The sequence below is a fragment of the Porites lutea genome, chromosome 2, assembly GCF_958299795.1.
Source record: "Porites lutea chromosome 2, jaPorLute2.1, whole genome shotgun sequence".
NCBI classification, from domain to species: domain Eukaryota; kingdom Metazoa; phylum Cnidaria; class Anthozoa; order Scleractinia; family Poritidae; genus Porites; species Porites lutea.
In genome coordinates this window covers 2,122,501-2,186,670 of record NC_133202.1, presented here as the reverse complement: position 1 = coordinate 2,186,670, position 64,170 = coordinate 2,122,501, and the positions used below count along the sequence as shown (strand labels likewise).

The window sequence follows — 64,170 nt, the reverse complement described above, 5'->3', positions numbered from 1 at the left end:
TTTGAATAAATGAATAAATAGTATTTACTTTATCGTTGCAGGAGTGTGTTTTTTTGGCTATCATTTTGAATTTTGTTGTCTGCTGGTCAAGGTCTGGGACCGAGAGATTTGGGGTGCCTAGTGGTAGATAGCGGGTTAGCGGGTAGCGGGTGGCGAGTACCGTGCGGCGGGTGGCGGGCGGCGGGGTTCCCATTATATCAACGGATAGCTTTTCACGCCTACTAGACATGAAAAACTAATTGGTAAAGTGTAGACATTGCCTGAGGGTCTGTTAGCAGTCTAAACGTATTTGGTTGCCATAGGAACAACTTAAGTGGCTCAAGCTATCAGCATTCAGTACTCTGGCTCGAAACTACCTAACAAAATTTCCTCATTACTAAAGTGTGGTTTGTTTTCAATTACTTTGGGGGACTTCTAAGATCTCATGTAAATGTGCTCAGGAAACAGTAAGTTCCATTTTTAAACAATTTGAAAATATTGTTTAAGGTTTCTGGTAAACGTTACGATAAAAAACCACAATCTCTTGACACTTCACTTCACATCATTTAAATTCAATTCACTTCAATATTGTCATTACTATCATTACTAAGTATTAAAATTTACATTACTGTCCACCAAAAGCGAAAGCAAATCAAAGTAAGCAGTGGTTATAGTCTGACACCACTCTCCCACAATAGATCCGATAAGGAGAATTTTACGCTTTCCGTTTCTCAGGACGTGAAATTAAATTGAAAAATAATATACATCAGATAAATCTTAAAATGCTTTTTTCTTACGTGAATTCGCCTTGACAACAAGTTACGGTTGCTATACTAAATTGCTACATTTCTGTCATGTGGTCCACTCAGTTTAGAATTCATGGTCTAATCTGTCTAATCTTTCAATGACCATTGCTTCCTTGATATCTAACAATCATTAGATCGATATATATCGACTGTCCACTTCCTCTTTTTTTGGGAAAGACTAATATCCCCCAAACAAATTTGTCGCAAATTGCGTCAATTCGGTTGCTGTATTGTTTATATGTAAAGTGTAAGGGCGTTTAAGTGAGTCGGGTTGGGTTTAAGCGAGTTGACACCCTTTTCCCCTACATAATTATTTTGCCCTTCAAGACGTGTGGTCAGTGTAACTTATTTCTCAGTGTGTGAAGACCAGTCACAATTTCAAGAAGTGTTTATCGCCCAAAAAGAGCGGAGAAGATAGAATCCAGCTAAAAGGTAAGCTGCAGTCATGCATTGTGGAGAGAAGTATTCTCCGTTATTTATCATCAACGTTTTCGCACGAGTGGAAACCTCTAGCCCTGTAACAACCACCAAATCAGACCAAGTTTTACTGTTCACTTATGAGGTAAATTTCATAAACGGACTATGGTCTCTACCGGGAAGAAGTTTTACATTTACTTCTTTAAAGCAGGATCTAAATGGACTCCGGCTAGATTCTAATGTGATAACAATTTTGAAATATCACTCGTTGTATTTATGCAAAATATCACTACAAATAATGTTGCTATATCCTAGACTTTCACTCAACTAAACGGGGACTGCAATTGGTTGATTCTTGGTCACGTGGCCTTGACTAAAATCAAATGTACCTTGATCGTGATACAGTAAGCAATGTACCCCGCTCGGGCTACATTACAGCACGTGATCAAAGCATGGTGGAAAGTGGCGTGACAGAAGGCGGGAAAAATACTGCCAGGCCCTGCCAGTTCTCTTTTTCGTGAATGAACACAACAACGCAAACACGAAGCCTCAAGCTAAAAAGCAACGATTTTTACAGTTATCCCAGAAGTTCCCAGAAAAAAAACAGCAGCTAGTGGAGGAAAAAGATGCAGATAATATAAGGAAAGTACTTTGTAAATCATTCATTCAGTGATTTAGGGAATTAAATTTGTGTCTTTATAAGTACCAAGTCGACTGTTTTGGTTCGCTCCGGTTATTCTTTGGTTGCTGTTGAAGTGAAAGTCCAGAAATATAACAAAACACTTAATTTCAGGTCCCTTGGGAAATTAGTTCGTTTTGTTTTCCTCGGGATCTGACATTAAGTGTTTACTATTACCTGTACCAATATCCAATATCATAGTAGTCAGGAAAGAGGAAAGGGCGATCTTTACAGATTATCAGTAGATTCTAACTTGATATTATCTCTATAATATCCAATATCACTGCAGTCAGGAAAGAGGAAGGGGAATCTATAAATAGACTCTTAGTAGATTCTAACGTGATATTATCTCAATAATCCAATATCACCGCAGTCATGCAGGAAAGAGGAAAAGGATATCTTAATAGACTCTAGTAGATTCTAACTTAATAATAATAATAATAATATTTAATACTTATATTGCGCTTTTACTATAAAAATACTCAAAAGCGCATTACAATATTATTAATAACTAAATTAAAACCAGTAAAATTACCCGGTAAAATTACAATAATACAATATTAACATTAGAATATTAAAAAAATAAAAATAATAAAAATAAAAAATAAATAAATAAATAATCTAACTAAAAGCCTTTTTAAATAAATATGTTTTAACAGAGCGTTTAAGAGAGTCGATTGATGTTTCCTGTCTAATTGGCAGAGGAAGACTGTTCCATAAAAAGGGGGCAGCCATCGATAACGCGCGATCTCCCAAGGTCTTCTTCGTTCTTAGCCGAGGTCTTTTTAACAATATACCATTATTGTTACGGCGTAGTTGGTAACGTGAGACCGGTAAGACAGAGACAAGATCCTTAAGATAGCTAGGCGCAACACCGTGAAGAATCTTAAATGTAACAAGGAGAATCTTAAAATCTACGCGCAAGCGCACTGGTAGCCAGTGGAGTTCTCTTAGCAAAGGAGTAACGTGACAATACTTAGGTGCACAGTAAACCAATCGAGCACTGGCATTCATGACTCTTTGAAGTTTCTTAATTTGATACTCAGGAGCACCGTACAATAAACCATTACAGTAGTCAAGCCTGCTTGTGATGAACGCGTGAACAAGCCTCTCGGTGGACTCACGAGACAAATACTTCCTAATGTGCCGGATATTGTACAAATAATAAAACGCGCTAGCACAAGTCTTAGTCACATGAGTCGACATGTCCAGATGAGAATCGAACCAGGTGCCCAAATTGCGCACTGAAGAAGCAGGCGATACCTCAGCTTGGCCGATCTTGATCTTGTCAACGGACACCTTTGATAACTGTCGTTCCGTGCCAATGATCAGGAACTCAGTTTTATCGTCATTTAGCATTAACTTATCATCTCTCATCCAAGCGCGAACGTCACGAATACAGTTCTCAATCGCAATCACAGCATCAGCCTCGCTGGTCTTATCAACGGTATTAAACGATATATATAGCTGTGTATCGTCCGCGTAGGTGTGGACGGATGGCAGATGAGATTTCATGATGTCAAACAGCGAACTCGCGTAGATGGTAAATAAGAGGGGGCCCAAACAAGAACCTTGTGGGACCCCGCAAGACAGATTAAATTTATCAGAGAGCGATCCGTTAACTGAGACCTGCTGCGTTCTTCCCGCCAAATAAGATTTAAACCATGATAAAGCCTTATCTCGAAGGCCAAGCTTGGACTGCAGCCTGTGCAGAAGAATACCGTGATCTACGGTGTCAAACGCAGCGCTGAGATCTAACATAACAAGCAATGTGACGTGACCTTTGTCCATATTTAGCAGAAGATCGTTTTTAACTTTTAATAACGCCGTCTCAGTGCTGTGATTCTGCCGATATGCGCTTTGGAGGACAGGAAATAAGTTGTTGGCTGTCATATGATCTTGTAATTGGATAGCCACGGACTTTTCCGTGATCTTTGATATAACCTGCAAGTTGCTCACCGGTCGAAAATTTTTGTTAATAGGTTTGAGTCCTGCTTTCTTAAGCAAGGGGTGAACTAAAGCATTCTTCCAGTTCTCTGCAAAGACGCCAGACTCAAGAGACAAGTTGACAATTTTCCTAATAACAAGGAGCAGTTCATCCAAACAGAAGGACAGAATAGACGATGGTAGGAGATCAAAGGCGCACGACTTTGCATATGAGGCAGCAATTCTCCGTACACTCTCCTCAGACAGTGGAGAAAATTCAGAAAACTCACTACACGTTGAGGCTGATGTAGCAAGCGAAGTTGCGCCACTGGCATCCGCATCCAGCGCAGACCGAATAGCCGTGATTTTGTGGACAAAATACTCGCCCATCTCATTTGCTAGCATCCGAGCATCCGAATGAGGCGGCAGAGCCCTATCTACATGAAAATTCAAAAGGCGTTTACTGGCCCGAAAAAGCCTTCCCTGGTCAGAACTATTCTCATCAATATATTGATATTATAGCCGTAATATCCAATGTCACCGCAGTCAGGAAAGAAGAAAGGGACATCTAAATGGACTCTTAGTAGTAGATTCTAACGTGATATTAGTATAGATAATACCATGATTTGTAGTGATATTTGGCATAAATATATACCAAGATTGATATTCCTAAATTTGAGACAATTTTGAAATATCTCGATGGTATTTATGCCAAATATCACTACAGATCATGGTATTACCTACACTAATATCACGTTAGAATCTACTACTAAGAGTCTGTTTAGATCTCCCTTTCCTCTTTCCTGACTGCGGTGATATTGGTTATTATCGCGATTATATAATTATACTACTACACGAGAAATTTCTGCAATTTGATTGGCTTAGAGCACAGAGATTTCAGCTTAATTTGAAATATCTACATGTGAAAATTTCAAACCTTTCGTGGGTAGTAGTGGAAACAAATAATGGCATGATTTGTGCGTGATATTTGGCATAAATACCAGTCGTGATATTTGAAAATTGTCTAAATTTCACACGCCTAACGGCTCGTGAAATTACGTATAACAAGTCAATGTCGTAGAAGGCCTAAAGGTAATAATAAATGACCCTAAATGTAATAAAGTCCTAAATGTAATAACAATTTGCCCTAAATGTAATAAACTCTTAATTCCCTGGTTTTGCACTGCGCATCTATTACTGCGCATAACAAGATGGCCGCCGTAAAAAGGAGCATTTGAAGTAACATTATTAAAATGACGTTGACTGAAGAAAAACGCTATTGGAATTTTTGCTTGCGGTTGTTTCTTGCAGAGGTGAGACTCAATGTGTTGGAAATGTGCATAACGTAAGCAGCACGCGTGTTCCTGAGTTCGACTTCCTCACGGAGAACCTCGATAGTGGATGTTTAACTGGTGCTTACTCACTTTGATTTTCATTTAAACGCTTTCTTTATCACATTGTGTCCTAAATGTGATATCTCGATGTAAATTCTGTAAAAAAGGATTTTTTAATACCTTCTCCCCCCTTTCACATACATTCTATTTTGAAACTCGCCCCAGTCCTCTCCCAAAAATCGAAGAAAATGCATTTGGTACGCACTTTCTGCAGCTCTACCGCAAAAACGAGTTCGGTGATCCCCATTTTTTATCTCATGATTTTAATAAGGACAGTGATTCCTTTCGATGAGAAAAAGATTGGCACAAATCTATGTTCAGTTTTTGGGCAATTTTACTAAATTGTACGGATTGAGCTATCACGGGTCGAATAGCGCGTGTCCAATTCAATTCTATTTTGGAGTTTAAAGTAAAAACAAGCGCATTAAAAGGCATTTTTCTTGTATGTAAGTGGATAAACAATACATTAAAGTCAAATTCTGTGCGATACCACATGCATCATCGAAAAAATCTCTCCTTTTTGTCTAGTTTTGGGCTGCGTGCGGTTTTTGTCAAAGGGTCCAAAATAGCCGTATTTGTCAGCATTGTGACGTCAAAACGAGCACGGTGACTCCCACTTTTTATTACTTTTTCATCGTCTTCCTGACTTGTTACATCAGTGTACCAAGTTTCATCTACAATCTATGTTAGGTTCTTTTACTAAGGAATCACCTTAAGTTGCCAATTACAGTAATTACTCGAATAAGCGCCTCCCTCAAATAAGCGCTGCATTTTGGGGGAGAGTTAATTAGCGCCACGGCGCTTATTCTTGTAAATACGGTACTAAGCGGTATGACTATGGTATTAAGCACCGCTCTCAAATGAGCGCCGCTTTTTTGTAGAAAAAAGTTAATAAGCGCCGCGGTGCTAATTCGCGTAAATTTGGTACATTTCCTTATGCACTGTGAAACTTAACGTTTACAAATAAATTGCTTGTAAACGGACAAAGTAACAGTATTTTTCTAAAAAAAGAATATTTAAACAACAGAAATGTTTTTTTGCTGTGTTTTTTGCTGCTCCCAGCCCCTCGTTTGTTTATATCAGGCTATGCAAACACAGGAAAAAAGTTTTCTATTGCTTGTATTGAATTACTTGCGGAGAAAAAAGAAAAACTCTTTGTTTAGGTTACTGATTAAAAGAGAAATTCTTACCAGTCGCGAAGTCTTGTATAAGAAGCTTAATGTACGTCTAATCAGTTCTTGTTTTGCAATAAAGATGCTTTCCAAAAAGATTTTCCAAGTTTCATCCGACGAGGGAATGGGTAAGTTAAGTAAATTTGTCGAGTTTTCAACTCAAAAACGTTTTAAAATTCGTGCTTGTGTGATTAGCGCGCGAAGAGCAAAACATCTTGACTCCACACATGTTTACATACTCTCATGCAAACACATCTCTCGGCCAATCAGAGCGCGCGCGTACTATCTTTTTTTTTAGTTATAAACGTTATTATCAGCTGTGCAGTAGTCTTTAGACTTCTCGTTTTTTGTTCTTAATATTTTAGCTGATTAGATCTCTTTTCTAGAGATCCAACGTTGACAAGCAACAGGATCTTCGTCCAGGGTTTTTGCAGTAAATTTCTTTAACAAAAATGAAGTATGAAAAACTTTTTAAGGCTTACAAATATTTATTTTGTCCCTTTACAAGCAATTTTTTTGCAAACGTCAAATTACACAGTGCATAAGGAAATGTACCGAAGCCTATTAAATTTTTCTCCAAAAATGCGGAGCTTATTTGAGGGCGGCGCTTAAAACCATAGTAATACCTTTAAGTATTGTATTTACACGAATAAGCGCAGCGGTGCTTATTAAATTCCCCCAAATGCGGCGTTTATTTGAGTAATTACTGTAATTTGCAGCTTAAGAGTTTATTACATTTAGGACAAAATGTTATTACATTTAGGACTTTATTACATTTAGGGTCGTTTATTACATTTAGGCCTTCTAAAAAGGTCACTCGTGGTATTTATGCCAAATATCATTACAGATCATGCTATTACTTATACTAATATCCAATATCATCGCAGTCAGGAAAGAGGAGGGTGGGATCTAAGTAGACTCAAGTAGTAGATATGTAGATATTTTATAGATATAGGTATACAGATAATATATATAAATATAAGTATCAGATAATATCCGACACATGATATCCTTTCAATATCGTACTTAACTCCGATATTTCGCCGCATGAGATGAAATTTCTCTGCAGGACGAAAATTATTCGTGTCATTAAACGAAATTTCGTTTCAACGAAGGGAAATTTCGATTCGTCGAAACGAAATTTCGTTTGGGCGAGGCGAAATTTCGTCGTTCAAGCTGACTACAGAATACAGATGTAATCATAACCTCTTTGCCAAAGTATGTGTAAGCGCGATCATTACAATACTTAAAACGAGTGATTTATAAAAAAAAAGATCGCAAATGATCGCTACAATTGTTGTGGAGAGAATTTAAGACAGAACGGTGTTTTTTGACTCACATAGTTTTATTTCTTTCTCAACTTAATTTTGTTTTAAATGTCTCGCTTGCTAATAATATTTATGCAATTAGCTTAAAATTCTCTATTGCATGCTGATACTCTTATGTGTAAGGTTTCTGCCTTCTTTTAATTCGGCTTCCTCGCGCCGCTACTAGATGGTTATAAAAAAAAAAACGTCAAACTATAGTGTATTTTACAAACATCACAAGCCTCAGCGCTCCAGAAGTTCAAAAAGGGCAGCGTCTAGTTGCTAGGAAGTGACGTAATGATCCGAGTTGAGTATCTGAGTATCTATCATCGTAACACTTTTGCAACTACCGCAGCGCTCGTAAAGTACTTTAATTAATTAAAATCGTGTTTAAACCCCTGTGGAGGAAGTCTGTTTATTTTTGAGTCGATAAATGCACTTCTGACTTTCACGGGGTTCAATTTTGCATAAATTATCAAAAATTTTGTTAAGCGGGAAATCTACCTAAGGTTTGCGGGAAAAGCAACCTCTATAGCGGCGCAAGGCAAATGTTTCAAGAGTCGAGGATATGCTTACAAACCATTCACTATATCTATGCGACGAAAGGAGAAATCACTGACATGGTAGCTCTTGCAATGGTAATTCTATAAATCCAGGTCGCGACCATGTTCGCTCTAGACCAGACGTAGATAATCGATAAGCCGATAATCGGTATTAATCGATAGTAATCGATATCAATCATCGATGAATATCGACGTCCGATATTGATCGATAGAAATCGATAAAAAAGTTTTGACTTCGAGTAATATGGATCATTTTCCGATAGAAATCGAAGATTTTTTTATCGATTGTTATCAATTACTATCGATTGTTATTGACTTTGTTAATCGATAATAATCGATAAATTATTTTTTCTGTGACTTCGATTTCTTTCTTTGTTCCACCAGCTCTTTCTGAATTACACTTCAAAATATCTCTTAGTTCTTTCACTTTAAGCTTCTGAATATCTTCCAGCGTCGTACAAAATATACGAACGTACGAGTAAAACAGCTGCGATTTCACTCTCTTTATATTTCGCGGGTCAACGCGAGCCTCGATGGTTTTCGCGGTTGCTATTCCAAAATGGCGATGGGAACTGTAAAAAAAAGGCTATTCAAGGTGTCTTTCAGGTCAGCCCTAATTTATAGTTCGTAGGAGTATAGCTATTGCGATCTCCCTATTTTCACTCAAGCTTTCTTTGATTAAACTTTCATAAAAACAAAACAATGCAGACATTCTTCTGCATAACTAGTGACTCAAAAGTCTGTTTACAAGTCGGGTGAATGTCTTTTATCATATATCCCTTCTCGCGCACCGCAAACTCAGTCGCAGATATCCTGGTACATAATTATGCCCGAGCGCTTCTAGGACAAAAAAAATTAGGCAGTTGTTCTGTATCTTTCTTGGTTCACCTAGGTCGAAGTCCCGGCATGATGTTATTATGCCTGAGCGCTTCTTGGATATATAACAAGTTTAGCATTGCGACCCGTAGCCGAAAACGGCGGATAACCCGAGCCGTTCAAACGGATGACAATTTTTTTCGAACGGATAGCCTGAGCCGTTCGAACCGATACCAAATCTTTGGAATAAGTCTATCATCACTATTAGTAATTTCGTGTAACACGAAATTCGCGGGTTTTGTGTTCGCGGCTCACAATGCATCAAGGTTGGCAATAGGCCTTTAAAACTGCACGCATTTTGACAAACTTCAATTCATAGTCAATCACTGGTGAAAATTTTATAGCGATCGGAGAGGCAAAAAATCACTTTTAAGGTGTTTGAAAAATATGGGCATGGCCTCCGAAAAACTTTATCGAAACACCTTAAATACATCACTAAGTAGCAGCCAACTAAATAGAGACTTTTTCTCGTTTTTTTTTTTTACAGGAGTTCTTCGTTTTTAAGAGGCAAACGAGAGATGGCTTTAAATACGGAATACGGAAAATCTGGTCAGGGGGCACTCAAAATCTTCGAACTTGTAAGTATTTCAAGAAAAATCAAACCTTTTTTTATAGATCTAGGGTACGTTAAATTGACCTGATTCTGGAAATAGAAGTATAGAATAATTAACAATTCGGAACAATTATCGAATGAAGCTGTCGAGTACATGCAGAAATCAACTGAAAATTTGACTTGGTATTTTATAATTTATAGTACATGTTGACTATATAGCTGCAACTGTACCAGTTGTGTGAATGCTACATTCATTCACAATCGCTGAGATGGGACAAAGTCTACGACTTCGCTTAGCTTGACAAAACGGGCCACCACTGGTTTTCTTGCGAAATAACGATTGAGCAACGACTGGAGAAATTCTGAATTCATACTGATGACGTGTCACTATCTAGACCTGGGTGGTGCTTCTGATTGGTCGTGCCGCGAGAGAAATTTGCTTCAACCAATCAGAAGCTCTATTCACATCTAGGTAGTGAAACGTCATCAGTATGGTATTTCCGCAGTCGTTGCTCAGACGTAATTTCGATTCGCTGTGAAATCAGTGGTGGCGTCGTGAATAGTCTGTTCACAGACCCTCTATTTTCTCTTAATGTCCGCCGAGCGCGCGTAATAAAAATATAAACAGCGGGGAATTAAAGTAACGTCTGTGTACAGGCTACGTCGTGAATTGTCGGCTGTTTTTTCAAGCTATGATCATGACTTCGCCTTTTTTTCACAGATAACTATCTGCATAGCGTTTTCATGTCTGGCTGATTTTGAACGTGAACTAGAATTGGCTAAATTTTACGACAAATTTGCAGTGAGGTACGACTTGTTCATGGCGGTTTTCGTGATTGGCTGGGTAGTGGTCCTAGTGGTGTTCTTGGTCTTCCTGTTCAGCTTGACGAAGAAAGACTTGAATCTTGCAGTGAGTATACATGGGTTTGTGCAGAAATCTACAGCCGTCATTTTTGTTTCCGTCTTAAATTTCGCAAAAGCGCTGTTAAAGGCTAAGTATGGTTGATCATGAGGCTGAGTATGACCTGAAGAATTACGGAAATCGAGGAGGGTGTTCAGTTGCGCATGCTTGTCTCTCAGCAAGTTCAGGATGTAGAGGGATGTTTACTTTGACTAGAAAATAATAGAATATCACATTCGCATTAATCCACATGCTAATTTGCGGCGAACAAGTCATGATAAATTATTATCATTATTAGTTTGGTTACTTTTTGGTTACTACAGCTCTACCAAAAAGAGCAGCCTCGTCCCCAGGGCTTCTCGATTGCCGTCCCTTTTTTTGTTGTTATTTTTTCCAATTTTTTTATTGTTTCCTTTCCTTTCGCTTCACATTATATATCAGCATAAATTACGTATAGTACATGCACTGAAAAATACCATTTGAAACAAAAGCTTCATAAATTACACATACAAAAAAAAGTAAATAACACATAAACATAAACTGTGTTTATAAGTATTTATAAGAAAAGAGAGCAAGGCCAATATTGGGAGGTTCACAATGCGAAGATGCAAAAACTAAAAGAAATATTTAAAAAAATAAATATTAAATATTGTCAAGAGAGGATAAAGGGGACAGAGAAGGCATCTTCCATACACACCCTATTCCATAGGTAATTCGTCTCGAGTTATTTTTAACACCACAGATCTCAAAGGGGATTAGACAACAGCATGACCCACGCTCAGAGCCACGCGTCCTTAACGAATTGACGCAGAACAAAATAGCGGCGGATAGGGAGAGCGATATTGCTATTCGTTTTGTCGACGAAAACGACCACAGAGAGATTTCTGCTAAAGCTGTGTCGGCGAAACGGAAATTAAAAAAGAATCGCCCTTCCTCTCTTGTTTATATATAGAGCTAACAGTACAGCAGGGAAATCCTTAACACACTGAATATTCTCTCAGGATCATTTATAATTTACAGTTTGAAGAGAGCAATTTCTGGTTTGATATTTATTCTTTTATTAGTCTTTTATTATTCAAATAACACCTGGCGTCCTACTTGCTTTATTGTACAAACGACCGGTTTCAACAGACCGGCGAACTTTCTCATTTTATTAAAGCAATGAGGTTACTACAACTTCGAGTTAAACTGATTTCGCGGGTTGTCAAAGAGTCTAGTGATTCCCTTTTCCCAGGTGAGCGCCGACTCATTTCGCGTCAATATTCAGGAATGCTCTCGATCTCTTTACGCTTTCATTGCCTTTCGCCCGACATGTTTTGCACGGCCTTTAGTCCTGCGAAACCTCCACGAAACATCCACGCAGCGCGCGAGGTAACTTTATCCCTATTCTAAAAATAACTCGACACGAATTACCTATGGAAAAGGGTGTGTATGGGGGATGCCTTCTCTGTCCCCTTTATCCTCTCTTGATATTGTACGTTATGTATTGGGCGGCAAAAACGTGTTCAATTTATGTATGTTGGAAAGAGGGATTAAGAAAGTATCGAAATAAATGCATCCCATTTATCATAATGTTTTGTTGAAGAACATCATTTTTCCTAGCAATAATAATTTGTAGGTAGCTTTCAATTAAGCCTTAAAAACGTCAAGTGATGGTTCTTTTTTATCTAATTTGAACCTAAAAGAATTTTGCTAATAAAAAGGCTCGATGATTGATTATCATAAAATCTTTATTGGTATTGAATTTACCAAGAAAGACACTTGGAAATGAAATATCCTTTACTTCACTGTTACTGAAGGGTTACCCATGATAAAACTTCTTTCTAAAACATATCCACTAATTTCGCAAAAGATCGATGGCCAGGGGATTCCACTTCATTTTTAACAGAACGTGCCGTGAGGGGAGTCCTCAATTTTGAAAACAAACAGTTCATCATTTGTGTGGGCAATAAAGTAACTATCTATTTCTCATCCGGAGAAACCTGAAAAGGCAAAGAGTATATATATTTTTGGCCACTTACACAAAAGGCTTGGTTCTAGGATCTTATTTGTCTTCCCATTTGGCATTAGCAGTAGGCGGGGTTAATTTAAGGGAACAAAATTCTTTGTACACAGTAAACGGATGTTAAGAATATCCATCATTTCACCTTTTACTGACAAAAAAATAAGAGCTTTCGTTCAACAGTGATGGTGGAGTATCGTAAGCGCATTGCCATTAAAACCTCCATCGGCTATAACTTTGCCTACATTCATCATCAATACCCATTCTGTTCAGTTCCTCTTTGATCTGGTCAAAGAAGAATATCTGGTGGCTCTTTTTTATTGGAGCATAAATTAATATTTAAAAATACAAATGTCTGGTCTTGCACTGTCGCTTCCAAACGAATGAGCCGCACCTGACTGTCTGGACGCACGGATTTTGATTCAAATTCCAAGGAGTTTTTAACCAAGAAGAACACCCTACTTTGCTCAGAGCCATGGGGAAAAACATGTCACCTTCCATTGCATTTTCCAACTACCGTTTTAGTTCTGACATATATTCAATTCTGAGCTTTGATATTGTGGTATCAACTTGAAAGACATGACATAAAAATAGTTAAAAGTAGTCCTCAGTATTAAGACATAAAATCAACGACATACTTAGAATAAAATTTCTTCACTTTTTTTTTCCTCTTTTAAGCTGCTCATTTTCTCTGCCCTGTTTGCTCTGTTGTTTTTCATTGCTTCTGGTCTCATGACTGAAATCTTGAAAGAAGTGCACGACGCACGATTGCACATGTTTCCTCCGTTTAAAAAATTCGCTGACCTTCTTCAGGCGTCAGTGGTAAGTATCCCAAAATATGTCACGTTTTTACTCGAATAAGCACCGCCCACGATTAAGCGCCGATTAAGACATTTGAAGCATTCTGTTCTTTTAATACGGGAAATATTAATACCGTAGTTAATACAATTTTTTGCCGCGTCCAACTTCAATATAAACGCCACCCTCAAATAAAGGCCGCAGTCGAGACTGAAAATTTAATAATTGCCGCGGTGCTTGTATTATTATTATTATTATTATTATTCAAACTTGTATCTGGGACTTACAGTCCCTCCCCCCCCCTCCCTGGATGGGGACTGAGTTCTTCACCCAAGTAATGCTGATGACTAGGTTTAGGACAAAAGAAAACTACTTTCTTTTTGTATCGGTCAACAACTCTGCTTTTCATCCCTGGTTACGTCAATTACTACCGTCTCTGCTGTTCCTCTAAAAAAATTAAGACCTTAGTTAGGAGTCCCACTTCAGACAAAATCAGACAGAAGGGCCAAATTTACTTATACCTTGTCTACTGGCCCGCCCCTTGTAGGCATGTAATAACGCAATCCCCACCTCCCTCCCCACCCGGGTGCGGTGATTGATAAATTGGTCATAAAAAGATTGGTTTAGTTTAACTTGGACACTAAGAGTGCAAAATATATCCACACCGACCAAAGACAGCTGAAGTGATAGTTGGAATCTTTAAATCTTTTAATCTCTCATTAAATCGTCAACTAAGGGCTTAACGTTCGACATTATATACGACGTAGGGATAGCGGATACCAGCGGGTATCAGGATACAGAGAAGCTCACTGGAACCCTTTCCTTTTTCTTGCCCTTCTTCAGGTGTCGTTGAGTCAAATGTGTAAGCAGAGATGACAACACCAGGGGAGGGAAGAAGAGTAAGGTGCTCATTGGATTTAAAAGTGCGATTTTATCTCCAATATTTTCTGGGGAACCGTTCTTTTTTTTTATCATTTCTCCTTTATTTTTCTAGGTATTTGGATTTCTTTCGGGGGTCCTCCTTGCAGTCGATGTTTTCGTCTTTTGCAATAAACGCAAAACTGGAGCTGACTGAGTAGTTAAGAGGCTGTCCGCGTAAGAACCGATAAGGCAAATTTCGGTCTATCACGGATTGCCCTGATTTTTTCAGTGGAAGATAACTATCCTATCCCATGAAGAAATATCACATTTATTTGGACCAACTCAATTTTTTCTCTATTTTACAGAGAGATTTTCTAGGTCACCTAAAACTAGCCAGTTTGCAGTCGGAATTGGTGCGATTTTGGTGAAACTTTAGGGCTCTGTCAAACCTACCTTACAAAGCCGAATAAGCTGATTATTTTACACACAAAAGTTTTAACTCTGGGTAATAGTTTCAAGGTTCAATGGTTGCATTCTGTGCAAATTTAGCTGAGATATGATTTTTTTAAAATGACCTTTAATTTGCTTATGGGGAAAATTAATTTGCATAACTAGAGCTAAACGGTAAGTTCGCAAAAGTGGCACCTGACCCAGACTCAAGTCTATGATAAAGCAGAAGTACTAAGACCACTCTACTTCTTAATGCAATAAAATTTGTGGGCACTCTAATTTCTTTGCGTGCTGTACAAAGTTCCGTTAATGTTCCAAAATTCGCCATTTTGACAGAAAAGCTGGAATTGTAACGGTCTGCATCGGATCGACTAATTTCCACAGCTTTAACGTTTCTAGTTATCACTAACTGTCATTAGACCCTTTAAATGTTGGACTTTCGAAAACATGTGGAGAAAACTTAGTAATCGCTTTTTCTTGGGTTTTTTTCTTGTCGACAATGAACGTGACTTCACTTTCCGTATGCAAATTAGCCTTAGATGCGTCGTTTCAACAACTTGACATGAAACATAATCCTTATATTTCACATTTCTAAGGGGAAAAATAAGTCTCCTGTCCACAGAAAAACAGGAACCATCACTTAGAATCCCCTTAAGGTCTGTTTTTTTTTTTTTTTTTTTTTTTTAACCAGGAAGAAGCAGCTGAATAATATATCATGATCGATATATGCTTGCGTGGCTTAAAATAATTCAATTACTGTGGCCTGTCACGCATTCCTAAAGAGGGTCGGTCGATTAGAAAACAATAGCGTTGTATCGATCAATTTTATTATATTATCATCTTTTTTAAAATGATAGTTATTGATAATAATAAAAGATAAGAGTTAACATGGTTAACTTGCAATGTAAGTCCTCTTGTCAGCACAATAAAATTTGTGGGCACTCTTTTTTGCTTATCAGATCTTTGTACACGGCACTATGATAAAAAACAAAATGCCCCACACTTTTTCTATCTTAAAAAGTTTTTTTTAAGAGAAAATCCATGTATAGCTTTGCAAAAGGCAAATTAGCTGTAAATTTCAGATTCATTCAAAGATCTTTAAAGCGTTTATCGGTAGCAGAATGAAACGAGAAAAATAGTTTCTTTTTTCAGTGAATATACGCAAAAGGGATTATCTCAGTTTTTAGTTTTTGTTGGGGTATAACATCCGTATTCCCAAGATGATCTTGTTTTGGTTTCAATCTAATTGAATTATAATGCAACAGGTGCCAGTTTCAAATATAATTATGTCAATGAAATCGCCGAAGAGATCAATTGTGAAAAATGGCTTATTCGTCTATTTCATATGATCAAGCTGTTCTTTCTGTGTGGTCCCATTAGGGGTGTGGAGGGAAATGTGTTGGTCGCAGAGTGCATGAATGATATTACGTCTCACTTAGCCAGCTGTCACTTGTCTAAGTGTAGCAAAGTCAAAGACTGAATGAATTCATTTTAGCGAGAGTAGAGGTTTGGTAGGTATTCGGAATTGAAATTGTACAGACCCCCCTCCCCTTAGAAAAAATCGGAGAAGGCGCCCCTTCTCCGAAGGGGTGGGGGGCGGTGTGTACACAGGCTAACACTAAAATGACAATCTGCCCAAGGCACAGGCACCTACTTGGCAGGTTTTTTGCGAGCGCCAAGGTCTTGTTAGGCTCAATTGTAGGCCGCTGTGCTGGAAAATGAGCCCCCAAGGGACCTGGAGACGGCGGAAATCGAGCCTAAGGTCTTGTCAATACCCCGGTCACACTCTGGATCATACGGGCGAAAAAAACTACTGTGGAAATAATAACTACTGAGCGAAATAATTCAAAGTTTTGCTGCATCATGTAAGTATCATTCTTTTTTCTTCTTCATGCAAAAAATTTCCAAACTTACAGAGATATTCTAATTTCTCTATTTAACATTTTATCTTGCGATGTTTTCTGATGTTCGTTTCCAGTTTATTTGAGCTTGCAAAGATAGTTTATTTATTTCTATTTTTTGACAGCCGTGTATCTTGCCCTAATCAATTCTTACCTTTAAAATACTCTACATAAAGGTTAATCCGTGTGTTGTAAAAGATAGTTTTCTGGTGATTGTTTGAAGAGCATTATAAATGGGAAAAAAAGAAAGAACTTTCTACACGGAGTCAGGATTCAACCTCATCCTCAGGGCTTTCCCGCCCCTGCTATTTTCTAAGAGGAATGTCCTGGGGACGTGTATAAAAAGTATTCCATTCTTGCAATAAAATTTTTTTTTTAACTGAAGGCCATCCCAATTTAATGCTTCGTTTCCCATCGCCCGACCGACCCATTTGTTTGGAAAAGTAAAAAAAAAAAATTCCAGAATCACTTGTAAAGAAGCAAGTACTTGAATGTACAAGCGCACGATCTTGTCTTATTAACACCAATTATCTGAAATTATCATCGATACTTCTTTTTTGTAGCCTTTTTAGACATTTGATAGTCCTGTTAATATACATCTTTTACCATCTGATTTTATCTTGCAGACTAAACGTGAGATTTAATATGCAATCATGTGTTCATTTTTTTTTCTTTTTTTTTTTTTTTGCCCGACCGACCGACCCACCTTCACGAGAGGGAGGGCGATGGGAAACGAAACATTTTAATTGGGATGGCCTAATAAACAGTGTTTAAAACATGTCTCTGGTTTTGTAACAGTTAGTGAGACTTAAAAGTACCAGAATGTTCAGTTCAACTTTATATAGCCGATTTGCTCCTCCTGTCGCCAGAAACGTGAAAAAACTTGACGCCAAAGGGTCGAGAAGAGAACGATTGAGCAGTCAGCAACCATGTCCACACCTTTGCCGAGAGGTTTATTGGAAAAGATTTTTCTGTTTTTCTTGTTTGATAACCTTTTTATTAAGTCTTCAAAAATGCCTCCAGATTGCTGGTTTTTTTTTGTATTTATACCCTCTTGAACAATGTGCTCCATCAAAGTGCTCCTCCCATCTCTCCATTTTTAACCTACTTTACCATCCACCCTCTCCCCCCGGTTCCACCTGTACTTTTACAAGCATTTATACTTAAAGGGGTGAAATTTCTCCTGTGTATATTAATTTCTGAAAAATTACGTCCTTCTACTTTTTTCTTAAATTCTTAAACTTTGTTCCTTTTTCTTTAAGAACCGCCAAAGATGCTGCTAAGGCTGCAATAAGCGCACTCGCCCTTTCATATACTTCATCTAGTGAAATGCCTACCCTTTCATATACCTGAAGCCTGAAAAAAGATACCCCTTTCGGGCGGAGCCTCCCCGTATAGGCCATCATAGGGAGTTCCCCCCACCACCGTTCCAATTCCGTGCTCACCTATTGCCAGCCCTTGTTGGACTCTAGGCCCGTTTGAGTCAACACCTAAACATAGTCCTAAGTGTAATTACAGGCAATGGACGGAATAACCAATTTAATGAACTTGAATATAAATTGAACTTGACCATAGAGATCTGCTGCAAGAAGACAAGGTGTTCGAAAGGCAAAATCTTGTTGCAGGAATCGCTGAAGAATAATTGAGATAACAACACCCTCAATCAGAAGTTTTCAACCTATGTGTATGTCAAAGGAAGATCAATCTAGTCGGTTCAACGTGGTAGATGGATTTGTTTTCTTTAGACTCAGTTATTTTTATTATAGTGATTTGCAATCGTTTGCATTTTCATCTTCGAGGTCTATTTTTCGCAGACATATCTCACTATGACAAGTGCTGAAAATAGCATTTCGGAGCCTCCAAATTTGAAAATTTTTGGGGGGAGGATAACCCCCGACTCACCTACAAGGCTTTTGCCTTCGGCACTCGCGACAATGCCCTCCGTTACAAAAAACCCAGCACCCAGTAAAGAATCGGAATTAACAGTGATTAAATTGTATGATTATCAATAACTATCACTTCAAAAAAGATATAATAAGATAAAAGAACTGATCGATATACGGTCACTCTAGGGGAATGCGTGACGGGGCACAGTAATTAAATTATTTTAATTCGCGTAAACATATCTTCTTCTGCTGCTTCTTCCTCGTAAAAGAAACAGACCTAAGGGGATTCTAAGTCATATATCGTTCGTGTTTTTCCGTGAAAAGAAAAAATACTTTTCCCTTAAAAATACAAAATACAAGTATTATATTTCCTGTCAATTTGTTGAAACGACGCATCTAAGGCTAATTTGCATACGGAGAATGAAGTCAAGTTCATCGTTGACAAGAAAAAAACCCAAGAAAAAGCGATTACCAAGTTTTCTTTACATGTTTTCGAAAGTTCAACACATTTAAAGGGTCTAATGACATTTGGTGATAACTAGAAACGTTAAAGCTGTGGAAATTAGTCGATCCGATGCAGTTCCAGCTTTTCTGCCAAAATGGCGAATTTTGGAACATTAACGGAACTTTGTACAGCACGCAAAGAAGAGTGCCCACAAATTTTATTGCATTAAGAAGTAGAGTGGTCTTAGTACTTCTGTTTTATCATAGACTTGAGTCTGGGTCAGGCGCCACTTTTGCGAAATTACCGTTCAATTCTAGTTATGCAAATTACTTTTCCTTCTGAGCAAATTAAAGGTCATTTTAAAAAAATCATATCTCAGCCAACTTTTCACAGAATGCAACCATTAAACCTTGAAACTATTAACCAGAGTTAAAACTTTTGTGTGTAAAATAATCAGCTTATTCGGGTTTGTAAGGTAGGTTTGACAGAGCCCTAAAGTTTCACCAAAATCGCACCAATTCCGACTGCAAACTGGCCAGTTTTAGGTGACCGAGAAAATCTTCTTGTAATATAGAGAAAAAATTGAGTTGGTCCAAATAAATGTGATATTTCTTCAGGGGATAGGATAGTTATCTTCCACTGGGAAAACCAGGGCAATCTGTGATAGACCGAAATTTGCCTTATCGGTTCTTACGCGGACAGCCTCTTAAGATGCAGCTTGCTTTTCATAAACCTGTTAATTTAATAATCTATGACTAACCTGCACAGTTTTTTAAGAGGTTTTTTTCCCCGCAAATTTGTTTCAAAGCCAGACCAATGAGGTTTAGCCTGAGAAAATAAGCCGATGTTTTGCGACCCCGGCCACCCGACTGTTTCACGAAATGCGCGTCGCAAAATGTCGGCACTTTTCTCAGGCTCGAGGGTAGGTCGTGTGGCAAAAGAAAATAAAAAATATATATATATCAGCAAGTCCACAGCAATAAATCGTTGAGTGGTGCCGGGTCTCCCAGTTGTGATCAGTACAAAATCATAAAGCGGCAAATTGATCCTTACGGAGGGGTGATGAAGAAGTAAAGGAAAGAATAAAACAAAAAATATATAGTTTCAACCCCTGAAGAAGGTTTGTTTTCAAACCGAAATATTGGGCCAATTTGTTAAAAATATATATGTTTTGTACTTGTCATCGCCTTGCGGTAAGGATCAGTTTGCCGTTTTATGATTTTTAGAGAAAGAAACTCGGTCTTGCTGCTAGTATAGCTTACTCGTAACGCCATTCTAAGAAAGAAGCTTCGGAAGATGAAGTCTTCATCACAGTTTCAGTGTTTTGCGCCTAAAGAAATTCAGAGGCTATATCCGCCAATCCGATGTTCAGCCGATAGTACCAATTGAATGCTGAACATTTTCACTTCGAAGTTACGTCATGATCAGAGCTTCTGAGGTCAGCACTGGTTACCAAGCCTAGATAGCATAGTGTAATTTGGTTTGTGAATTTTCTTTCTCAGTTAGTAGAGAAAACTTTCATTGACTTGAGAGAATTTTTTTTAAAGTTTCTAAAAACAGCAAGGTCAATACTATTGTCCTTTGTCCATCGTAGCTTGAGAGAAATAACACTCAAACTGCGGTGACCTGAACATCAGGAAAAAACTGTAGCAGGAAAAATAAACAGGGGCACCCAACGACAATTTTCGGAAAAATATCTGTTCGAAAGACGATTTGAGATCTAGAATTTTCGGAACATTTGTTGTAAAATTTCTTGCTTGCCTGCCTCTCCCAGGATTTTCGGACATCTAAAAAATGGTATAATTGCCTATTTTTAACGGATTTTTACCCTAAAAAGGTCACCTACAATTTTCGGGAGCCTTTTTTCTGGCTAAAATTTTCGAAAAGGTAAGTTTTGATCGCTATAATTTTCGGATCACTTGACTTTCAGCTAGGAAATCCGAACAGATGAAAAATTCTTAGGGGATAAAAATATGCCTATATCTACCGTTTAAATACTAAAATACGTTAAACAATTCTATATTTAAGTGGTTTTGAACTATATTCTCGTTGGGTGCCCCTGAATAAATATAACTTGTTGCGGAATTCTTTTAACCCCGCTCCGCTGGTTCAAACAAATCAAGAGGACTGTATGTTTCGATGTAACAACACGATTTCATGCAATCCAACAATCTACTGCAATGTACAATTCTCACATATTCAACGTTCGTAAGACTACGATCAACGTAACTAAACGATCAACGATCAACGATCAACTAAAACATTCTAAGTATACACAGGAGCCGATTAATCGGCTCCTGGTATACAGTGGTTTTTCTACTATCCTTACGTAAGGCAGTATTTTTACATTAATCACATGTACAGTAAAAGTATCAGTTACATCATTTTATATCGTAAATATACTCGGACTTTGTCTACATTATTGTGAAATCTAATGTCACGAAATCTAACTTCTTTGCGCTACAAATGTCAATTTCTAATTAATATTTAATCACAAAATAATAAAGTTAAGCATCACCTATTTCTTTCGCGACATAACTTTTAACTTCTTATGCTTCAACATACATCTTCAGGAGTAACCGTTAATAGAAGTAACAACAAAAAATAGAAATTAGATAAGTAACTAATCAATAGGAAATTAGAAACAATAATCTGCTAGTTTTTCTTGAGCAACGTCATTTCATGAAAGGTAAATTTGCATCGTCGAACACTTGGTCCATCTTGCAGTCAAACTAGTTCCAAAAGGTCTTCTAGCCCCTCGCGAGATTCCTCCAAGCGCGTGTGTTTGCTACAAGGCCAAACATTTTCTAGCTAAACAAAACGCGTCTAAACATAAGAAAAATAATTTTTCACACTTCCACTGTGATAACCGCTCGCAGTGCACTTTACGTACATTAACTGAAGAGCTGATACAAGGATAATTTTGGGTGTTTAGATACTAAATAAACGCTACCGAAATAAATAAACCCTCACTTTAAATGTATCGATGCATTTGGAGAATATACCTTTACAATGGGTGATACTAAACGGTTTTGAAAGAGACCCCTCCCCCACCCCCCATTTTGCTCATTCTCTCTTGTCATGGCTGATTCGATAGAAACCCTTTGGCTCATCGATTTATATTGTTTAAGGTTCCTTGTTAACCACGGGAGCAGCTGTAGCAAAGTATTTACTGTTATTGGGCAGAACGTTACGAAGCCTCAATTCTGGTGCCCATGAACCGTTTTTTTTAGCGTGGGGGGAGGAGTCAGAAGGAGTTATGATCCTAAAATTTATGGTGTTACGATTTACAGAGAATAGGCCTTTTTTAAAATTATTTCATCGGGTATCAAAGTTAATTATGTTTAAATTTCCGTTGTCCACTCGTTCTTTGTCTTTTCCTCTTTTATGTTAAGATTATTTTTCAAGATAAATAAGAAAAACTCTTAACATCGCCCAGAATCACGCGACATATCCGGGAACTTTAAGCGCACTCCAAGCGCCAAATTTGAAACGATGTTATAATAACTCCTCTAGTGGGTGAGTGGAGTTGTTTTTTAGGTAGTTATTTTAACTCCAAAAAGGAGTTTAAAGAACTCTCTTCAGGAGTAAAAGCGACCCCAGATATTGAGAAGTTAAAATAACCCAAAAAAGGAGTTGTCCGGTACCTAAAATTTTTACTCCAATTTCAGAGTAAAATTAACTCCAAAAAGAGTAAAAACAACTCATGTAAGAAGCAAAAATAACCCAATTTCGTCCGATTTGAATAAATGAATAAATAGTATTTACTTTATCGTTGCAGGAGTGTTTTTTTTTGGCGGTCATTTTGAATTTTGTTGTCAGCTGCTGCGAGGTCTGGGACCGAGAAATTTGGGTGGTAGGTAGCGGGTGGCAAGTGCCGTGCGGCGAGTGGCGGGCGGCGGGCGGCAGGCTTTTGGGTTCCCATTATATCAACGGAGCGCTTTTCATGCCGACTGGAAAACAAAACCCGGTAAATATATAGGCATATTTTTATCCCCTAAAAATTTTTCTATCTTTTCGAGTGATCCGGAAAATTATAGGGGTCAAAACTTACCTTTTCGAAAATTTCAGACAGAAAAAAGGCCCCCGAAAATTCTAGGTGACCTTTTTAGTATAAAAATCCGTTAAAAATGGGCAATTATACCATTTTTTAGATGTTCGAAAATCCTAGGAGAGGCAGGCAAGCAAGAAATTTTACATCAGATGTTCCGAAAATTCTTGATCTCAAATCGTCTTCCGAACAGATATTTTCCAAAAATTGACTTTAGGTGCCCCTGAACAATCATTTGATTTTCCACTTCCTCTTTGTTTGTTTGTTTTTTTTTTTGCCGTGACTAATGTCACACAAATCTGTCGCAAATTGCGCCAATTCGGTTGCTGTATTGTTTAAATGTAAACGTGGTTTAAGTGAGTCGGGTTGGGCTAAGCGAGTTGCCACCCTTTTAATTTCCACTATATATAAACTAAGTGTATGTTAAATATTATTTTGCCCTTCAAGACGCGTGGTCAGTGTAACTTATTTCTCAGTGTGTGAAGACCAGTCACAATTTTGAGAAGTGTGTGTTTATCGCCCAAAAAGAGCGGAGAAGATAGAATCCAGCTAAAAGGTAAGCTCCAGTCATGCATTGTGGAGAGAAGTATTTTCTTGCGTATTTTCTGTTTTGGAAACAATAGTAGATGCGAAATTTCGCAAGCAAGGTAATGAATCGAAACGAAATTCCATAAAGCTGCGACATCGAAAGGATATCATTTATCGGATAGTTATCAGAGTTATCATCTTACATCCGATGTTTTGCGCGTCTTATTCTTCATAGCATCGCATATTTCATATCTCTGTCTTCGACTACACACATTGCCCAAGTTTTGAAGTAAAGGATGAAGAGGACTTGCTCTTGCAGAAAACAGTTTGATGGTACAAAACCGGTAGAGGCAAAAGACACTAGAGTGAATGATTATGAAACTTGTGAGAGCGAAGAATGACTCCAGCGCTCGATGATTTTATGCCACAAACGGGAAGCCTTACCACATAAAAACTAGGCGAAATTTAAACTTACATGTACACAGCTACAAAACACCTACAAAAAAGGCACGACCTAATTTTCGACACACCGCAAGAAAACCGGAAATAATTTTAACTCTTTTTATCACGGTTTTGATGATTTCTTTTCTGCTTTTATCGACAAGCTCAGCGAGTGTCGAATGTTACAAGTTAACAACCCTTGACAAAATGATTTAGCGGTAAAACTGTACGAGGCTTGATGTTTCAAGTACCCACTCAAACAAGCTTTTAATTTTCCATTCAACTAATGCGCCTATCCCCACAGTACTCGGGAATGTCCTTTTTGATTACACCTGGTCACTATTGGATAACGAGGCATTTGGCCATTCCATCATCGACTCCTGGAATTCTTTTATAAGTGCAGCATCCCGAAATCAGGAAATCACATTAAAGCTTTTAAATGCATTACCCCGTTTGGTTCTAGCTGCAGCCAGGACGGAGTAGAGGTCATTATCTGTATCTTTTAAATAATCTTTATGCTTTCCCTTGCCCTTAACTCCACATTATATACACTCCTTCCCGAGTGTAGTCTTCAGAACTTGACCTAGTGTTTTAAAATTTTAATATGTTAGCGACACAACTTGTAATATCTAAGCAACTATCATTTTTATTTAGGTGCTGTAACTAAAATCCGATCTATCGGTCGATATAGCGGTCGATAGTTGGTCGAGACTCGGTCGATAGTCGGTCGATTGTCGGTCGAGACTAGGTCGATGTAGCGGTCTATAGTCGGTCGAGATTCAGACGATAGTCGGACGACACTCGGTCGAGACACGGTCGATAGTCCTTCCAGATGTGTCTCGGCCGATATAGCTTTTCGTTCACCGATACTTTACCGACACTTCGCTGACATTTCTCCGACACTTCGCCGATAGTTCGTCGATACTTCACCGATCTATCGGTCAGTAATTGGTCAACGCTCGGTCGATGGTCGGTCGGCTCTTGGTCGATAGTCAGAAGATAGCAGGAATACCTTAAAGAATTCATGTGGAGACGATGGCATGGTGAGCCTCACCCCAATGGCTGTTTTGGTCGACTGATGCAGGACATTGCAGAACAGTATCCACTGTAAATATACGATATATACGATGATAATACCTGACCTTTTTTCCATGTAACGTGTTTAACATGGAGAATTCAAGACTTCGTCCAAATCTTGGACGTTACAAGGAATGTTAGTTTAGTCTTCAAACGACGAAACACATCAGTTAAGCCGGTTGACTGGTTTGACTCGTGTCTGCTTCCTGGGAAATTTTGCTTTTAACCAGAGTACCTTGAACCCTCTTACTAGGGTAACCCAAGGACCAGGGTTCATACCCTCCCCCTTAGATACCATTCTCAACAAGTTTTTGTATTGGAATTTTGTTACATCATGCTCATTCTCCGCCTCTGCCTCGTGTGCCAGTACATTTACAGGTCCTTATTTCTTTAATTATAAATTCTAAGACCCTGAGCCGTTTGATATTAAGGTTTCACTAAAAGAATACACAGCGTCAGTAAACCTTCTCTGTCTCTTAATTATTTCCGGAAGTTTCAGTCCAGCTCTCGGTGGTTGCATCACTATACTATGCGCACAAATGCGTTATTGAAAGAACGATATCTTGCTGCACTGCTTATCAAATCCTTAGCACAGATGCCGGAAATCTCAGCAGCAATACAACTCATGTTAGTGTTCACTTTCAGGTGCCACGAAGCGCTTTTTCTTGCTTTTTATCTGCTCTAAAAGCTTCGACGCTATACACAGGTGATTGAGGGAAATCCTGTTCACCTTTTGATAGATGTAGAATTTAACGGTGTTGCTTGATCACTGCAACACGATAGAACCTCGCCCACGACTCTACGTCTTTATATTGCATCAGACGCCCATCGCTCTCGCTACAGATCACACAAATTTCCTAGCTCAGTTCTTATGGAAGAATAAGACTGGTCACAAAGATGACCCATGAACAACAAAATGGACTGCACTTTCTATGGGATGATCGGGATCAGCATCGGTGATCCCAGATCACTCGGACCATGGTAGATCTAGTGAACCGATAAATCCTTGTCGAGAGTGAATTAATCGGTTCATTTGAATGATGTAACGTGATCCGAGTGATCTGGGATCACTAATCCTGATCCGAAGGCATCTCAAAAGAACGCACCCTATTTAGCTGTAAGTACAGGTTCGGTTATACTAAGCAAGTATTGGCAAGAGCAACATCTGCATTAGTTTCTTTATCATGACTCATCGCATCTGCGAAAATGTATTGTACCAACATTATTAATGTATCTACCTAATTTTCGAGTATCAACATCAAATTAGATGTTTACATTACCGTAGTTTGGGTATCGTGCAATCAGATTTTTTTAGTTGTACTTTGAGTTGAGATATAATCTTTCATTTTGGCAATGATGTAAAGCGTTCACGATTACTGTTGCAATAAATCTTAAACTGCTGCTGCATGCATTAAAAAATATATCTACAATGATTTACTTTAATGTCGGGCGTTTATTTTCTTTACTTGGATCCATAGCATATCTTGATATATTTTCATTTAACACTCAACTTAATATCCTATAGTATGAGGTCTATATTAAGTAGTGGCGTGAGTTTTTGACGCATTCTGCAATATTTCTATTTTTGCAGCTTGTCTTATGATACTCTGCACTGACATCTTTTCTAGTTAATTTTGAACGAAGAATTTAAAAACTTGAAAACCTACTTCATAATGGCAAATCTTACACAGTCAATGTGATCGTTGCGTGACTTCAGTTTTCTTGAATGCAGTACGTATATATACGTGGAGCGAAATCAAATTAATACACGACGGCTTGTTATTGAAATTTAGCACTATGCGAAAACATACGTGTTTCTAGCCAAATTCTTCGTCATCATATGAGCTCTATTTTTGGATTCACATTTCATCACTGCAAAGTTTCGACTACACGCAGAATTTTGAATTTGACAATGACGCTCATACTGACGGCCAAAGTTGAGACGGGATTGATACCTGAAATCTTTTCGATAAACATTAAAGAAAAAATTTCCAATGCATCAGAAGATAGTATACGACGCACATTTATGATTTACTCAGGACAGGACAACTATCAAACAACTTTGCATTTGGTTTGGTTCATGTTATCAAGAGTCAGCCTTCCTTTCAAGAGCCGGGTTTGGTATTAAAAATGGCGTCATTCGGTAGCTTCCAGTGACGTCTCTTCAAAGTCGAATTTCTACAGGAAAGCTACCACTCTGAATGTCCGGCAAGACATTTTTGGAAAGTTTAATAGATAAACTTTCATGTTGGACAGGTTTCTTTTATTCTCCTGAGATGAGTATTAGACCCAAATTTTCGGGTCCTAGGTGATGGACCATCTGAAATAAACATAAACACTGCTCCCAAAGAAAAATAGAATTAAGCTGCTTATAAAAAAAAAACAAAAAACAAAAACAAAACAGTAATATCCAGGGTTTTTGTTTAGTCTGAGGTAAGCGGGTGAGGGATTGAAAAAATATGACTGTCTGGTCACATCATGTTGTTGAAAACAAAATTTATACCCCAGACAAGTACAGGTATATGTTTTATTAATTTGATTTAGAATACATCTTGGTAAGGTTTATCATTTACAGGTACATAAATGACCCAGGCCCAGACCCAGGGGAATTTGACATTTTAATGGAAGCCAGAGTCAAATTCCCCACCCCCAGGCACCTACTAAATGTCAATTTCCCGCCTCCGGGGTAACTTTTTCTAACAGAGTCAGGACTTAATAATTAACAGGTTGGAAAGGATATGTCTTTTACAACCTCACATAGTGTTCACTGCAACACAAGAGAGGCAGTGCCAGAAAATGTCATCCTCTGCAGGGCATAATAAAGGTGGCCAAGATGCTCTAACACAAACTTGATGGTACCACATGTCAAATGTGTCACACTGTATCCACAGGACTTGTTCTTGGGCATTATCAGGATCCTCACTCTTGCAGATTTGGCAGACCTGTAAATTACAAAAGGAGACTACTCACCAGCCATGATTTTTAAACTAGTAGCAATTGAAAAACATATACTTCCAATGGCCCTTCTTTCTTGGACAAAAATTTAGGAAATGAGGGCATATTTTTTCCAATAACATTTTTATAAAATATTACATTGTTATTGAAAGACGTGAAAACAAACTAAACTTCTTACAGCGATTATATATTCTAGAGATGCATTTGAAAAATAACATTGAATATGACATAAAGGGAAGAAAACTGCACTTACTTTTTGATGTCGAAGAACAAGTAGTAGGGTTACAAGTCAACGTACAAGTAATTGAGGAACTTTTGGTGGCTTGGTTTGATTTCTGACATTGCCAAAGTAAAAAAAAATCTGGTTTTAAATACTGTTCTTACAATTCTTAGCAAGTGATGTTTTAAAAAAAATAAACGGACATAATTCCAACAAAATGAATCTTGTATTTAATGTCATTAAATACTTACATTTTCTTTTAATATTACACGAAGCTTTCCCTTGTCTTTCAAAGAGGCTAAGTCGACCTCATCAATGTCCAAATACTCGCCCCACTCATCATCATATTCCTGAAAGACTAATGTCTCTGCACTGTCGATTTCAAATTCCTTTTTAACAGTTGATGGAAATGTGCCGTCAACGACGAGAACTTTTCGCCGCTCACCGTACTGAACAAGGACCTAAAACAGAGCGAAGAAAACATGGGTAATAATCAGCTTTTGAATGCAATCAAGCATCACGAAGAACATTCATGAATATGCAAACATGCACTAAAAGTAATCCAAGAGAAACAGAAGGAACGAAGACTCTTCTATTTATAAACATTCGATCATACAATGAACAAGTGATGGTTCATATATACCGAAAAATAAAACAGATTTCCTTACCTTTCTTTCGCTCATGTTGTCTTGAAAATTTGAAGAAAAGCAGAGGTCATTTACCTCTGGTGACTTCTGGGTATTACCAAGATGGCAGGTCACTCATTTCCAGTTTCTCTCGGTCTTCCAAGATGGCGGCCATGTCAAATTCCCCACCCTGGGGCAACGCTTAAATGTCAAAATCCCTACCCAGGGGAAGGCACTCTCAGTCAATTTCCCGTGGGTAGCCCGCCCCCCCCCCACCCTGGGGCTTAACATTGATAGGTGCATTAGAAAGAAGAAGGAACCTTCTTAATAAAGGCGTCCCAAAACAGTCGCCTAGTATACTAAATATGGCTCTGGTGAGGTCAATTTTTGGGACGCAATTTTCTCAAAAACAAGGACAAATGACACAAAACAACAACAAGAAGTGCTTACCTCGAAGGTCCAAGTGTGGCTTTGAAGGGTCGTTATCGCCGTAAGACAGCAAACGAAGGGGAAAACATACACCAAAAATTAAAGTAGCGCTAAAAACTCCGAAAAAGAACAACATGCAGGCAAACAAACCCTACATTTCGACTGGTTTGCGCCATATTTTCGCCATCGTTTCGTCACAAATTTCCACTATGATGGAACGGGCTGATAAGAAATCAGTCCACGTGACATAAGTTTCCTATCCAGTCTTTCTATTATCCATGGTAATTTCGAGAAATTCGCGGGATTTGTGTTCGCGGCTCGCAATGCATCAAGGTTGGCAATGGGCCTTGACAAACTTCAATTCATAGTCAATCACTGATGAAAATTTTCTAGCGATCGGAGAGGGAAAAATCACCTTTAAGGTGTTTGAAAAATGTGGGCATGGCCTCCGAAAAACCGTATCGAAACACCTTAACTACATCAGTAAGTAGCAGCCCGACTAAATAGAGACTTTTCTCTTCTTTTTTCACAGGAGTTCTTCATAGGCAAACGAGAGATGGCGGTAAATACGAAATACGGAAAATCTGTTCAGGGGCTACTCAAAATCTTGGAACTTGTAAGTATTTCAAGAAAAATCAAACCTTTTTTTATAGATTAAGCGTACGTTAAATTGACCTCATTCTGGAAATAGCAGTATAGAATAATTAACAGTTCGGAACAATTATCGAATGAAGCTGAGTACACGCAGAATCGACTAAAAATTTGACTTGGTATTTTATTTTATAGTGTATATTGACCATATAGTTTCGTACTCAGCAGCTGTACCAGTTGTGTGTGCATGCTACATTAATTCACAACCGCTGAGATGGGACAAACTCTATGACTTCGCTTAGCTTGACAAAACGGTTCACCACTGGTTTTCCTGCGAAATAACGTCTGAGCAACGACTGGTAGGAGAAATTCAGAATCCATACTGATGATGTGTCGCTTCCTAGACCTGGGTAGTGCTTCTGATTGGTCGTACCGCAAGAGAAATTTGCTTCAACCAATCAGAAGCTCTACCCGCATCTAGGTAGTGACACGTCATCAGTATTGTATTTCCGCAGTCGTTGCTCAGACGTAATTTCGCCGTGAAATTAGTGCATGGTGGCGTCGTGAATAGTCTGTTCACAGACCCTATATTTTTTCTTAAAGTCCGTCGGGCGCGCGTAATAAAAATATAAACAGCGGGGAATATTAAAGCAACGTCTGTGTACAGGCTATACGTCGTGAATTGTCGGCTGTTTTCTCAAACTATGGTCATGACTTCGCTTTTTTTTTACAGATAACTATCTGCGTAGCGTTTTCATGTCTGGCTGATTTTAAACGTGAACTAGAACAACCGTTGGGTAGACTAAGCGACAAATTTTCAGTGAGGTTCGTCTTCTTCATGGCGGTTTTCGTCACTGGCTGGGTAGTGGTCCTAGTGGTGTTCTTGGTCTTCCTGTTCAGCTTGACGAAGAAAGACTTGAATCTTGCAGTGAGTATACATGGGTTTGTGCAGAAATCTACAGCCGTCATTTTGTTTCCGTCTTAAATTTCGCAAAGGTGCTGTTAAAAGATAAGTATGGTTGATCATGAGGCTGAGTATGATCTGAAGAATTACGGAAATCGAAGAGGATGTTCATTTGCCTGTGTCTCAGCAAGTTCAGGATGTAGATTGATGTTTACTTTGACTAGAAAATAATAGAATATCACATTCGCATTAATCCACATGCTAATTTGCGGCGAACAAGTGATAAATTATTATCATTATTAATAATTGGCTATGTTTTTAGGCATTAGTTCGGTTACTTTTTCTTCGCGAAACGTCTGAAATGTTCTGCCACTTTCTACTGCCCACCAAAACAAAGCAGCCTCGTCCCCAGGGCTTCTCAACTGCCGTCCCTTTTTCTTTTGTTATTTTTTCGATTTTTTTTTTACTTTTTCCTTTCCTTTCGCTTCAGATTATATATCAGCATAAATTACTTATAGTACATGCACTGAAAAATATACCATTTGAAACAAAAGCTTCATAAATTACACATACAAAAAAAACATAAAACATAATCTGTGTTTATAAGTATTTATAAGAAAAGAGAGCAAGGCCAATATTGGGAAGTTAACAATGCGAAGATGTAAAAACTAAAAGATTATATATTGGGAGGCAAAAACGAGTTCAATAAATGTATGTTGGAAAGAGGGATTAAGAAAGTGTCGAAATAAATGCATCCCATTTACCATAATGTTATATTGAAGAACATCATTTTTCCTAGCAACATTTACTTGTAGGTAGCTTTCAATTTAGCCTTAAGAACGTCAAGTGATGGTTCTTTTCTATCTATATCTAATTTGCACTTAAAAGAATTTTGCTAATAAAAAGGCTCGATGATTGATTATCATAAAATCTTTCTTGGTATTGAATTTACCAAGAAAGACAGTCCTGGAAATGAAATATCCTTTAGTTCACTGCTACTGAAGGGTTATCCCCGATAAAACTTCTTCCTAAAACATATCCACTTATTCGCAAAAGACTGATGGGGATTCCACTTCATTTTTTACAAAACGTGCTGTGAGGGGAGTCTACAATTTTGAAAACAAACAGTTCATCATTTGTGTGTGCAATAAAAGTAACTATCTATTTCTCATCCAGAGCAACCTGAAAAGGCAAAGAGTATATATATTTTTGTCCATTTACACAAAAGGCTTGGTTTTAGGATCTAATTTGTCTTCCCATTTGGCATTAGCAGTAGGCGGAGTTAATTTATAAGAACAAAATTCTTTGTACACATTTTTTAAACGGATGTTAAGAATATCCATTATTTCACATTTTACTGACAAAAAAATAAGAGCTTTCGTTCAACGTTGATGGTGGAGTAAACGCATTGCCATTAAAACCTCCACCGGCTATAATCCTACATTCATCATCAATACCCATTCTGTTCAGTTCTTCGGGTGGCTTGTTTTTATTGGAGTACAAACAAGAGAGGATAAAGGGGACAGAGAAGGCATCCCCCATACACACCCTATTCCATAGGTAATTCGTCTCTAGTTATTTTTAAGACCACAGATCCCAAGGGGGATTAGACAACAGCCAATCACATAGCGCGAATGTGTTCCGCTGGATGACCCACGCTCAGAGCCACGCGTCCTTCACGAATTGACGCAGAACAAACTGGCGGAAGACGCGGAGAACGATATTGCTATTCGTTTTGTCGACGAAAACGACTACAGGGAGATTTCTGCTAAAGCTGTGTCAGCGAAACGGAAATTAAAAAAGAATCGCCGTTCTTCTCTTGTATAGAGCTAATAGTACAGTAGGGAAATCCTTAACACACTGAATATTCTCCCAGGATCATTTATAATTTACTGTTTGAAGAGAGCAATTTCTGGTTTGATATTTATTCTTTTATTAGTAGTTTATTATTCAACAAAAATAACACGTCCTACTTGCTTTACTGAACAAACGACCGGTTTCAATAGACCGGCAAAATTTCTCATTTTATTAAAAGCACTGAGGTTACGACAACTTCGAATTAAACTGATTTCACGGGTTGTCAACGAGTTGTCAAAGAGTCCAGCGATTCCCTTTTCCCAGGTGAGCGCCGACTCATTTCGCTTCAAAATTCAGGAATGCTCTTGATCTCTTTACGCTTTCATTGCCTTTCGCCCGACATGTTTTGCACGGCGTTTAGTCATACAAAACCTCCACGAAACATCCACGCAGCGTGAGAGGTAACTTTATCCCGATTCTAAAAATAACTCGAGACGAATGACCTTTGGAATAGGGTATGTATGAGGGATGCCTTCTCTGTCCCCTTTATCCTCTCTTGAGTATAAACTAATATTTAAAAATACAAATTTATGGTCTTGCACTGTCGCCTCCAAACGAATGAGCCGCACCTGACTGTCTGGACGCTCGGATTTTAATTCAAATTCCAAGGAGTTTTTAACCAATAAGAACACCCTACTTTGCTCAGGGCCATGTTACCCTTCCTGAGCTTTGATATTGTGGTACCAACTTGAAAGCCATGACATAAAAATAATTAAAAGTAGTCCTCAGTATCAAGACATAAAATCAACGACATACTTAGAATAATATTTCTTCACCTTTTTTTATCTTTTAAGCTGCTCATTTTCTCCGCCCTGTTTGCTCTGTTGTTTTTCATTGCCTCTGGTCTCATGACTGAATTCTTGAATGATGTGTACGACGCACAATGGCACAAAATTCCTCCTTTTAAAAAATTCTCTGACCTCCTTACTGTGTCGGTGGTAAGTACCCCAAAATATATCACGTTTTTACTCGAATAAGCACCGCCCGCGATTAAGCGCCGATTAATTGAAGCATTCTGTTCTTTTAATACGGGAAATATTTATACCGTAGTTAATACAATTTTTTGCGGCGTCCAACTTCTATATAAGCGCCACCCTCAAATAAGCGCCGTAGTCGAGACTGAAAATTTAATAACCGCCGCGGTGCTTATTCAAACTTGCATCTGGGACTTGCAGTCCCTCCCCCCCCCCCCCTCCCTGGGTGAGGACTGAGGTCTTCACCCAAGTAATGCTGATGACTAGGTTTAGGACAAAAGAAAACTACTTTCTTTTTGTATCGGTCAACAACTCTGCTTTTCATCCCTGGTTACGTCAATGGCTACCGTCTCTGCTGTTCCTCTAAATAAAAAAACGAACTTGGTTAGGAGTCAAACTTCAGACAAAATCAGACAGAAGGGCCAAATATACTTAAACCTTGTCTAGTGGCCCGGTCCTTGTAGGCATGTAATAACGCAATCCCCACCTCCCTCCCCACAGGGTGCAGTGGTTGAATTGGTCATAAAAGGATTGGTTTAGTTTAATTTGGACACTAAGAGTGCAAAATATATCCACACCGATCGAAGACAGCTAAGTTACACAGTTGGAATCTTTAAATTTTTTAATCTCTCATTTTAAAAATCGTCAACTAAGGGCTTAACGTTCGACATTATATACGAGGCAGGGATAGCGGATACCAGCGGGTATCAGAATACAGAGAAGCTCAATGGAACCCTTTCCTTTTTCTTGCCCTTCTTCATGACAACACCAGGGGAGGGAAGAAGAGGATCGAAGGTGTTCATTGGATTTAAAAGTGCGATTTATCTCTAATATTTTCTGGAGAACAGTTCCTTTTTTTCATTACTTCTCCTTTTTTCTAGGTATTTGGATTTGTTTCGGGGTTCCTCCTTGCAGTCGATGGTTTTCTCCTTTGCAGTAAAAGCAAAATTGGAGCTAACTGAGTAGTTAAGATGCTGCAGCTTGCTTTTCATAAACCATGTTAATTTAATAATCTATAACTAACCTGCACAGTTTTTTAAGAGTTATTTTTCCCCACAAATTTGTTTCAAAGCCAGACCAATGAGGGTTAGCCTGAGGAAATAAGCCGACGTTTTGCGACGCCACCCGACTGTTTCACGAAATGTGGCGTCGCGAAATGTCGGCACTTTTCTAAGGCTTAATCAGGGTAAGTTCCGCGTGTGGCAAAACAAAATAAAAAATATCAGCAAGTCCACAGCGACAAACTGATGAATGGTGCCGGGTCTCCCAGTTGTGATCAGTACAATAATAACTTGTAGAAACCATACCTGAAGCGGCAAACTGATCCTTACGGCAAGGCGATGAAGAAGTAAACGAAAGAATAAAAAAATATAAATATAGTTTCAACCCCTGAAGAAGGTTTGTTTTCAAACCGAAATATTGGGCAAATTTGTTAAAAATATTTGTTTTGTACTTCTCATCGCCTTGCCGTAAGGATCAGTTTGCAGTTTTATGATTTTTAGCGAAAGAAACTCGGTTCTGCTGCTAGCTTACTCGTAACGCTATTTTAGGAAAGAAACAGCTTCGGGAGATGAAGTCTTCACCACAGTTTCAGTGTTTTGCGCCTAAAGAGATTGAGAGTCTATATCCGCGAACCGGATGTTCAGCTTATAGCACCAATTGAATGCTGAACATTTTCGCTTCGAAGTTACGTCATGATCAGAGCTTCTGAGGCCATCACTGGTTACCAAGCCTAGATAGCATAGTGTAATTTGGTTTGTGAATTTTCTTTCTCAGTTAGTAGAGAACATTGTACTTTCATTGACTTGAGACAATTGTTTTTAAAATTTCTAAAAACAAACAACGTCAATACTCTTGATCTTTGGCCATCGTAGCTTGATAAAAAATAAAACTCAAACTACGGTGATGAACATCAGGGAAAAACCCATAGCGGGGGAAAATATGACTTTTAACTTGACGCGGTTTCGTATGCTTCAACATACATCTTCAGAAGTAACCGATGTTAGAAATAACAACAAAATTCAAACGTAAGATAAGTAATTAATCAATAGGAAATTAGAAACAATAATTTGCTAGTTACTGATTTCTTATTAGCAACGTTATTTCATGACTAGAGGTAAATTTTGCATCGCCGAACACTTGGTCAGTCTTGCAGTCAAACTCGCGCGCTCCAAAAGCTCTTCCCGTCCCTCGCGAGATTCCTTACGTGCGCGCGTGTTTGATACAAGGCCACAAATTTTCAGAGCAAAACGCGTGTAAACATGAGAAAAATAATTTCTCACACTGTTGAGACTGTGGTAACTGCTGGCAATGCACTTTACATTAACCGGAGAGCTGATACAAGGATAATTTTGGGTGTTTAGATATTAAATAAACGTTACTGAAATAAATAAACACTCACTTTAAATGTATCGATGCCTTTGGAGAATGTATCTTTGCAATGTAGTCCAGTAGCCGAGGTCGGAAAATTGTCGTTACGTTCAACCCACGGGTGAGAAAAGGTTTGATACCGGATTTTGGTAGAACAGAACCTTTTGTTCATTGTCTAATAATTTGTAAGGTCGATTTGTGTTATAGGTTTCGAATAAACGACGTTTTTATATCACACACATTACAGTCCAGCATGAAAACGAGGCTGGAGCCTGAATCGCCTTTTACTTTCCAATTCTTTGATTTTTAAAAAAATCGCTAAAACAGTATAACTTACCCAATGTTCAATATAACAAAGCCGATCATTATTATATTTTCTAGTCAACACTGTCACGTGACTGATTGCGTAACTCGCACAAGGACAAATTATTGCTTGAAATAAAGGAAAATCGCGCTTTTATCGTTTTTCTTCTTTCTAAGAACCGGTTATAAATATCTCTACTTTGTTATTAGTTGTTTTCCTTTATAAATAATTTGCAAGTAACGTTTCCAGGATAGATCACAGAAAAACATTTCAAGAGCGTACTGGGCACAACCACGCTTAAAACTTTACAACAAGCATTTCTCCTAATCTGTTGATTCAAGACGAGAGCGGCTGTTAAAGAATATATACAGTAAAATGTATAAGAGATCAGACACATTATAAGCGCGTGTGACTTCACGCTGCCTCGAACAGCTCGGGCACATGGTCCACCTGTGGATAGATAACTCTTGCAAGGCTTTTCCCCGACATTCCGGAATAGCTATACTGTAAAACCCCGCGTATAACAAAAGAACCTGTGAGGCTAAAATTTTCACTTTAAGGCCCCTCCAAGTAAGAACCTGTGAAGGCTAAAATTTTAAGTATTTGTCCCAAGATTTTCTTGGTATCAACTTTGAAATGGCATTTCAGAGAACTGACTGTGAGTTTGTTTGTTATGTTTTGTTAAGAACATATCTGCACTGTAATGCCTGTAGGCATTACATTATAGGTATACATGTAAATGATTTATATTGTATTACGAGATGATATTTGTGATAAAAAATTGGAATGAAATTCATATGAAAATATAAGAACCTATTTAAGAACCTTGGTAGTCTAAATTTGCTTTAAGTACCATTTATATAAGAACTTGTTTAGGCTAAATTTAAAAATCCAGGTTCTTATACGCGGGGTTTTACTGTAATCTCTGAGTTCTCTATATTAAGTCCTAGTATTCTATCAAAAACTTGGCTAAAATGGCGGAAACTCTCAAAATCGTTGGATATTGCACATATGCTGAACCCCAGAAGCGATCTGTCACTGTGACCGCGACTCTACTGCCTGGCTTCAGTTTCACGAAACGGAGACGGAAGTTCCGTTGTTCTGTCTTATGAAACAAGCTGAAACCGTTTTCTGGCATATTAGTGCGTGCTCTGTCACAGGTGCCACCGCAAGGATACTTGAATCGGAATTTTTTTTTTTTATTTCTTATAGCCTGGCCAAAAAATCCCTTTCCAAGACAGGCAATTAATAAAAATTCTTATTAACCTCTTTGCTGCGGACACTCCAACCTAGTATAATTTTCTGTTTGTGTTAATTATTTACGTTCATGATTTCCGTCACGCGAATTTAACTTTCCATCTCGTCATAAATGTTGACGGAAATAATGTGTAGTTTCAACATTAAAATACGTGAAGCACTGCATTATTGCGTGTTTCACCACCAATTTTAAACTGATTCGTAAATGTAGCTGAGATGTAAAACGTACTGAACTTCTGATAGAGTGCATGCTGCATGTTAAGTTATATACAGTCAAAACGAGTGTCTGCAGCGAAGCCTTAAATAAAGTGACGTCATTTTGGTGACCTCTATAAAGTGGGCACCTCTCCAATGCAGACAGTTCGCTCTGTCACTTCGGTGTCCTTATATGAAGAAAAGTTCAATTGTACGCGCTTGCTGGTGTGAGAATAATCACTTTTCAAGTTGTCAAGTGTAAGTCGCCTGAAAACCCGGGCTTAAAAGAAGCCATCCTGTTAAAGGTAAGTTTTGTTCAGATGTAACACAGAGGAATTAAGTGTTTATCACTCGCCGTTTTCTTTCACCAAACAGTCGAAACTCCCGCCCAACTAAGTTAACTCCGATCGCTAATTTATACGCCACTTCCACATTTCCAATAATGCACCTTATTTGCCCCTCAAAATTTTGCATAACCTTTGTTTGTCATTTATCCTGGGTATTACTAGACGTTCCTCCGCGCGAAACGTCCCTAGCGGCGAAGAGCGAGGAGAAACGGGTGTTTTCGTAGACTTCGTAGGCTAGGGTATTACAGCCGTCCCAAGAGAAATTGAAAACAATGCTTCTGCCCCGGGGGGGGGGGGTACTCCCATACACTACCTATACGGGTATGTGCCGCCCAACGGGGTCGTGATTTTGAAACTCCTGATTTAGAACGGGGTATCCATTTCAGAAGCGTTTTCTAGAACGGGGTATAAAAAATTGGGGATCACGGCTTTATCTTCTGCTTAAAATTGTTGCTGATTATGAAGAAGCATTTATTTGATGTATAAGTCGAACAAATAAAGAAATATTTTTTTAAAAAAACAGGGCTATTTCAATTTACAAACTTTCTAGAACGGAGTATAAAAAAGAGGCCCATTTCTAGAACGGGGTATCAGTCTTAGGGCGAATTCTAGAACGGGGTATAAAAAATTGGCCCATTACTAGAACGGGGTATCAGTTTTAGGGGAATTTTTTTTTAGGACGGGGTGCCAATTTGGAGTCCCGGGCGGCACATACCCACCCAAAAAATACCCAAGTGCCCCCCCCCCCTCCCGGGGCTTCTGCAAAATTTTGGGGGCAAATAAGGTTCAGTACGGGAAATGTGGAAGTGATGTCAAGCTAAGACGACTTGTTGTTCTCTTCAGTCTGGTACTGAGACAGCTGCTAAGAAACGATTCTTTCGAACAACAACTGAACGCTGGTGAATGTCGAGAAAACAGTGTGAGCCGCGTGACTCCACGCATGGCATGGTGTATGAAACAAAAAAAGGGTTCAAAAAATAAAGAAAACGTAATACAACCAACGAGGTCACTTACTGAATATTTTTGTCGTTCTATGTAAATATTAGGCACATGCATAATGAGGGTGTGGGATACAAGGAAAAATTGCTGAATGCTAATTTGCTCATAATTGCTAATTGGCTGACACAGATGGGATTTTTTCTTGATCACGAGGGCACTTTTTGTAACCAAGGTAAATCCTATGCTTTTCCACCAAAAATACGCCTTTATATGCTTTCCTTTCGAGTTAAGATGAGATAATCGATCGCATTTACGGGCAAAGTTAATTGTTGTTTTGTTAGTCTAAGCCCATTGCTTCATTGCCGTTCTCGTTGTCGTCGCCGTTGTCGTTGCTTAAGCTCCCTTATTACAGGCGACTCGCTCTCAGCCAATCAGCATCAAATACAGCCTCGTACCTAGGCCCGTTTGCGCTATCCGAGTTACAAGAGGAGGCTTGTAGGCGAATTTTCCCGACAAGCTTGACAGGTGACTTCACATCCGAAATCGCCGAGGACGACTGGGAACGAGGCTGCATCATCAAATAATAATCATGTCCTATCTTATAACAAGTGCCCTCTTGATTAACTAAAAATGTGCAGTTTCTTGGTGTTGCAGACGGGTGCTTTAACCATCACCAATACAAAAGATTAAACGGACAATGAACAATATCTATACCACATTACAATAACTATATAACCAATAATGGTTTCCGCAAAACCAAGATACACCCAAAAATGCCCTCTATCACCGTCGGTGATAGATAAGCATTCAGCAACTTTATTTTGCTCAGTATTCAATAAAAGCCTTAAAAGATAGAGACTTTTCTCTCAAAGCTAAACGAATCCGTCTTAGTGGTTATCTTGAGTAACGCTAAATTAATGGCTATGGTTATCTACTTTTGTATTGAGGGTGAAGTGATTCTGGCAATCTTTTGTTCCGTTTTGTTTTTCAGACCGCCGGATATGGCGCTTAATACGGAATACCTGAAATCTGCTCAAGGCATCCTCAAAATCCTGGAATTTGTAAGCGTTTATGTGAAATCAAACCTTTTATCATTAGATTTTTAGGACAATACTTGCAGTTTCGCTAAAACACATGCATTATAGGGGCTTTGTTCGGTAAGGTTTAGCGCAATTTAATTATCACACCAAACCTTTGTTTTAACACCAGGCGTTTGGAGATCTAGTAGATAAAACTGAAAACGTTTCCAAGGTTTTTTGATTTCTCAATGTTGAATTCATTGTATGTGCTTGGTGCCTGTTCGATAAGTGATGTAAAACTTAGGTCTACTCATAACCAGCTTTAATTTTCTACAAATTTCGACGTTATATTTAAATTCATACTTGGCTTGGCTTTGCTTTGCTTGGGGGAATAAAACAAAACGAAAATCATCTTCAGGCGTCATATTTCGAAAATGGTATATGAAGGTGTAAGTAATACTACGTATCTGCATTAAAAGGGAAGAATATTTGGCTCAACGTACATCGATATTTTGTTTAGCAAATAAGCCTCCAAGATCTCATAGGCTTACAACTTTTGTTTGTTTGTGTGTTAAGTGAACTAATGACTTTCACTCTCACATGGACATCAGACATATTTTGGATTGGTTTGCCTAGCTTGCGCGGCGTACCCTGAGCCGTCAACGAGAGCTAAAGGCACGAGCTTGTCTAGCGGGGGTCAGGAGCATGTGAAATCATCGGAAACGTGTTTCTTTCTACCAATCCTTAGAACGTTTTGTCCAATTTTCATTACCATTCTGTTAGTTTTCTGCACAAAAACGTACTACATCTACAACATAATTAACATTAAGGCCAGTTTACAAATTTATACTTTTTTACCATTTAAACTGGATTTCAGCGAAAACAACAAATTATAAAAAAAAATAAGGAAATCAGTCGTAAAGTGAGTTTTTGCGTTGGACCTATTTTGGGTTCATGATCATGCGCAGTAGTCCAGTTAGGTTATATGAAGGAGGTCAACGTCAGTACATGTTTCAAAGTTGCTCTGGAGGTTATGGGCATCTAGCCTCAAAATCAGTTAGCCTCGCCGACAACTCGTACAGCGTCAGTCGGCTCTATTGTCTTGTGCCTATTTGAGATTGCAATGTTGTTGCAGTGATCGGCAGTGGCTGCATTGACCTGGAATTTGCAAGCGAAATTAATGACGGGGCTTCTGAGCCTATAGCTAGCCCCTACGTTCCACGGTCCCTAGTCTCAAATTTTGTTTTGTTTCTGCCTAGTGTTTGGTTTCTGTTTTTTTTTATTCGGACTGATTGTTTGTATTTTTGTTTGTTTCAAAGATGACTATCTGCATAGCGTTTCCATGTCTGGTTGATTATGAACTTAAACAGACAGTCGTCTTCGGAGAAGGACTTATACCTCGAGCTTGGTTCTTCTTCTTTGTGGCGGTTTTCGTCATTGGCCTGTTAGCCGTCTTGTTGATATTCTCGGTCTTCGCGTTTAGCTTGACGGAGAAAAACTTGAACTTTGTGGTGAGTGTACTCAAACTAAACTGACCGACATTTTGGGTCCGCCATCTTTCATTTTTCAAAAATTCTGCTCCAAACTAAGTACCAAACTAAGTCTGAAATATTCAAAATCAATAGAACCACGATCTGAAAGTTAATACTCTTAGCTTGCATGTAAATTAACTTGTACAATATCGAGTTCTAAGCTCCGGTAACATAGCAGTTGGTTTTATCGTAACTTCGTGAAAAAAGGGTACTGATAGAATTGAAATGTGGTACATAAAAATATCCTCTCGTCCTTAGTTTTTTGAAGAATAAGTATCCTTTCTGTTCGTTCCGCGACATGTCACGTGACCACCTCACTGAGAATCGTAAACAGTAGGAAAAATAGTTAACGCAGGGTTTAAGTAAAGAAGTCAAGTAAAAGTATCTTTATTATTCATATTTAAAAAAATTCTGGCGCTTCACGTTTGGAATGAATGTCCATTGCATTCCAATAAAAAAAACTGTGAAGGCAAACGTCATTTCAAGGGCCCAAATTTAGTCATAAATAATAGTCAAATCAAAGCTTTAATTTGAAACTTTAACTTTTGACCACGTGACATGTCCCGTGACCATAAAAGAAGACTACGATTTGCATTTGGGGGAAGTTTCATCTCGTTGTAGGTGTCCGAGCGAGAGATTTTGCATAAATCAAGCAAATTTAGTTTAACAGTCTCCAAGTCTATAATTTGATGATTGGATGCTTTAAAGAGAACAAGAAAAATTACCCGAGAAAATGCTTTAGAACAACCCGAATCAAAATTTAACCCGGATTACCGCTTTTCGTCCTTAATTTAATTTCTTTCTGTTTCTTTTAGCTCTATATTTTTTCCTTCCTGCTGGCGTTGTTGTTTTTAGTTGCTTCTGTGCGAATGGCCGATTTCATGAAAAAAGAGTACGAACTGGCTAAAATACACAAGGCATTTGGATTCCATGGCCATTCCGACATTATTACGGTCTCAGTGGTAGGTATCTCAATACGACTATTTCATTTTGACTTTGAAGTTCCGTGCCCGGTCAGAAAGAGCAAAAAAGAACTGTGGATGTGCTGTGATATATTTTTATAGGTCAGCGTTAACTTGGCTTGCTATCAGTCCCTTCACCCCTTATCCCCCTCCCCTTCTGACCTTCTACAGCTCTTGCTTAAAAGGAAAAAAACGGCTGGTTACGCCCTTGACTGCTACGCAATTCCTTTCCACGACATTAACTTATATTGGGAGCCACTTCACCAAAAAAACTCCGACCCAGGCACTTCTCACTACCAAGCGGCACGTGAGATTCGAAATAAGTTGCAGTCCCCTGTGCTCCCGTATTCTGTTAGACTGATGGATTTTTTCGGTTATTGGCCAATAACTGTAAAAGAGATGTTGTAAAGGTTTCCTCACCAATCAGAAAACCGAAAGGCACGCAGGCACTCCGGTGTTCTCACTGTTTTAGTCGGAGGTATCCTAATAGATACTATTCTGACCTCATTTTAATTTGTATATACAATATTTCCCCTCCCCACCCCCCCCCCTTCTGGATTGGAAGGCGCAAAACTTGAGCATAAAGTACCGCTGAGAATCGGATTAGAAACCATGCCTCTATTCTGAACAAAACTTCAAACTATCTACCATGTACTGATCGGACGTCAGCTTCAGTTTGGTTGGAAGCTCTGTTCAGACTAACAGACAACGGCTCTTCTATCTCTTTTCGAAAAAAATGTTATGTCCACTTTCTCTGTTGATTAAAGATATCCCCATGTGCAATGCATCTGAAAGTACAATTTACCTGAATCGCATACACTTCTCACCAAAATTTGTTTAATCTTCTTTTTTAGAGTTTTAGCCTCGTTTCTACCTTCCTCCTTGCAGTCGATGTCTACCTGTTTTACAAAAAAAGGAAGACTGGATCAGCTAACGAAACTAGAGGACAAACTGAAGTTTAGATGAAACATCCCCTCAATTAGCATGCTACTAATTAAGGATAACTATTCTAATCAAGAGGCACGTTTTTCAAGGCCTCTCAGCTTGGACTTCGCACTTAAAGTAATCAGTTTGATTGGACCAGATTGTCCCGAGAAGGCATTTTATGTGGACTCCATGGCAATAACACATGCCGCGCTAGTAAAATACTGAAGTGCTGTAAGCTTTGCTGTTGGCCCTTCTCGTAGTGACATGTAGCTGTAATCACATATACCAATCTTCCAAAGTTTCTCTTCCGTAAAACGGTCAAATGCAATTATCGATAATAACCCAAGCCTTGATCGATAGCATAGTCGAAGGTGCGAGGATTCGATTCTGGGTTGTGAATTTTCTATTTTCGGTTTTTAGTAGAAAACACTTTCATTGACATATATATACAATAATAACAGAATAAAAACAAACAAAGGTAGCCAAAAGAAATAAAATGAAATAAATGTTCATAAGTTGCTAATGAACAAATGCCTGCTTAGTAAAGGGACGTTTGAAACGCGAACTCTTGGTCAGCGGCCTTGCCGTAGCCCCGTGTAAACAAAGATAAAACCTGTCGATAAAGCCAGCATAAAGAATGACACAAAGTAGAGATCACTAGAGAACTGATTAGGAGAATTAATAAATGAGTGTTTAGATTTTAGCCCTTTCACTGCCAGAGTGCTTGATGGAGTTTTGTAAGGTGACTCTAACTTTTGAGTCTGTGGATGAAATCCTACGATGTGACCATTCAAATGAAAGCTCTCTGCCTGCACTTTCACTAAGCGCTATTTATTTTTCAAAACTTTACAAAATGAAATTTGCAAACTTGCCCGAAATTTGCCTTTGGCTTCATTTGGCAGTGAAAGGGTTAATAGACAATTTTGATAGGCAGACTATCATTACGCATCATGTATCAACCATGTAAATATCACTTGTACAGTAACTTATTAGTGTAAGTATCGGCCATGTCAATGGGCACGTTCTAGCTCTTTTTCTTTTTCTGCTTGTAAGTTCTGTATAGTTTTTCCCTTTTGTTGTTGTGAATATTTTTCCATTTTTTTTTCGTTTTCTTGTTTCAAAAAAGAGTTCTTTGAAAAAATTATGCACTAAAAACTATTAAGAAGAATCAATCCATGCAGTGTGTAAATTGTTTTGATATGAACGTCTCTGATCAATTTTTGCTTCCAACCGTACCATGAGTGTAGATATAAGCAAGGTATTTCTGTTTGTTTAAACGGTATATTTCGAAGAGACCTTTTTTACTTGGGGACATCATCTTGGAAACGACAGGATAAGATCCTAAAATTTGAACTTGTCTGACTTATACTTATTCATTAATGTTTTTATATTTGGTACTTTTCAGACGATTTTCTTGCATGCAAGAAAAAAAAGGGAAAAACTCGCTCTTAAAAAATGACGTGGCCCTGGATTGATGACGCCGGCTTCTCTATCCACAGTGGCAGACTCTTACCAATGAGTTTAGAACTAAAAGAACAGCTGTACTGAATTGGAAAGATTAAGTATGAAAATTGTTTTGAATTGAAAATTCGAGACATCCGACTCTCTCAGCTCCTGGTCACGAAGGACCGTCTTTTGCTGACCATTCCTTTTTTAAATCTGCGCTCTATCACTAGTAAATATTGGTTTTTGTTTAAAATTGATTGTTTTGTCTCAACCTTTTATTCAACTTTTCTCACTTTCCTTATCCAACTGGGCCTCAGCCTCGACGGATAACATCCTCCGAGATCTCCATAATTTTTCCTATAATACCAAAGCCGAATTCAATAATTGTTTTATTATTCATTCAAAATAATTCCTAGTTTAAAAACGTAGCTGAAATGTTAAGTTCATCTTCGTTACAGTGCCCGTTTAGGGTTGTTCAGCTCCACAAATATTCTCCAAATAGCAGATGTCGCCCTTTGAGTTGTCTTCTCGCTGTTCTTCCCATGTTTTTGGCTATTATTTCGCCTATTTCTTACTCTTGAAACGAGTGAAACGTCCGCCACTAGGGACCTTAAGCATCGACAACAAAACGGACGACGACGACGCTTCGCAACCGAGGCAGACTGGGCCAAGGGTTTCGTTTTCGGCGGGGAAAACGAAGTTTAAGCAGTGCAGCTTCCCAGACGGACGACGACTTTATCTTTGCGAAGAACTTTGTCTTGTTACAGTCTTGTTAGAGCATTTAAAGACGTCCGTAAATTGCATTTTATAAGGTATGAAGATGGTTTAATCGACGATGGCAAATTCATTGTTCTTTAGGACCTGGAGTATTTGATTGTGGAGGCTTTCTCTTCGTCGCGCAGCTTTTGTTTTTGTTTTGAAATGAAGTTAAACCTGTATACCGATCTCGAACAGCTCATGACTTGCAGTTAAGCTAAATTTCGGCTGCTGAGGAGAATTCAGTGCTGCTACAATGTTTTCCCATACTTGTCCTCTCTCAGGGCTCCTCATAGCCACATCATGTTCCAGCTGAGTCCACTGGAAAATAGTTGCCTTTAATAGCGGCTAAAAACAACATGGGGAATTATTAAATCTTAGTACGAAAAAATGAACATTTATCCTATAGTACAACCTAGAATGCATGAGTAAACATAGGACCGTAAGGGAAAGAACAGCAGCTAATCTAAAAGGTTCGGAAGATAGCAGAGGAAAGCTAACTTGTCTGTCCGACTTGTTGTTCCGCCATCACTCAGGTTTTCAAACAAACCGAACCTGAAAAATAAATGCAAGTTAGCAGGCGAAGAAAACGACAAAGTGTTTAACATTTGGATTCTGCTAATCCACAAAGAATATATTTCGACTTGTACCGAATGACAAGGGGGAAAAAGAGTGATTTGCACGCAAAAAGTATAGTTTTATACTTACGTTTTAGCGAAGACGACAAACCTCCCTGAATTACGTCGTCGACGAAGGCTGGACGACGTTTTGACAACCTTACGCATGCCCAGAAGGTTCGCGCGGGAAAATTTCACTTCCGGTCGGCGTCGTCGTCCCATTTCGTCGTCGATGCTTAAGGTCCCTATTTTTGTTTTCACAACCAAAACAATTCAACCTCGTCCCCAGGTCTTCTCCGTTAACTGTGCATTAACCTGCAAGAAAGCTGCACTTTTGACGTCATCGGTTCATTAAACGTAAAATTCTTCCAAATTTGGTCATCAATAGCTGGCTATGGTGAATTATGCGTGCGCTTTGAGCCAATCAGAATCGGGGAAATCTTTTGAATGAATAATAATCGGTATTCATTGACACTCTTAAGTCTACAAGGCTCCCCCTTAAAAATACCGAGTACTTTACGAGGAAGACTTAGATAACAATGACCTCAACCAGGTTGTAGCGTTCAGCGGTTTTAGTGAAAACAAGGGTTTGGATCAAGGCGTGCTCAGTAAAAAAAAAAACTATTTATTTTTATAAATAAATAAATAAGTCTCGCGGGCTCATAAAACCTAGTCTCAGTCATTCTTATTTAAAGATTTTCTTTACGAGTTTTGGTAAGAAAAATTGAATTGTAGTCTGAAACATTAAATAAATCCTATGAGGTTTGGGGAGCTATCTCGAAAAGGTTTCGTTTAGTTACAGCTCTCATTTGTTTACTGTTGCATGAGTTTAAATGCCCTTTCAATATATAGCTATTATAATTAATACAAGGTGAAGATTCAAAACTATCTTATTCTTTAGAGGGAAGGTAACCGTCAAACTGTCAATTCAAAGGCTTTATCGTTGAAACGACAGAATTTCATGCCAAATACATACGACATGATCATTCTGTACTTTTTTTCTTGCATTCCATAAAATTAAATGGGATATAGGGTGACTGAAATATAAGGGAGCAAGGAAACACTGAACGGGGAGAGAGAGAAATTTTGAAAAACTAACTAAAAATTTTGAATATTTAATTTAGTTTCGCAATATTTAAAGTATATGTTATTGACATTGCTAATGGAAGTATCCGCTTTAACTGTTTGGTTTTTTTATGGTAACGACACTTTTTTGACTGACCGAATGGCGCTGTAGAATTTGTTTGTTCCCAGAAAACATTGTTGAGCATGCAGCCGATGCATAATAGAGAGACTTAATAGTACGAGTATGCATGGATCAAGCCTTACCTTATGCACTTCATTTTTGAGACCGGCGAAACGTTTTAATTACTTTGAATGTAATATCCGTGCGATGCTAAGTGCAACAAAATGTTTTGAGTAATTGAAAATACTCTTGCTTCATTGACACTTACGTTTCAACGGAAAGTTTTGAATTCACAAATCAAGCACCTGACAGAAAATAATTATATACATGACTAAAATCAGGCAACCTGCAGCCGTCCGCCTAGAGCTCTTCACTGCACTAACGTAGCAACAACGTAGCAAAAGGATGAACATGTCGTTAGATCTTCACGCATTGATGGTCTTTCACAACCAGCGCTTGTCCCGTGAACTTGCATCTCGTTCAATGCCGGTAGTAGTGGCAGAAACAGCTTTGGTATTGTTGGTTGCATTGAGCGCTTTTTTTGGAAACATTTTGGTTTGTTTAGCGATCGCTCGTAACACACGTCTCCACACTCCAACAAACGTTCTGATCTTTGCTCTATCATTGACCGACATTACCATGTCCATTTCCACTATGCCTTTGACGATAGGTGTTCTAGCGTCAGGACGTTGGATTTACACTAAAGGGATCTGCATATTCCAAGGTTCCTTCCCTTTGACGCTGGCAGTCATTTCCCTACAACTGATGGTTGTTATAGCAGTGAACCGATACCTCTGCGTGTTAAAACCTAACTTGTATCGGAGGGTTTTTACGTTGAAGAAATCCATTGGATTCGCAGTGGGAGTGTTTGTCCTAGCGTGTCTTCCAACGTTGTCTCCCTTGATTTACGCTCGAGAAGGCTACCAATTTCACCCAGGAAAATCTTACTGCGCCTTCGCAATGGAACAGAATTTTATCTTCGCGCTGTGCATGGGGTTGGCATTCATCGCATCGCCTTTTATTATCATGACCTGTCTCTACTGCCGAATTTACTGCTCGGTGAAAAACGCGGTTTTCCCGCAACGAGACAGCGACTGTCAGCCAGGAAATCCTCAAGTGCACATTCAGGAAGTCAAGGTAACAAAAACACTAGCAGCAGTTCTTTTTGGCTTTTCGTGTTGTTGGTTTCCCATAATGATCATCGACCAAATCGATATGAACAACCGCGTGCCGATGTTGCCGAGACGAATCTACTACATGTACGGTCTTCTTATCTACACGTCGTCTGCTATAAACCCGATTCTGTATGGACTAATGAGACGAGCGTTTCGCGCCGAGTACAAGAGAACCGTAACGTGTAAAACTGGCCGCACTAATGCTGAAGGTTCTCCAAGTCATGGGGAGAGGAGTGTTAGGTCAGTCCCCCGTTGAAAGAAATCTTCATTTGTTAAAAAACCTTTTCAAATGGCAAATGATCGAGAAAAACTTATGAGAGATTTTCTTCATTACAGTTCTCGCTGAGTACAAAAAAAAAAAAGAATCGAACTAACTTCGACGTTTAAAGTTTGACAAACCTAGCAAGCCAAACCAAGCTTGGCCAGGGGCACCCAACTAGAATATAGTTCAAGATCACTTAAACATAGCATTGTTAAACGTATTTTAGTATTTAAACGTTAGATATAGGCATATTTTTATCTTCTAAAATTTTTTCATCTGTTCGGATTTCCTAGCTGAAAGTCTAGTGATCCGAAAATTAAAGGGATCAAAACTTACCTTTTCGAAAACTTCAGCCAGAAAAAAGGCTCCCGAAAATTCTAGGTGACCTTTTAAGGGTAAAAATCCGTTAAAAATGGGCAACTATAGTAGTTTTTAGATTTTCGAAAATCCTAGGAGAGGCAGGCAAGCAAAAAATTGTACAACAAATGTTCCGAAAATTCTAGATCTCAAATCGTCTTCCGAACAGATATTTTTCCGAAAATTGTCGTTGGGTGCCCCTGCTTGGCTATATCTTCATACCGTCTTCTTCTTTGGTCTTAAAGAAGCATCATGAGTTATAATGTACAATTTAGGGAAGCATCATAGAAGAACATCGGAAGCAGAGGAATGAGAGCTGGTTCTTCGTAATAAATTGGTTTTACTGGTTTTATAACGATGAGTGATCATGATGAATCAGTGATAAAATTCAAAAATTATTTTTTGGTTGCTCGAGGAAACGTAGTAAAGCAAGGAATAGCCTACTCAAATGTCTAAATTATCAACTGTATATTATTTCCGTGTGTATACTTTTACTGACATATGAAATAAAGTACTTCGTTTATTGTTGACATTTCTTGTTGCTTTATTGCTTGAAGTTAATATCTTATGTATGAGTTTCCATCATTATTTAAGCGGACTCGGATATCAGCAATTTGTTTTGATAATTGAAGGAGTATTAAATAGTTCGGCTCTTTGAGTTTATATACTGTGCGCATTGAACAAGGGAAACCATTTTATCTCTATAAATTGGGCTGTTTACAAAAGGGTCAAAAGTAGCCCGCTGTATTAGTTTTTAAAAAAGCACACACCAATCGCTTTGTTGAATCGCAGATAAAGTTTATATAACGCAGCTATGTACTGTACATGTGGTAAATAAGTCTCGGTATTGTGCCAGCCGGCCTGTCAGCAATATGCACTTGCCAAAAAGTCATGACATAATTATTTATCGAGGGGAAACGACTCTTTAACAAGATTTCTTTCTCAGGCTGGTCCCCAAGGCAAGAAAGTTGTATTCTTAAAAAGGCAATGGTTTATTACATCACTGACATATTAAAAATGAAAAGGGAAGTTTTTCTATGATGGTGTTTCATTGGGGTAAACAACCGAGTAAACGAAGCCATTGTTAACCCGGATATTACTTTTTTCACCTTGTCCCATCAGTGGGTCGTATATTGCTCTGACAAGCATAATAAAATCTATATAAGCCCAGTATCCCAAGTCTTGTTTATATTAGATTGATTATTGATTGTTTGTTTTCTTTTGTTTTCTTTTTTTTTTTCATGCTTGAGGAACCCGGATTCCTCGAAAAAGTATGTTCGGGTCTATTAACTTAAATTAATGCTTCACCTAACCTACGTCAAAGGTGACGGGAAACAGCGCTGCGTAGCCTGCGAGCCGCTCCGGTCATTGCTTCTCTTCCTTCTTCTTTTTCTCGGCGGGTGAAACTAGAACTGACTAAAGCCGAAAAAACAGGATGTCTCGCAGGATACCAGGAGGGCTCAGGGCTACGTTCTGGTGTTATTGGCAGCACTGTTTTTCATTTTATTGCTTTCGAAACGAAGAACAGCCGGCTTTACTTTGAGGAAGTAGGTCGGCCGGAAGAACAGCTTGTTATTCAGTTGCTGCTAAGTAGACTACAAGAACTCTTCCAGTTAGGGACGGACCATTAGAAAATTTATGGGGGCGGGGGGAGGGGAATTTTCGAGCCGCAGGAATTATTTTTCGTTATCAAATTCCTTGTATGAATTTTTTTAGGCCATAGCATGAATATTTTTTTTTTTATTAATTGGCGTGCATGACTTTTTTTTCATTTAATTTTCCCTTGCGCGAATATTTTTTTTGTACTTCGCCCGCCCCCCCCAATAAGTCTTCTAAGGGTCCGTAGCCTGCGAAAACATCCGTTTCTCCTCGCTCTTCGCCAAACCTATTTCACTACGCTAGCCACACCCCAGCAAACACAAATTACAAACTAATAGCCTGCATAGCAAGGCGGTTTTTGTTGGGCGCGAAATAATAAAGGCGGGCGGGAATACATCGACTACATCGGCTTGCATTTTAAGATCTTCGCGTTTACTTCACGAACGAGCGCTATCGTAAACGCTTTTTTGACAACGCTCCCCCAAAAAACGGCTGCGAGGGAGACTAGATTGACATGTTTCGGGCCATGTTTTGTATACGTCCGGAACAAGATCAAATAACAGTCACAATTTTCAGCGATAATCAACCCCCAGCAACCAGCAATGATTAACCTCACCCATCTAATTGCACCATTGGGATTAGCCTGTGCCAGGCTCTCAAATAGTATGCGGTGGGGCTACATCGGGATTATTAATGATGTTACAGTTCTCAAGTCGATGATACCATCATCTGGGAACGCATCCGTATACCCCAAAATCCCTGCGCCCCCTCAAACGTCGCTTGGGTGACCTGTGCCCATCCTTGTTAGGGCTTACATGCAGGACCAAATCATTTTAGGAAAATGGCTGAATCTGGCATATTTTCAGTATCAAGAGAAAGCGTTACACGTGAAATCTCTTATTAGGCCTTTCCCGGACTTCCCTCTACCTGGCGTTTATTTAGGTGAGATTTCCCTCTTCTCATAGGTATAGTTAATATAACACTGTTTGTCGTAAGTTTATACTTAATTAACTTGCTCCGCCAAACTGTGTCGGTATCTGTCTTGTCACGTAGCAGAGACAACGAGACAAAGGTGGTCTTTTATCGACAAAAACGGCAAGATAAACATAGAAAATGTATGATGCTCATCCTACTTGGTTGTTTACGATATTTGTAATTATGGAAACGGCTTTACCCTCCTAAAGACCAATGGTTTTTTAAAATTAGAATGTAGCTACCAGCTAAGCCATATGATGTGACAAAGTGGCCATATTTGTTGACACAGTTATTCCGGAATGGATATTTAAGAGGCTGTCGTCAACAGTTAAAATATTAACCAATCACCCACGAGAAAATACAAATATTGAGCTAGCCAACCAAGCGTGACAATCAAACATTTGCATGTTGTTGTGTTCGACGCTGGCGAACTTTAAATTATATCTTCTGGTCTTCCCTTCTATGTTTTCTCTCCAAAAGAAGTATATTGTTGGAGAAAGTAACGGCTTAGTATTCCGCGATCTACGGACAAATTTATAACATAGTTAAAGAACTGCAGAGGTAAGAACCAACCTAATATTACAACTTTAGTGAAAACACATTACTGTATAAAATATTTCACTGTTCATATCTTGAATTATGTCACCAGACCAAAATTTGAGAGGCAAGCTCTGCTCTCTTTGGCAAATATAATGGATGGGCTGGCTTAGAGAAAATTCTTCCTTTATTACGTTAAGTTATTTTTTAAAAAAGACATGAAAGGACCCGATGATCTGGCAATAATCATATTATCACTCGTGTATACTATGAAATACATACAATGTCCTTGATATAGCGTGACCCTGCAAATTTATCTCCTTATACTGTGTGTTTACAACCATATTATCGCTTTTTCACTTTCTTCTACGTGACAAGATTTGACGTATTTCTTCAAGTTGGCTTCAATTAACATACTTGAAGCCAGCAAGGTCAAAGTTTCAGTGAAATAATCACCTTCTGAAGAAAACGCTAGCTTTTGTTTACACCGGCTGTTGGCTTAAATGAACAGATCCTTCGAGCAAACGTTTAATTGAACTTGGCAACTTTTCGACCCTATTAAAGGAGTGTTCTCTGGTAAACTCATGTGACACTTCCGCTTTCTTTCCGCGAACTACACCTTACATCGTCTCACGAAACAGCTTGCCACTCGAACTCGGACCACGAGACAAGCATTCGATCACGAGTAGTTCGGAATACGTGCACTTGCGGCATGTAATTTTTTTTACTTTTTTTTTTTAAACAGGATATGGCATCTAATTCATCCCCAGAGCCTCGCTTATTCGCCGATTAAATAAAATTTTTCGTTAGTCTACAACTACAGACTGACTTTTATATCTCAACTAAGTAGTTAGAGCGTTTTCACTTTACTTTGTTCACGCCGCCTTTTAGTGTACCAAACAAATTAAAAGCGACGTAAAGGAGGTCGACATGTTGTTACATCACGAAAGGGGGTTGAACTCTTTTGTCATGTAAACAATTTATGCAAAATACTTTGTTCCAATGAAGTTTTAAGAAACTTTGAGAAAAATCACATGGCAATTTTTTTTTAGAGTTCCTACTACGCCGGAGAAAAGACGAGGACGGATGCTTTGCAGTTGTTCTAATTTCAGCTTAGCTTTGATCCAAATATGTGGAACTCGTATGCGAGTTTCAAAGGGTCTTGTGTCGTTAATCGTTTTCCCTTGCTTAACGTCTGTACTTAACAAAAGAGGTTAATTGCTTCCATTATCCACTTTTGTCTAAACAACTTAATTAACACTTTTTGTTTTTCTAAGGGAGTTGGGCGATGCCGAGTTAGGAAGTGCTTATGATTTTAAGCCTTCTCAATCCTTTTAGTTTTGTGTAAATTGATGTTAAATCAGTATAAACGCATGGCCTTCTGACGGTCGCGAGCTATGAGAATGGACTCTCGGAAATCTGTTGAATTCTTTTGACAAAGTGGTAAAGATACTGTCTATTTTGCAGCAGAAAAAACAAATTGATAACAAGACAAAATTAGAAAGGGAACTATGCTGTTTCCAGAAACACCTCTGGTCCGTTACTATGTGACATCATACTGGCAGGCGGAGTGGGTCTAGAAACTTAAGTGGAAAACAACAAGATTCCCCCCCCCCCCCCACCTCCCCGCCCCTGATTTGCCTTTTTCATCCAAAACAGTTTTTGTTTTTTAAGGGATTAAAAGGTAGACCAAGATGAGTAGCAGTAATGACCCTGATGAGGACAGGCCTGCTGGACCCACTTTCAACAAAAGCTATTTTTGCTCTGCACAGGGATTCCTGAGTTGCGTTGAGAGTGTAAGTAGACTAAAGAGTACGGTCTGTTTAAAAACGGAGAGAAACAGTATGTCACACGTCTCCACCCCCTAGCCGTGGGGGTTAGCGGGGGGGGGGGGGGGAGACGTATGACATTTCAGACTAGTAGAATGCTGGTAGCGAAAAAATACAAGTCAGTGTAAGAGTGCTGTTTAAGATACTTGAAATACATGAAGGTTACTGAAAGTTTTCGAGTCGAGTATTAAACGAACAAAAAAAGAGAAATCTCACTTTTTAGCGTATCACAAAAGGGTAAACATGTCAATAACCTGCGATCGAGCAGTGGTTTCTTTAGGCCGGACTGGAGAAACCACTGCTCGTTAAGGGTAACAGTTCAGTGAAGCAGCAAGATCAGAAAACAATATATGGTAAAGCACGAGAAACTGAGCTTGGTCGGGCTTGAAATTAACAAATCACTTTGGTTTAACTTTTGATGGTCAAGAAAGTTGGCAGGTGGGTTAAGGCCGCATAAAGTGGGCTTTTTTAGAATCTCCGACAAAATCGAAGTCGCGACGGTCGCTATCGATGCAGCGACGACCTTAGAGATAAAATACGATCGCCTCGCCATTCCTATCAAGTCTGCATGAGAACGTTAGTTGTGCAATGAAGGCAAAGCTGCCAAAACGTGTGCTGCACAGTTTTTGTTTGCTTCTTTAAGCTGGTGCTTTCTTGATTTGCTTATTTCCTTCGTCGTTGTGGTTGCGCTGAGCTTGTTAGAAGCGTTACAACGTAAAACAATTCTTGCACCGATATGCGACGAATGTGCCTGAAAAACCGACGATTTGATGGAAAAAGCGAGACAAATCGACGTCGGCAGGCACCATACAGAGGCTCACTATTCTGAATGATGCAGTCATATTATCTCGTACCAAGACCTTTAATGTTCAAACTTACTTTAGAGAGAGATCTGAGTAAGGATGCAGATTTCTGCGTTCAAGCTAAATTTACTAATTTGATGACTAATAGTTTTTTTATGCATTTGTTTGCAGCTCTTTCTCCTGATCGCCTTTATCTTCGCCCAACTTTACAGCAATTTCTACAGTCCTCCCCATCTGCCTTTCTTCTTCGCCGTGACCTTTATCGGATTCTTCCTTTTGATCGTGTTTTACCTCTTCTTTCTTTTCTCCTTGGATAGAATGTACGACACGTACAACTGGTATCTTTTGGTGAGTACGTTTATGTCTATAGTCACAGGGAGAAGGGTAGAAAGTTAAACCCCATTTACACGTGGCACCGTGCTGACGATTTTAAGGCACGGCACTCCCAATTTTCGACGTGTAAGCGTATCGGTCCCAAATGTAATGTGGCACCAGTGCTCAAAAATTTAGGGGTGCCGAGACTACCTCCCAGAGGTAGTCTCGGCACGGGTAAACGAGGCACGGTGACAAAAATTTGGCGTGCCGTGCCGATTTTATTTAGCGCGTGTGAGTGGGGTTTTAGTTTCTCAGATGAAATATTACCTTCGCCCCTTCCCCCCTCCCCCTCCCTCTCCTACCCCGATCAGGAGCCAATAAACCGGAACTTGCAACACCCATACAAGATCTATGTCACGGCGTTTTGACGGACCGGTTTATTTTTAGACCCCTTTCCTCCTGAAAATGTAAGCTCCTCTCCGTCGATAACCGCCTCCGAAGAATGAAAAATGAAAACTATTAAAGTAGTATTTCAAAATAGCAGTTTTTGGTCTGTACATTTTGCTTACTGGGTTGTGAGACTTTTTGCGAGACGTTTTCAGCGCCGTGCTTAACATTAATGAGAATGACGATGATGACGATGATGATGATTCAACTCAGGGAATAATAACTGGTTAAGCAAAATTATCGAAAACGGGCAAATTGCGGTGGATAATAATTAACAATTATTGGACGAGGTTGAGCGAAATATCGTGATTTGTCTGTGGCGATCAGATCAATTATTTGCCTGAAGGCGAAGGCTGAGCCAAATAATTGATCTGCGAGACACTGACAAATCATGATATTTTGCGATAACCGAGTTCAATAATTTTTTTAACATTCGATCACCAAGTTTGTTTTCTTAATGAATATCCTTGGGAAGCGAAGCGATCTGCCATTTTTACGCAAGAGCGATCGCAAGAAGGAGAAAAGCACGTTTTCCTTTACGCATGAGCAGAATATTATTTGCAGCCAAACACTATTGGACGGCATTACGCATGAGCAGACCATTATTTGTAGGCAGTTATTTGTAGGTCGGGTGGTGGGCTCTTGGCCAATGAGAACAAAGAAAAATTTGCTTCGAATGATAATCACATTGAAAAGTTAAGCCCAAAGTAGTGTGAATACTGATAATTTATTTGTCTTGCTGTTATAGGACGTGTTTTTCTGCTGCTGTTTGACTGTATTTATTATCGTTAGTGCTGGGCTCCTGGCTCATGAAGCAAACTTCAAGAAAAGTCATGGAGACGACTTCACAAAGTGGTTTAGTGACCGTTTGCTCGCTGCCGTGGTATGTAAAACACTGCATTTTATTGAGTGCAAACTGTATTCAAAACTAAAACTTAATTGACTGAACACAACAAATCTTCACAAAGGGACCGTTCATTTTCATCAGGTAGCGGGTGCTGGTGGAATTTGAGGGGGGGGGGGCATGAAAAAAATACGACTTTCAAGGGCGGGAGCGGGGGAGGGTAAAAAAGAAAAAATATTGGGTTTAAAGGGGAGGTCACCAAAAAATTCCTTCAAATTTTGCAGTGACGGCAGTAAAATGCAAGAAAGGAGAAAAGCATACTAAATCAAACGTTTCATAAGGAAAAAGTAACAAAGTCAGTTAGTCATTTTTTCTTTGTTCTCTCTCTCTCTTTCTTTCTTTCTTTCTTTTTCTTTTCTTTTCTTTTTTTTTGGGGGGGGGTCATCTCAATTAGTTAAGGACTCAAGGGGGGGGGGGGAGGCACCCAAAAAATTCTTATGAAGAAACATATATCGCAGAAGCTACCCGTCGAATCCCAACACTGCTCCCCCCTCCCTTATTAAAAATGAACGGTCCCTAACACACATCAGGTGCTTCACTAACAGGCATCAGAGTTACGTGAATAACTTCACATTTTGTCTTCTGAGCACTTAAAGCCCGCTTTAACCGTAGATACATTCTGTTATCCTAATGTGTTAATGTGACCTGTCCTGAGAGAACCAACTAATCAGATCACGACGTTGAACAATGAAAGTTTGTCAGAAAAAAATCAAACAAACAAAGCCTATCGGATGAAGGAAGGCCTTTAAGTATGACTTATTGAGTTGAAAAGGCAGATACCTGTCTCCCTTTACAGGAAACCAGCCAATAACAGGCAAGACCCGCAAAAGCGAAGCAATTTACCAGGAGTGTCCCATGGGGAAATCGCTCTATGAAAAGACGTCTTTTCGTCCCTTGTCAGTAGTATAAATATCTAGTTCAAGCAAACTTTAGAAAGCAAGTGCTTGCTTGAAGATTAATCCTTAGTTGAATTATATTTTCTCCACAGGTAATGGCGTTTGCGGCTGTCCTATTCCTCATCATTGACATCATATTTAGTTTGTGGCAGTATCGGCTGATGTTGAAAGGTTTAAGAGCACGACGCTAAGTATAAAGTATTACTCATCAAGGTTTATCCGTAAAACTCAGTGGTCGTTCTTTAAATTATTCTGACTTGAAAATGTTGTACAAAGGATACTTGCTCGCCTTATTCCTCGTCGTTGAAACTTTTACCAGTTCTTCCGGATTCGGCAACGAGCGAACAAAATGAGCGAATAAACGATCAAACACATACGTGTAAGTCGAAAATAAGTAGAGGATATTACATGCCCGCGCGGGGATACAAATTTTTTCGAGTGCTGAAAGTATCTCGTATCCCCAAGTGGCCATGTTATGTTCTGTTTATTTTATAGATACTGGTGAAATTCCTACATAAAACACAACTTTGTTTTAAATTAATCATTTTCGAAACAGCAAAATAGTGCAATTAAAGTGGTCACCTATCGCAAACTGCCTGTCACAAAAATGTTATGAAACTCGGATATAAAGTTATAAAGGAGAAATAAAGACAATAATACTTTAAACTCATCGCTAATGATGAGCTTGGGAGCTGGTGCCTTAAAGGTTAGTGGGGGGCCAAATGCAATAAGCAGAGAGGAGGTATCCATGGCAACCCTGGAAGCGGGAACCACCCCAAGAGCAGCCACTAACCGGCACCGTCACACTGAATAAATTCAGTGGAGATACTTACCTAAGAGAATACTTACCTGAGAAAATACTTACCAAACCACCACGCAGGGAGGGAGGAGAGGGAGCAAGAATCCGCAATGATTCGCAAGAAGGCAAACATTGATCCGCTACTATCAGCAAAAATCCGCAATGATTCGCAAGAAGGCTAAAAATGATCCGCTACGATCAGCAAGCAAAGCTACAATGCAAAGCAACACTAGCAAAAGGGCACACAAGGAGCCCTGCAATTCCCCACGGGCCGCCCCGTAGGTCACATACTGAAGTGGGAGAAGACTGCTGGCCAACTCGCTCGAGTTTAACTTTGCCTAAATGATATTTAGCCACATTATATTTTCTGTTCCAAAAAGTCAAAATTCTAATGAAGAAGAGAAAAATTATGGTAGTAACCATAGCGACACCAATATCCTCACACGTGAAAGGTAAAAATAGTATCTTCACTGCGCGCGATGAAGATATGATTTTTTATTAAAAAGAAAAATACTGGTATTTCATCAGTATCTATATAATAAACTAACATAATTGCTCTCTTATAATTTGTGGATCGCCAAGCCCGCCCAATTAATTTGCTTAGTATTCATAAGTCTATTTCCGAATTTGTTTTCCTATGTGTGTATTGTATGAAACTGTTTACCACACGGTACCCAGTATTTACCAGACTCTCGAAGCCTTTATACTATTGGATTTTTATTGGAATTAATCGTGACTTCGATAAAACAGTGAAAATACACCTAAACGGCCGTTAAAGTACATTTTACTGTCATCGAACTTACGATAACTTCCCATGCAAATCCTCATAATCTGGGTTGTGAGCCTGGGTGCCCTGTTTGTAAACTTTGACCCTCGAAATCTGTAGGTAATAATGGTATTTATTAGCGAATTAGTGATATATGCTTTTATAGAAAGTCAATAATTTTATTTATTCAGTTGAAATTAAGTTTAAGTAGTCCAAATATCGGTAATTTGATTTTGGTGTATAAAATAGTTAATATCAATATGGTTATTTTGGCTTTCAAATGTCCTACGCGTCGCCATTTTTAATTTTCATGACGTAACGTCGTTCTCCCTTCGGTGCTTTTTGATTCACTTAACAATAGAGGCTACAAAAAACGTTGTAAAAATTAAAATGGGGGCACTGAATTGGCAAGATGTTGCTGTGTATTGTCGCGTATTTAGAAATCTGGCCAAACGTATACGAGACTGTAAGATATGGTCAAGTCAACTGAGTAAAGTCATTTTTTTATTGTCTGGAGGTTTATGAGATTTTTCTATCGCATGGTGTCTTAAATTTGCTAGCCTAGTCGAAATTAAATTTTGTACTGTAGTTAAATATCAGGATAGTAAAGCAAAAGAAAATACTGAGGAAACAAGATGTTAGTGATGTTTTGAATAAAACTGTACATTTTTCAAAGCTACGCAGTGTAAAGTTTAGACTAGTTTGACTTTGTTTATCTGGCCTTTCAAAGTTATTGTCGCTCGTTTTCTTGAACTGCTTTTAAAAAGAGGGTCCCGAAAAGGGCGGAGCAAGCATAGTAAATATCACGTGGTTGAGAAACCTCGTCCCAGCGCCTTTCCCTCTCATTTTCGAAAGAGCTAAGCCCTGGAGACGAGGTTGGTGATCGAGTTGCAGCATCTTAAAATTTCCAATTTCTTGATTACAAGACAAGACATCATGACAAGACGTTGAAAGTTCAAGATCTCTAACCGGCAATGATTGCAACGTCACCTCGTCCCTTTGTCTGATTCTTGCCCTTCCCGGAGTCCGTGTTATTACTCCTCAGTTGCTGAAGACAGTAAAAGCCTGAGAATAAGGCCAGCGACGAGGCTCTCAGCTGTGGATAAGACATGAGGTCATCCTGTTCAAAAATTGTGGTCGATTTTTTGAAATTTTTAATGTTAAACTTTTTTGTTTCTCTGCTTCGACAAAGAGGTAAGACATCGCTAGGCCAACCCAAAACTAACTGTGGAAAATATTTACTTGGAAATATAACTGTTCCTTTTCTGATCTCGAGGCTTTTCGATTTTCCACACTCTTAGTCCTCCAATTATGGACAATTCTGTGGATCCACTTTATCAATTTTGGCTCCAAGATTCCGGAAAGGATCAGACTGAGACAACTTCTAGTTGACTAAAGTTTTGAAAATTAAATCCGGAAAAGTTAACTTTGAATCCGCGTTCCATTCGGTTTCTAGGAAATTTTACTAGACATGAATTTCTTAGATTTCCCATGTACAATACTAGAAATTTCCATACCATTTGCTTTAAGTCGTTTTTCCGCAAATTTTGGCGTTAAGATATTGCTCGCGGATTTGTCCTGTGTTACAGAGAGCTGTTTTTTCTTTTTTTGTCGGGGAATCAGGCAACTGCCTCGACGAAGGGGAGCACGAGCGACTTTGCAAGGAAAATCAAGCTTCACCATCCACACTTGTTATATTGGGCCTGACTGATGTTCGTGAGTGGAGACAGAGTATCAAAGAGGAAATTTCAATAGTACTCTTGCCAGATTCCCTTTTGCGGTGCGATATCCGACGCTATCGAGATTAAAACAATCACTTCCGACATTGTCATATATATGCATGACGTATGCAAACCTTCCAATGACTCTTACCGGTACTTGTAACTCCACTGATGAAAGGCCTGGCCTGAAACGTTTGCTGAGGAACTCAAGCCAAAACAGGGCACTTTTGTTCATTATTTTTTGGAAATTCCCTTACTTACCTCATGAAGGATGCGTTCGATTGACCATATTCCGGAATAAGAATACGCAAAATTTTTGTTGCAAATCTCTTAGACAAGTGTACCGTGATTTTTGGGCCACTCAAACGCTGCATACATCGGGATATCTTTTTTCAAGCAGATTTCTGGATATTGCAATGCAATGAAAAGCAAAACAAGTGATTTCTAGAGTTAATTCCTTTTAGTCTTAAATCATTCCAGATTTATACAAACACGCCCTTTTGTGCGCGAGGGAGTTTGGCGGTGGAGGGCTTCGTGTCACAATGTTGAGTTAAGCTCGTGACAACCTTAACAAAAGAATAGGGCTTAATTTTTGTATAGAAAGCTTCTATTTCATAATTGTCAGTGTAAGAAAGTCTAGGCTTAAAGATCGATGGAAAGTTGCTTCTAACATAACAGGTGAGCAGGCCCCGGCTCGTCACACTGTGTTTCAGCATTCACTTGAGCCGCATTCGCGGCGAGCGACCGAAGGATAGCGAAGTAAAATTAGTCTACCCTGGCTCCAGAGGTCCGTTTTTGAGGTACCTAGGATGAAATAAACCGTGCTTACGGTTTGATAAAGCTCCCGAGGCCGCGAACGATCATGAATTAGATAAGAAAAAAATAACCCCAGGGTAAAATTACCCCGATCACAGGTTAGACTAGTATTAATAGAAAAAGGTTCGTTTTTATTAGAAACAATAGGGTCAATTTATCTTATTGTGGCAGGACCCACGACAAATTAAGGCCCATTAAAATATTTCCCGTTGATTTTCTGGTGAAGACTAGTGTATCCTTTATATTAAAAAAATAACACAACCACTATGGACCGGATAATTCTTCGGAAACTGAGGCGCATATCGCTGTCGGCCAAAACCGAACAGCATGACAATAAAATGCTCTCGCCTTGGGGCTATTTTAATCCATCTTTATATAGTATTCATTCTTTTAAAATGCTTTAAAAACAAAAAACAAAAAAACTAGTGTAGGCTGATAAATTATTGAAACATCATTCATGTTAATGAATGCATCTTTTTCTGTCAGTATACCATCCTTTGGGTCATGAATAAACATCAGTTAGAAAAATACTAAAATTTGCATTTATTTATTTCACAGTCTAAAAAGGCGCGATCGTTTTTCTTCGATCCTTTAAGGCCCCTCGAAATCGTAGTACTTACGACATTTTGTGAATTATTTTCTCGTCCACGGTTGAGTCACTCTCAACCATACCACCGCTGCAAGTAAGCGTAACTTAAGTGGGCGTTCCTCTTATAGAGCTACTTTAACAATTTTAGCGACCAAAGCATCTGGTTTCTCGAGTCAATCTCTCAGCTTTCAATCATCTTCAACATTTTCTCGAAACCTTCTTATCAGGAACAAGACGCTACAGCACTGTAAGTACAAACTAGTGTTTATTAGTCTGAGGTTCATTATCAGGTCTTGTTCAGCTACCCGCGTACGATTTATAGAATAGATGCTTAGTTGCTCAACCGTAAACGGTTTGGTTCGTTCGCTTCTAGGGTTTGAATTCTGGCCCCAGCCTGGGTTTATACTCTTTTTAACATCGTACTGATGATTTTATATTTATTTCTGTTAGTTCTTCTTCTGTAAAACGCGATCAGTGTGCCCTCTTTTCTTGTGTTTTGAGTTAAGTTGTCGATCGCTGCTGGCCATTCCGACCGAAAACAAGTTATAATCAAATAAAGAACACGAGCGGGCGATTTGACTTTGAAGACGCCAGTTTAAAACATATTGTATTTTCAGGCCGTTTATTTAGAAAAAGTTAGCGAGTGTCGTCCATTTTTTCGTAAACGCGAAAACACTACAATTTCTATTTCAACCGCTTCAGCGGTTTCATGACTTCAGCCGTGTGCACAGTAAACTGTTTAGTACTTGAAAGACTTCTTGTTTTTATGCATACTAATACGGAGTTGTTATGGTCTTTGCCAACTCTTCAATGCAACAAAAATATTTATGTTTCAAAATTTTTAGTTTTAAGTCGTACTTTTTTGCTGTTATCAAGAGAAATGCTGGATGCTGAACTTTTATCACTGAGCCTGTGGAATGATTTGATTCAAAAACAAGGCAGCTAACATTACATTATTGTTTGGCCGTAAGAAAAAATGTAAGACGTCAATCAGTGATCGACAGATTTTAATAAAAGCATTTCAAGTACATCCTTTGTCTGTTTTCTGAACTCCCCCACACACAAATCTCCAACCCCTTAAAAAAAATCGAAAATTAACATGTTCTGAACTACAGCACAGTAGAATTGAGGTTGCCGAAATGTTGCAATTAATTTGATTCTTAAGTCAATGAATTTTCCATTTGATCTGTAACGGATCCGCTACACGATTCAAGTCAGGAATCCGCCGAACCGAGCCCGCATTTAATTTCCTTGTTCCGTCCACACGAATCTAGGTCACGTAATAAATTGCGATTTCAAAAATGTCCAGATCCGTGAGAACGAGATCTAGACGCGCCATTTTACATGCATGTCTCATTGTAATTTAATAAACTACAAAATGCTCGCTTGTCTGATCTGTGGTCATGATGCATGCCCATCGTGTTGCAGACCGTCGGCTTGAGACCAGGAATTAACCGAAACCGACGTGAAACCAGGTTTAAGACAGATTCAGAACACTTACATCTCGTGCAATTGATCTCATGCATCTCCAAGCTTGAAGTTCGCCTCACAACACGAAAATTCCCTCGGTAATCCATGCCCTCGTTGTAAGCGAAAAATAGATCAGAAGAGCGAATAAACGCCAGGAAAATTGATCCAATGCTTGACAGCTTGGTTTTGAATTCTAGCCTGTGTACAGACGTTTCGCAAGAAATAGCATAAATTATTTAATGCAGCTTTAGATCATAACTGGCCAGGTTTCGTTGATATATTGTTCCTTGTACGTGAAACTAACGATATCGAACTGATCGCTAGCCAATGAGTGAAAATTCTACTGAAGTAAAAGAAAATTATTCAGATCACCAAAGCAACCCTAACCTACAATCATTTAATTATTGGCTTGTTACTACCCGTCAGCTGTAATTCGGTTTATTATATATATTTTAAAACACCAATGAAATACCAGGTGAGCTTT

The 64,170-nt window shown here is 38.8% G+C and overlaps 4 protein-coding genes and 1 long non-coding RNA gene across 8 annotated transcripts in view; all 5 read left to right on the top strand.

Moving 5' to 3' along the window:
* The first annotated feature begins 29,179 nt into the window (after positions 1-29,179).
* On the top strand, positions 29,180-34,531 carry LOC140929178 (uncharacterized). Its single transcript, XM_073379045.1, has 5 exons — positions 29,180-29,188; positions 29,776-29,859; positions 30,568-30,762; positions 33,390-33,533; positions 34,451-34,531. Exons 1-5 carry the CDS (start codon positions 29,180-29,182, stop codon positions 34,529-34,531), a joined length of 513 nt encoding a protein of 170 aa, XP_073235146.1.
* Positions 34,532-41,321: 6,790 nt separating this feature from the next.
* LOC140926481 (uncharacterized) lies at positions 41,322-43,559 on the top strand. Its single transcript, XR_012164434.1, has 3 exons — positions 41,322-41,511; positions 42,348-42,494; positions 43,349-43,559. It is a non-coding gene; the product is annotated as an uncharacterized lncRNA (long non-coding RNA).
* Positions 43,560-47,837: 4,278 nt separating this feature from the next.
* Positions 47,838-48,857, top strand: LOC140929177 (beta-1 adrenergic receptor-like). The gene has a single exon (XM_073379044.1). It carries the CDS (start codon positions 47,838-47,840, stop codon positions 48,855-48,857), a length of 1,020 nt encoding a protein of 339 aa, XP_073235145.1.
* Positions 48,858-51,663: 2,806 nt separating this feature from the next.
* Positions 51,664-59,602, top strand: LOC140927369 (uncharacterized). 3 transcript variants are annotated; one of them, XM_073377005.1, is made up of 5 exons: positions 51,664-51,761; positions 54,006-54,127; positions 55,135-55,311; positions 56,474-56,608; positions 57,618-59,602. In XM_073377005.1, the coding sequence occupies exons 2-5, from the start codon at positions 54,026-54,028 to the stop codon at positions 57,714-57,716; spliced, it is 513 nt and encodes a 170-aa protein (XP_073233106.1). In that variant the 5' UTR covers positions 51,664-51,761; positions 54,006-54,025; the 3' UTR covers positions 57,717-59,602. The 3 variants fall into 3 exon arrangements, with proteins under 3 accessions (XP_073233106.1, XP_073233105.1, XP_073233107.1); XM_073377004.1 differs by lacking the exon at positions 51,664-51,761 and adding an exon at positions 52,167-52,355; XM_073377006.1 differs by lacking the exon at positions 51,664-51,761 and adding an exon at positions 52,850-53,045.
* A 2,681-nt stretch (positions 59,603-62,283) lies between these two features.
* LOC140926480 (uncharacterized) overlaps positions 62,284-64,170 on the top strand; it is an 11,483-nt gene continuing 9,596 nt past the window's right edge. The window contains exon 1 of one of the 2 annotated variants that reach the window (XM_073376215.1): positions 62,284-62,463. The gene's annotated coding sequence lies outside the window, so the exon portion shown is untranslated. The remainder of the gene's footprint in view (positions 62,464-64,170) is intronic. The other variant, XM_073376214.1, reaches the window with a different exon arrangement.

What these genes read in the sequence shown, in the direction of transcription:
- LOC140929178 (XM_073379045.1), top strand. An exon ending in TACTCAAAATCTTGGAACTT is followed by an intron (nt 29,860 to 30,567) that starts GTAAGTATTTCA and finishes TTTTTTTTACAG; the next exon opens with ATAACTATCTGCGTAGCGTT. An exon ending in AGAAAGACTTGAATCTTGCA is followed by an intron (nt 30,763 to 33,389) that starts GTGAGTATACAT and finishes TTATCTTTTAAG; the next exon opens with CTGCTCATTTTCTCCGCCCT.
- LOC140929177 (XM_073379044.1), top strand. Translation starts at nt 47,838, where the DNA reads ATGTCGTTAGATCTTCACGCATTGATGGTCTTTCACAACCAGCGCTTG.
- LOC140927369 (XM_073377005.1), top strand. Translation starts at nt 54,026, where the DNA reads ATGAGTAGCAGTAATGACCCTGATGAGGACAGGCCTGCTGGACCCACT. An exon ending in TCCTGAGTTGCGTTGAGAGT is followed by an intron (nt 54,128 to 55,134) that starts GTAAGTAGACTA and finishes ATTTGTTTGCAG; the next exon opens with CTCTTTCTCCTGATCGCCTT. An exon ending in ACCGTTTGCTCGCTGCCGTG is followed by an intron (nt 56,609 to 57,617) that starts GTATGTAAAACA and finishes TTTTCTCCACAG; the next exon opens with GTAATGGCGTTTGCGGCTGT.